At 39.2% G+C, this 72089-nt stretch overlaps 1 protein-coding gene across 4 annotated transcripts; it reads left to right on the top strand.

Annotated features, from left to right (window-relative positions):
* Positions 1-20432: 20432 nt before the first annotated feature.
* Positions 20433-51432, top strand: EED (embryonic ectoderm development). Of its 4 annotated transcripts, XM_061406036.1 has the most exons (13): positions 20569-21003; positions 25760-25912; positions 27564-27656; positions 31284-31349; positions 32668-32793; positions 33419-33500; positions 35923-36014; positions 37769-37902; positions 39870-39975; positions 41127-41201; positions 49852-50010; positions 50753-50826; positions 51098-51432. In XM_061406036.1, exons 1-13 carry the CDS (start codon positions 20890-20892, stop codon positions 51222-51224), a joined length of 1401 nt encoding a protein of 466 aa, XP_061262020.1. In that variant the 5' UTR covers positions 20569-20889; the 3' UTR covers positions 51225-51432. The 4 variants fall into 4 exon arrangements, with proteins under 4 accessions (XP_061262018.1, XP_061262020.1, XP_061262021.1 ...); XM_061406034.1 differs by lacking the exon at positions 41127-41201 and having other exon boundaries at positions 20433-21003; XM_061406037.1 differs by lacking the exons at positions 50753-50826; positions 51098-51432 and adding an exon at positions 40942-41026 and having other exon boundaries at positions 20803-21003; positions 49852-49945.
* Positions 51433-72089: the final 20657 nt, after the last annotated feature.

Here is a 72089-nt window from a genome sequence, read left to right as displayed (position 1 = left end):
CACACACACACATATATATATTCAGTTCAGTTCAGTTCACTAGCTCAGTTGTGTCTGACTCTTTGCGACCCCATGGACTGCAGCACGCCAGGCCTACCTGTCCATCACCAACTCCCAGAGTTTACTCAAATTCATGTCCATTGAGTTGGTGATGCCTTCCAACCATCCCATTTTCTGTCGTCCCCTTCTCCTCCTGCCTTCAATCTTTCCCAGCATCAGGGTCTTTTCAAATGAGTCACCTCTTTGCATCAGATGGCCAAAGTATTGGAGTTTCAGCTTTAACATCAGTCCTTCCAATGGACACTTGGGAATAATCTCCTTTAGGATGGACTGGTTGGATCTCCTTTCTGTCCAAGGCACTCTCAAGAATCTTCTCCAACACCACAGTTCAAAAGCATCAATTCTTCAATGCGTAGCTTTCTTTATAATCCAACTCTCACATCCATACATGACTACTGGAAGAACCATAGCCTTGACTAGATGGACCTTTGCTGGCAAAGTAATGTCTCTGCTTTTTAATATGCTGTCTAGGTTGGTCATAACATTCCTTCCAAGGAGTAAGCGTCTTTTCATTTCATGGCTGCAATTACCATCTGCAGTGATTTTGGAACCCAAAAAAATAAGTCAGCCACTGTTTCCACTGTTTCCCCATCCATTTGCCATGAAGTGATGGGACCAGATGCCATGAATTTGTTTTCTGAATGTTGAGCTTTAAGTCAACTTTTTCACTCTCCTCTTTCACTTTCATCAAGAGGCTCTTTAGTTCTTCTTCACTTTATGCCATAAGGGTGATGTCATCTGCATATCTGAGGTTATTGATTTTTCTCCCGGCAATCTTGATTCCAGCTTGTGCTTCTTCCAGCCCAGCGTTTCTCATGATGTACTCTGCATATAAGTTAAATAAACAGGGTGACAATACACAGCCTTGACATAGTCCTTTTCCTATTTGGAACTAGTCTCTTGTTCCATGTCCAGTTCTAACTGTCGCTTTTTGACCTGCACACAGATTTCTCAGGAGACAGATCAGGTGGTCTGGTATTCCCATCTCTTGAAGAATTTTCCACAGTTTATTGTGATCCACACAGTCAAAGGCTTTGACATAGTCAATAAAGCAGATGTTTTTCTGGAACTCTCTTGCTTTTTCCATGATCCAGCGGATGTTGGCAGTTTGATCTCTGTTTCCTCTGCCTTTTCTAAAACCAGCTTGAACATCTGGAAGTTCACGGTTCACATATTGTTGAAGTGTGGCTTGGAGAATTTTGAGCATTACTTTACTAGTGTGTGAGATGAGTGCAATTGTGCAGTAGTTTGAGCATTCTTTGGCATTGCCTTTCTTAGGGATTGGAATGAAACTGACCTTTTCCAGTCCTGTGGATACTGCTGAGTTTTCCAAATTTGCTGGCATGTTGAGTGCAGCACTTTCACAGCATCATCTTTCAGGATTTGAAATAGCTCAACTGGAATTCCATCACCTCCACTAGTTTTGTTTGTAGTGATGCTGTACTTGACTTCACATTGCAGGATGTCTGGCTCTAGGTGAGTGATCACACCATAGTGATTATCTGGGTCATGAAGCTCTTTTTTGTACAGTTCTTCTGTGTATTCTTGCCACCTCTTCTTAATAATTTCTGCTTCTGTTAGGTCCATACCATTTGTGTCCTTTATCAAGCCCATCTTTGCATGAAATATTCCCTTGCTATCTCAGATTTTCTTGAAGATATCTCTAGTTTTTCCCATTCTATTGTTGTCCTCTATTTCTTTGCACTGATAACTGAGGAAGGCTTTCTTATCTCTCCTTGCTATTCTTTGGAACTCTGCATTCAAATGGGAATATCTTTCCTTTCCTCTTTTGCTTTTCACTTCTCTTCTTTTCACAGCTATTTGTAAGACCTCCTCAGACAGACATATTGCTTTTTTGCATTTCTTTTTCTTGGGGATGGTCTTGATCCCTGTCTCCTGTACAATGTCACGAACCTCCATTCATAGTTCATCAGGCACTCTATCTATCAGATCTAGTCCCTTAAGTTATTTCTCACTTCCACTGTATAATCACAAGGGATTTGATTTAGGTCATACCTGAATGGTCTAGTGGTTTTCCCTACTTACTTCAATTTAAGTCTGAATTTGGCACTAAGGAGTTCATGATCTGAGCCACAGTCAGCTCCTGGTTTTGTTTTTGCTGACTGCATAGAGCTTCTCCATCATACGTATTCTTTTTCAGATTTCTTCCATTGTAGATTATTACAAAATATTGAATATAGTTCCCTGTGCTACACAGTAGGTCCCTGTTGTTTATCTCTTTTATTGTATAGTAGTGTACATTGCTAATCCCAAATTCCAAGTTTATCCCTCTCCTTCAGAGTTTACAGGTTAAACTTCATTTTGTGTAGTTTAATTATAGCTTTACACATTATTTACAGTGACATAATCTGATACAATTAATTACCCTGTAAAGTCAGAATTAAAAAGAGAGAAAGCAATAGTCTTCATATAAGACATGGCAAAAGGAACCTTATTGAATCTATTTCCTCCTCTAAGAGAGAGCAGGGGGTGTTTCTTAATGAAGAGGGTTAACCCTATGCTAGGGTGTCTGGAGGTTCGTGACATTGTACAGGAAGCAGGGATCAAGACCATCCCCATGGAAAAGAAATGCAATCAAGCAAATGTCTGTTTGAGGAGGCCTTACAAATAGATGTGAAAAGAAGAGAAGCCAAAAGCAAAGGAGAAAAGGAAAGATATAAGCATCTGAATGCAGAGTTCCAAAGAATAGCAAGGAGAGATAAGAAAGCCTTCCTCAGAGATCAATGCAAAGAAATAGAGGAAAACAATAGAATGGGAAAGACTAGAGATCTCTTCAGGAAAATTAGAGATACCAAGGGAACATTTCATGCAAAGATGAGCTCGATAAAGGACACAAATGGTATGGACCTAACAGAAGCAGAAATTATTAAGAAGAGGTGGCAAGAATACACAGAAGAACTGTACAAAAAAGAGCTTCATGACCCAGATAATCATGATGATGTGATCACTCACCTAGAGCCAGACATCCTGCAATGTGAAGTCAAGTGGGCCTTAGAAAGCAAAGCTACGAACAAAGCTAGTGGAGGTGATGGAATTCCAGTTGAGCTATTTCAAATCCTGAAAGATGATGCTGTGAAAGTGCTGCACTCAACATGCCAGCAAATTTGGAAAACTCAGCAGTGGCCAGAGGACTGGAAAAGGTCAGTTTCATTCCAATCCCAAAGAAAGGCAATGCCAAAGAATGTTCAAACTACCGCACAATTGCACTCATCTCACACACTAGCAAAGTAATGCTCAAAATTCTCCAAACCAGGCTTCAGCAATATGTGAACCGTGAACTTCCAGATGTTCAAGCTGGATTTAGAAAAAGCAGAGGAACCAGAGATCAAATTGCCAACATCCGCTGGATCATGGAAAAAGCAAGAGAGTTCCATAAAAACATCTATTTCTGCTTTATTGACTATGCCAAAGCCTTTGACTGTGTGGATCACAATAAACTGTGGAAAATTCTGAAAGAGATGGGAATACCAGACCACCTGACCTGCCTCTTGAGAAACCTATATGCAGGTCAGGAAGAAACAGTTGGAACTGGACATGAAACAGACTGGTTCCAAATAGGGAAAGGAATACGTCAAGGCTGTATATTTTCACTCTGCTTATTTAACTTATATGCAGACTACATCATGAGAAACGCTGGGCTGGAAGAAGCACAAGTTGGAATCAAGATTGCTGGGAGAAGTATCAATAACCTCAGATATGCAGATGACACCACCCTTATGGCAGAAAGTGAAGAAGAACTAAAGAGCCTTTTGATAAAAGTGAAAGAGGAGAGTGAAAAAGTTGACTTAAAGCTCAACATTCAGAAAACGAAGATCATGGCATCTGGTCCCATCACTTCATGGCAAATAGATGGGGAAACAGTGGAAACAGTGTCAGACTTTATTTTGGGGGGCTCCAAAATCACTGCAGATAGTGATTGCAGCCATGATTTAAAAGATGCTTACTCCGTGGAAGGAAAGTTATGACCAACCTAAACAGCATATTGAAAAGCAGAGACATTAGTTTGCCAACAAAGGTCCGTCTAGTCAAGGCTATGGTTTTTCCAGTAGTCATGTATGGATGTGAGAGTTGGACTGTGAAGAAAGCTGAGCACAGAAGAACTGATGCTTTTGAACTGTGGTGTTGGAGAAGACTCTTGAGAGTCCCTTGGACTGCAAGGAGATCCAACCAGTTCATTCTGAAGGAGATCAGCCCCTGGGATTTCTTTGGAAGGAATGATGGTAAAGATGAAACTCCAGTACTTTGGCCACCTCATGCAAAGAGTTGACTCATTGGAAAAGACTCTGATGCTGGGAGGGATTGGGGGCAGGAGGAGAAGCGGATGACAGAGGATGAGATGGCTGGATGGCATCACCGACTCGATGGACAAGAATTTGAGTGAACTCCAGGAGTTGGTGATGGACAGGGAGGCCTGGTGTGCTGCAATTCATGGGGTCGCAAAGAGTAGGACACAAGTGAGTGATGGAACTGAGGGTGTCTGAAAAACTGAGGGATAGTTTTGTGGTTGTCACAAAGATTGGGAGAGCTGTTTTCATTCAGAAGTTAAAGCCAGGGATGCCAAATGCCCTTCAGTACTCATAACAATCCCCCACATACAAAATTACTTGCCCTCAATGCTAAAAGCATCCACACTGAGAAAGGCCATTAGAAGATCTCCAATGGCCTTTCCAGATCTAAAAGTCTGTTAGTGAATTCTCATTTGAACTAGTATTGCTTTACTATTCTAAATGTCAAATATAATAAGCAGACAATATCAGCCAACTAGGCATCTGTGATGATTGATTTTATGTGTCTCTTTGGCCCAGCAATGGTACTAACATTAACAGTCAAACATTATTCTTAACTAAACCTGTGATAGTTTTTGGGTGAGAAAGTGAAAGTGAAGTCACTCAGCCATGTCCGACTCTTTGCAATCCCATGGACTGTAGCCCACCAGGCTCCTCCGTCCATGGAATTCTCCAGGCAAGAGTACTGGAGTGGGTTGCCATTTCCTTTGGATGAGATTAACATTTAAATCAGTGGACTGAAAAAAAAAAAAAACTTTTTAATTTACATTGGAGTATAGCTGATTAACAATTCTGTGATAGTTTAAGGTGAAGCGTGAAGGGAACAATTCTGTGATAGTTTAAGGTGGAGCGTGAAGGGGCTCAGCCATGCATATACATGTATGCGCTCTTCCCCAAACACCCTCCCACCCAAGCCCCAACATAACATTGAGCAGAGTTGCCTGTGCTGTACAGTAGGAACTTGTTGGTTATCCATTTTCAATATAGCGGTGTGTACATGTTGATCCCAGACTCCCTAACTATCCCTTCCCCCATCTTTTTTCCCTGGCAACCATAAGTTCATTCTCTAAGGCTGTGAGTCCGTTTCTGTTTTGCAAATAAGTTCATTTGTATCATTTCTTTTTAGATTCCATGTATAAGGAATGTCATGATGTAAATCAGTGGACTTTGAGTAAAGCAGATTGTCCTCCATAATGCAGGTGGGCTTCATCCAATCAGTTGAAGGCCTGAATAGAACAAAAAAATGACTGCCCATAAGCAAGAGAGAATTCTGCTAGCAGATGGGCTTTGAACCTGAACTGCAGATTTTGAACTTTCCAGACTTCATAACTGATCGAGCAAATTCCTTTAAACCTGCCCACCCCCCACCCCCACACACACTTCCTATTTCTCCCATTTCTCTGGAGAACTCTCACTAATATAGCCTTCTGGAACTTTGACAGAAGATTTAGAAAATGTGCAATGGATAAATGAAGTTAAAGGAAATTATCATGTTTACCCTAGCTATGGATAGCCATGGTTTCATTAACTGCACATCTCAAATCTTAAACATTTCAAGTATTTGAATTTTAGAATGTCCCTGAGCATTTTACTAAGCATGTTTTCCTGTGCACTTTTAAATTCAAGTACATTGTGAGGGCTTCCCTGATAGCTCAGTTGGTAAAGAATCTGCCTGCAGTGCAGAAGACGCTAGTTGGATTCCTGGGTCAGGAAGATCTGCTGGAGAAGGGATAGACTACCCACTTCAGTATTCTTGGGCTTCCCTTGTGGCTCAGCTGGTAAAGAATCAGCCTGCAGTGTGGGAGACCTGGGTTTGATTCTCGGGTTGGGAAGATCCCCTGGAGGAGGGAAAGACCACCCACTCCAGTATTCTGGCCTGGAGAATTCCATGGGCTGTATAGTCCATGGTGTCGCAAAGAGTTGGACACTACTGAGCGACTTTCACTTTCACAGTTTGAGGAGTGTGTGTGTGTGTGTGTGTTAGTTGCTCAGTTGTATCCGACTCTTGGTAACCCCATGGACTATAGCCCATCAGGCTCCTCTGTCCATGGATTTCTCCAGGCAAGAATACTGGAGTGGGTTGCCATTTCCTTCTCCAGGGGATCTTCCAGACCCAGGGATTGAACCTGGGTCTCCTGCATTGCAGGCAGATGCTTTACTATCTGAGGTACTGTAATCCATATGTTTCTAATTATTTATACTTAATTGATCAAAATCTCTTTCCTCAGTTGTCACTCTGAGCCTTCTGAATGCTTTAGCTCTACCAAGTCTTTGTTCTAAGAATCTGAAGTCACTTTTTGCTCACTCAAAGAAATGAAATACAGTAAAAACCCAAGTTGGACTAAATTTGAAATGTATAATTTTTTAATTTAGTTCTTACTCCCCTTCTAGAGGCACATTTATTTGTACTTACCACATTTTCATTAGGAAAAAACTGCCTTGGACCTAAAACCTATTGAAGGTTTTAAAAACCTATTGACATATTTTTAAATATAGATCTTCAAAGGCAGCAAATCATTTTTGTATCAAGCTTATTTACATTAAGTATATTTCTTTTCTTGCCTTGGTTATATATACTTATGATGGACTAGTATCAAGTTGAGTGAATCCAAGTGTATTAGAGGTTGGTTTTCTTTTCCCCTTTAAGTGCCTCAGGTAGTACTGCAAAGTCCATGTAATTTAATCTATGTAATTACCTTTTCAACACAAAAAACTTCCGTGGTGTTGCCTTGCTGCTGCTGCTGCTTCAGTCGTGTCCGACTCTGTGCAACCCCATAGACGGCAGCCCACCAGGCTTCCCGGTCCCTGGGATTCTCCAGGCAAGAACACCGGAGTGGGTTGCCATTTCCTTCTCCATTCCAACAAAACTAGCCCTATCTGATCCAACAGATGAATATTCCTGAGACACCATACAACAACAATCCAATATTGACACAAGAATTAGGAAAAGTAGATACTGACAAAGAAATTAGAAATGCAACTTTGCACCTCTAAGGTGCTAACTCACATTTTTAATTTAAATATGAGATCTCAGGACTTTTACTTTAGTTTTTACTCCCCTTCTAGAGGCACATTGAGAGAAGGACATGAAGGACACATTTAGTCAGGGCACTGACTTTAACTTATAGATAGTAGTGAATTTCTTAAGGCTGATTAATAGTCTTTTAAACAATTTAAAGATTATAAATATTTTTAAGAAAACCTCCTGTTTCTCTGTCTTTGACAGCTAAACTTTAATTTCAGAATTGTTCATTTATCTCTATTATTCCAGACTCTAAAATAGTAACAGTTAATTAACCTGGCAATGATTGTCATCTGTTTTTCGGAGAACTAAGCATACAATATGAACCATGCACCAGACAAAAGTTGGTCTTCAAACAGATAGGTACTTAATGCTTAAAATGTATCAAGTTAGATACAGAGATGTTTTTTAAGGGAATGAAAGAGAATTAAACAATTTTTAAAAATTCATGCATTTGATTGCTTTTCAAATTAAAATAAACTTTTTCCTCAATCCCAAAGTAATACATGCGTATTAACAAAAATACAGAGAAGCAGAAAGAAAGAAATAAGGATGTACTCAGGTCCACTACCCACCCAGAGATAAACATGTTGACAATTCAGTGCAAAGCCATGTGGTGCAGAGATGAACTCAGATCCCACAGTAAGACCGTATACTTTCAAATTTGGCTCCACCATTTACCACTATTTACATCTGTGAGCTAGTGATTTAATTTCTCTGTCTCTTCTTCTTCATCTGTAAAATAGAGGTGCAAGGATGTGGTGAAGATTATGAGACAAATCATGCAAGGTCCCAGGCATATAGCAAACCTTCAGTGAACATTAACTCCTTGTTCAAATGTCTAGATCCTTTTGTCTTAGCATTTTCATCTAAGGACAATGCTGAGTTTGATTTACATTTGAAAAGAGCACTGTCTCAGAAGATAGTCACTGAAAATAGTTATAATCAGATAATGTCTCAGAAGATCAGGTCAGTTCAGTTGCTCAGTTGTGTCCAACTCTTTGCGACCCCATGGACTGCAACATACCAGGCTTCCCTGTCCATCACCAACTCCCGGAGCTTGCTCAAACTCATGTCCATCGAGAAGGTGATGCCATCCAACCATCTCATCCTCTATCTTCCCCTTCTCCTTCCACCTTTGATCTTTTCCAGCGTCAGGGTCTTTTCCAATGAGTAGTTCTTTGCATCAGGTAGCCAAAAGTATTGGAGTTTCAGCTTCAGCATCAGACCTTCCAATAAATATTCAGGACTGATTTCCTTTAGGATGGACTGGATGGATCTCCTTGCAGTCCAAGGGACTCTCAAGAGTCTTCTCCAACACCTTCAAAAGCATCAATTCTTTGGCACTCAGCTTTCTTTATAGTCCAACTCTCACATCCATACATGACTACTGGAAAAACCATAGCTTTGAGTAGATGGACATTTGTCAGTAAAGTAATGTCTCTGCTTTTTAATATGCTGTCTAGGTTTGTCATAGCTTTTCTTCCAAAAAGCAAGTGTCTTTTAGTTTCATGGCTGCAGTCACCATCTGCAGTGATTTTGGAGCCCCAAAAAAACAAAGTCAGCCACTGTTTCCACTGTTTCCCCATCTATTTGCCATGAAATGATGGGATAGGATGCCATGATCTTAGTTTTCTGAATGTTGAGTTTTAAGCCAACTTCTTCACTCTCCTCTTTCACTTTCATCAAGAGGCTCTTTAGTTCTTTACTTTCTGCCATAAGGGTGGTGCCATCTGCGTATCTGAGGTATTGATATTTCTCCCAGCAATCTTGATTCCAGCTTGTGCTTCTTCCAGCCCGGCATTTCTCATGATGTACTCTGCATATAAGTTAAATAAGCAGGGTGACAATATACAGCCTCACATACACATTTCCAGCACTGTTGGAACCAGTCTGTTGTTCCATGTCCAGTTCTAACTGTTGCTTCTTGACCTGCAAACAGATTTCTCAGCAGCCAGGTCAGGTGGTCTAGTATTTCCATCTCTTGAAGAATTTTCCACAGTTTATTGTGATCCACACAGTCAAAGGCTTTGGTGTAGTCAAGCAAAAGTAGATGTTTTTCTGGAACTCTCTTGCTTTTTCCATGATCCAGCAGATGTTGGCAATTTGATTTCTTGTCCCTCTGCCTTTTCTAAATCCAGTTTGAACATCTGGAAGTTCACAGTTCACATACTGTTGAAGCCTGGCTTGGAGAATTTTGAGCATTACTTTGCTAGCATGTGAGATGAGTGCAATTGTGTGGTAGTTTGAACATTCTTTAGCATTGCCTTTCTTTGGGATTATAATCAAAATATATTTTCCTTCTTGCTGTTGTTTAGTCACTAAGTCGTGTCCTTCTCTTTGGCAGCCTTCCAGGCTTCTCTGTCCATGGGATTTTCCAGCAAGAATACTGGAGTGGGTTGCCATTTCCTTCTCCAGGGAATCTTCCTGAGCCAGGGATCAAACCTGCGTCTCCTACATCTCCTGCATGGACAGGTGGGTTCTTTACTGCTGCACCACTAACGAAGCCCAATTTCATCCTATCTTTTTTAAACTTTTATTTTAGAAGGAGGACATTGTGGGTAAAATCTTATTATTCCTAAAATCAAGGCTGGTGATTTTAAAGCCCAAGCAAGCTCTTCTTCCAAAAAAACAAAATATATTTATCATTCAACAACTTTTCATGCAGTAACAAATGTTTCAGTCTCTCCTACACAGATTGTCTCATTTAATGCTCACACAAAACTCTTTTGACAGCATAAAACATTAGAATTAACTCTATTTTTTTAGCTAGCTCTTCCCTTAGATAAAGGACAGATTATTATCTTTTCCACTGGCTCTTGAAGACCATATTTAGATTTGGGGAGAAGTAAAATCACACGTCTCTCTGCTCAACACTGAAAGTTAAAAATTCCATGTGCTTCTCCTCCTATTTTTTTTTTTTTAATCTTATTTAGAGATGCCTCCACCCAGGAATTCAGGCATACTATTAACCTGAGTCACTCTGTGCCCCTCTCTCTTCATCCCTCACATTCCATGAATTACCGAGTCCAGTTGATTATGTCTCTTAAATGCCTTTGGAAACAACTCTTTACCTTCCATCTTCTTTGGCACTGACTTCAGGTCTGCAGCAGTGGCCTTGGAGTTCATCTCCCTGCCTCCAGTCACACCCACTGACATCTGCCAAAGAGAAAACTCTTCTTTGACCACCCATTATTTACAGACTAATGACAGAAGGCTTTTCATAATCTGGCCCCTTCCCAACTAACAAGACACCCATTTATAAATGATATGCCCAAGTATTAAAGTTATGCTGTAAAATATACCTCTCCAGTGACAAAAACACGAATGTCTACTCTTTAGAGCACTGTCTTCTGGTTATCAAGGAAACCAGAAAGTCGAACTAATGATTATAAGGTAGTATTTGGTAAGCAAAGTCACTGCATAATCACGACAGAGATTTTATTCAGGCTATCACTGATCCCAATAAACTTTCCTTTATTCACAATGGAGTGTGCTTTTCCTGTGATTGGAATACAGTATTTGCATCCACTGAGTTATCTTTGCCTCTCAGACTCTGTTGGAAAAGACTGATAAAAATGTATTTTCCAAGATAATTGCCACCTCTTTATGAAGACTTCTCATATGTCCACTCAATTAGTGTTATATATCCCCCTACCCATCCTACTCTAGTTCTGTATTCAGTGTTGGGAATTTCTACTATAGGACTCATTCGTATTTTTATCACTATAATAATTCATGAAGTCTATTTTCTTCTAGAGAGCTGAATGTTAGTGATAAAAAGGACTAGCACATAGGTCAGCCAGATGTGGGTTTGAATTCTGATTCTCCCGCTTGCTTTTTGAGTGGCCTTTCTCTAGTGCCTTAACCTCTCCAGCTACTCTTCCCTCATCCATAAGAAGCAGATAATACGGTACTGGCTTCACAGAGTTATTGAGAGAATTAAAGGGCAAGCTGCATGGAAAACACTTTCCACAGTACTGGACGCACTCAATAAAGAAAACACTCGGTAAAGTCAATCTAAGGGATCGTCCTTTTATTCAGCCATGGCAGTGAGGAGCCCTGTGTGTAGGATGGGAATGATTAGACAGTCTTGCTTTACTCTTAGTGGTTTATCGATTTTGGAAAGCAAGAGCACTTTCTCTTTTAAAATATCTTGTCCATTATTGAGTGAAAAGACTTTCTCAGATAGCTGGAAATATGCATTTGGTTTACCTGTCTTCTTACCAGACTGTCAGTTACTCGAGGAGAAGCATAATATTTAGTTAATTTTGAATCCCCAGGACCTAGAAAGTGCCTGGCACATGAAGTGAAGTGAAGTGAAGTTGCTCTCAGTCATGTCCAAGTCTTTGCGACCCCATGGACTGTAGCCCGCCAGTCTCCTCTGTCCATGAGATTCTCCAGGCAAGAATACTGGAGTGGGTTGCCATTTCCTTCTCCAGGGGATCTTCCTGACCCAGGGATCAAAGCCAGGTCTCCTGCATTGTAGGCAGACACTTTACCATAAAAATATGTTTACTAAGTGAATAGCTAAATTTCTAGAAACTGTTCATAAGACATTTCTGAATTTATCATCTAGATCAGTGGTTCTGAAAGTGTGGTTTTTGAATCAGCAGCTCAGGCATATCCTTCAGTTTATTGGAAATGTACACGAAAGGGCCCTTTCCCAACGTAGTGCATCAGAGGTTCTGGGGTGGAGTCTGTTAAACTGTGACTTAACAAGATATTCAGCTGACTTAAAAGCCTCTTATAGTTTGGTAACCACTGATCCAGATAACTGGGCTTCCCTGGTGGCTCAGTGGTAAAGAATCCATCTGCCAATGCAGGAGATGTGGGTCTGATCCCTGGGTCAGGTAGATCCTCTGAAGAAGGAAATGGCAACCCACTCCAGTATTATTGCCCAGAGAATCCTGGACAGAGGAATCTGGAGGGCTACAGTCCGTGGGGTCACAAAGAATTGGACACGACTTAGCAACTAAACAACAACGATCCAGGTAATTAACACCATTTTATAAATCTCAAAAACATTAAGCCGAGCAAAAGAAGTCAGAGACAGGACTTCGCTGGTGGTTCAGTGGTTAAGAATCCACATGCCAGTGCAGGGGACAAGGGTTCAATCCCTGGTCTGGGAAGATTCCACAGTCTTGGAGCAACTAAGCCTGTGTGCCACAACTACCAACTCTGCGGTGCTCTAGAGCCCAGGAGCCGAGACTCCTGAAGCCCTTGTGCCCTGGAGCCCGTGCTCTGCAACAGGAGAAGCCGCTGCAGTGAGCAGTCCATATGCTGTAACTACAGAGTAGCCCCACTCGCTGCAACTAGAGAAAAGTCTGCACAGCAAAAAAGACCCAGTACAGTCAAATATAAATAAATTAAAAAAATAAAAAGCAGTCAGAGACAAAAGAATTGCTCCTTTTACATGAAGTTCTAGAACAGGCAAAGCTAATAGAAGGTGCACAAATCCATAATAGTGTTTTCCCTGGAGGGTGGGGTGGGGGTTCGAACAGAAAGAGGCAGGAGGAAAGCAGACTGCGTGGGTATATGCTTATGTTAAAACCCATCAATCTGTGTACTGAAGATCTGTGAATTTTGCTGCACTTAAATGCAATACCAACAAAAAATTAAGATGAAATAAATTAATGCCCTTTGAGTTCTTTCTGTGTGAGTCTTATCAGCAGGAGATCTATTTTCACATTGCAGTCTTCAGCTGGTCTACAAGGCTCCACATGATCTGACCCCTACCTGCTTTCTCTAACCTTATCTGTCAGCACTCTTCCTGTCACTGTTTCAGTCCTTCTCCGGCAGCGACCTTTCAGTTTCCCGATGGTATACATTCCTATCCTGCCCCAGGGCCCTTGCACATGTTGCTACCACTCCCTGGAATGTTTCTTGCTCTTTCTTTTCACCTGGTTAACTCCCATTCTCCTTTGGTTCTTATTCCCTGTTTTGCAGGGAAACCGTACCAAATCCTACTTAACTGTGTGTCCACAGAACCTTCTGTAGGGCTGCTGTGTGCACTCGTGCAGGTTATTCATCTAAAGAACGGTTCCCAGCTGAGGTAACGGTGGCTGAAATCTGCTTTAGTCCACTTACAATGCCTTGCACAAAGATCAAGGCTGTGTCACCCGGCTGAAGGGCTGCCTTTTTCTAATTCATCAAAGGCACAGTCTGCTTGTCAAGCTGGGTTGTTTCTGCCTATGGAGGTCCCTTTTGAAAAATAGCACAAAGACACTATACGGATTAACAGCAGTCCCGGTTTTGCACTTTCTCTTCATAGTACTTCACAGTTGTAGTTTTACCATTATCTGCATGAATCTTTGGTTACTGTTTATTTCCCCCATGACCCAGTAAGCTCTACGTCACTAGGAAACTGTATAGTTTTATTATCAAGTATTTCTAGCACCTAGAACAGTGCCTGGCACACAGCGGTGGTGGTGGTGGTTTAGTCGTTCAGTCGTGTCCGACTCTGGCGATCACATGGACTGTAGCCTGCCAGGCTCCTCTGACCATGGGATTCTCCAGGCAAGCATACTGGAGTGGGTTGCCATTTCCTTCTCCAGGGGATCTTCCCGACCCAGGAATCGAACCTGGGTCTCCTGCATAGCAGATTCTTTATGGACTGAGCTATGAGGGAGCGCTCAGCAAATATTTCTGAAACGCATGAGACATTTTTCACTGCAGGAAGACCAGGTTGCTGCTGCTGCTGCTAAGTTGCTTCAGTCGTGTCCGACTCTGTGCGACCCCAGAGACAGCAGCCCACCAGAATCCCCCGTCCCTGGGATTCTCCAGGCAAGAACACTGGAGTGGGTTGCCATTACTTCTCCAATGCATGAAAGTGAAAAGTGAAAGTGAAGTCACTCAGTTGTGTCTGACTCTTTATCGACCCCATAGACTGCAGCCTACCAGGCTCCTCCGTCCATGAGATTTTCCAGGTAAGAGTACTGGAGTGGGGTGCCATTGCCTTCTCCGGGAAGACTAGGTAGATCCTCTTATTTTCCCTCTTTCCCTCCCCCACTCTCCCCCACAATTACCACACTGCTTTGCACATAAATGACATTCAGTAAATTCCTTCTGATTGACTTTAAAATGTTCAAAGAAGCCATATGATGTTCTTTTCAGAGAAAAGTGGATCTGCAAGCATCTGATTTCACACTGCCTGAGCGATGATGAACAGCTGCTATTTATGAAGCAGAAGAGACAAAAAATGTTGAATGAATGAGAAATAGACTTCAATTGAAATGGTAAGGATTTAATTTAGCTTTTGAAATTCATTTCCTGATATGAAGCTTACAAAATACTAAAAGGCAACACAAAGGAGACTGTGAAAAAATTTCATTCTTTATAAATAGATTATCTTTGAACGTTTCCCAAAATAGATCAAGTACTTATTTGAAGGTTAACGGGTATTTCTGACCTGAGTTCTCAACAGTCTGATATGAGACAGATTTTTTTTTAAATAAAGTTTTTCATAGGGGATAATTTTACAGGAAAGTTTTTCTCATTAACATCTTACATTACCATGGTACACTTACCAAAATTAAGAAATTGGAACATGTAATTGTTAAAAAAAACTTCAAACTTTATTTGAATTTCCTGCTTCTCCAGTTATCTCCTCTTTCTGACCCAAGTGAGACAGCCTTCTGATATTCTTCAGTGGTGTGTAAAAGACTGTGTGTTCCAGACATCAAGCTCTGTAAGTAGAAATACACATGTCTAGAGTTGCTTCGGGTCCTTCATCTTGAGGCAGAAGTACTTTCCGATCAACCAGACTTGATTAGGATCCTTAGCTCTATCACTTGAAAGAGCTGTGTGCTTGTGGGCAACTTGTTTAATTACACTGAACCATGCTTTCCACAGGGTTTCTCTGGTGGTTCAGAGGGAAAGAATCTGCCTGCAATTTAGGAGACCCAGGTTTGATCCCTAAGTTGGGAAGATCCCCTGGAGAATAATCTCCATTATTCTTGCCTGGAGAATTTAATGGACAGAGTAAACTGGCGAGCTACAGTCCATGGGGTTGCAAAGAATCAGACATGAATGAGCAACTAACACACACGTGTTCTACACATCTGTTTTGTTTTTGGCCACCGCATGGCTTCCTGGATCTTTTTTCCCCGACCAGGGACTGAATCCAGGGCCCTCAGCAGATTGGAGTCCTAACCACCAGATCACCAGGGAATTACCTCCACATTTGTAAAATGTAGGTAGTAAGACCTCTTCAACTGTGATGGTTTTTGAAATCTTTCACAGTAAGAGAATTCAGTATTGAAAAACTTGATTTTTAATAGGTAGTCTTTCGTATTTATTAAACTAGTATCATAAGAATAGCACTCTAAATAGCATACCTGTGATATTTTACATGTTGAATTAAAAGAGGGTTCAGAGGAGCCTGACTAAAGACTCTTTTAACTAAACATTAGTCAGGCTCTTCTGAGCCCTGTCCTCAACTTGACCTTATCCTAGGACTTGCCTAATTCAGTTTTCACAAGAATTCTGCTAAGTTAGTTTGGAAAGAATTTTCCAGGTTTGATATCTTATAACCCTGGCATAAAGTTCAACATTCAGAAAACTAAGATCATGGCATCTGGTCCCATCACTTCATGGCAAATAGATGGGGAAACAGTGGAAACAGTGTCAGACTTTATTTTTGGGGGCTCCAAAATCACTGCAGATGGTGACTGCAGCCATGAAATTAAAAGACGCTTACTCCTTGGAAGGAAAGTTATGACCAACTTAGATAGCATATTCAAAAGCAGAGACATTACTTTGCCAGCAAAGGTCCGTCTAGTCAAGGCTATGGTTTTTCCAGTGGTCATGAATGGATGTGAGAGTTGTACTGTGAAGAAAGCTGAGCGCCGAAGAATAGATGCTTTTGAACTGTGGTGTTGGAGAAGATTCTTGAGAGTCCCTTGGACTGCAAGGAGATCCAACCAGTCCATCCTAAAGGAGATCAGTCCTCGGTGTTCTTTGGAAGGACTGATGTTGAAGCTGAAACTCCAATACTTTGGCCATCTCATGCGAAGAGTGACTCATTGGAAAAGACTCTGACGCTGGGAGGGATTGGGGGCAGGAGGAGAAGGGGACGACAGAGGATGAGATGGCTGGATGGCATCACTGACTCAATGGACGTGGGTTTGGGTGAACTCCGGGAGTTGGTGATGGACAGGGAGGCCTGATGTGCTGCAGTCCATGGGGTCGCAAAGAGTCAGACACGACTGAGCCACTGAACTGAACTGAACTGAACCCTGGCGAGTTGGATTAGGAAGAATCCCCCTACTCTTGATGTCTCCTTTAGCAAATTTCCACCCACCAACTTCCCTGAAGGAGAGACAAACTTTCCCTCTAACCTTCTAGGTTTGATAGCGATGCCTAAGAAACAAACTAAAAGCAAGCAAGTTACCAAAATAAAAGGTGTATAAATCTATTAATTTTTAATAACACATGCACAGGGGCATCATTGGGGGGAAATTGAATATCTAAAAAAGCAGTGATCTTTGACAGTTCATACCAATCTCAGTAGGGGAAGGGGAAGGAGATGTATGCCACTTGGGCAACAGTAATGTTTTAGAAAGATGAATGGGCTCAGAATAGAGGGGAGGTAATGACAGTGTGTTGAAAAATTTCTCTCGGTGTGGTGTTGAGTCCTGACTTCTAGTCTCTTCTTTGGTGATTAGAGTCAATCTTCCCCAATTGCCGAAACTACTGGGGAGGGAATTTATGACAGTTCAGTTCCTTTTGGAGGACTATCTTTAGGCAGAAAAGTGGAGCTCAAAGAAGTCTGTTTTTCAAAGTGTCTTCACCTCAGAATTATTACTTCTCTGGTGGTCCAGTGGCTAAGACTTCAAGCTCCCTATGCTGGAGACTGGGGTTCAAATCCCTGTTTGGAGAATTAGATACCATATGCCCCAACTAGTTCACAGGCACCACGAAAACTGAAGGTCCTGCATGTTGAGACCAAGACCCAGCTCAGCCAAATAAATATATATATATGTTAAAAAATTAATATACCAAAGCAACATATTGCAAGTGACATGCCTAACTCCTTCATGCCCCACTGTTCTCCTTGGTTATAAATCCCCACCCACTCTTGCTGTATTCAGAGCTGAGTCCTATCTCTCTCTCTCTACTGTGACAGTCTTGACATTTATCATGATAAGTACTGAATAAAGTTCCTGTTTTAACAAGCATAAGAATAGTTTTTTAACATTAGCAACAATGAGTATTAACTTATTTTTATTTATTATCTCTGATTCATTGTACAAAACTTTAAAACTATCCCTCCAAGTTTTAACAAACAAAACTCTTTAAAAATATTTTTGTTTTGTTATGGGTCTTACGAATGCTGAAAGACATCTTCCTTCCATACGTGTCCTTTATCCAAATGAAAGGGACAGAGTAAAGGGACAAAGTAGGTGATTAAATAGCTAGTCCCACTAGGGGATTGTAAGTAGGAAAAAATACGGGAGATTCCACAAATTAATGATTACTCAGGAGAGTTCATTTACTTAACCACGCAGGCTTGCTTAGCAACAAAACCATGTACTAGAAGCACAGGACACGACCCAAAACAATAAAACACTGGTGGCATGAGACCGAAATCCTGCCCAGTGAGCTCAATAGGTTAGTGATCCTTAGGACATACTCTGCACACATAAAAAACAATAACTCTGGACTTAGCTTGACCGTGTAAGTACATGAAAACTTCCCTGTCCGACCTGGAGGAGGAACTGATGATGGAAGCATGAGGTCTACTCAAGAAAGACAAAGAAGGTCTTCGCCTCTTCCCCTCTCTTCCTCTGACTATAAAAATGTAACCCACTAAGTACTCAGGGCACAGCACTCCCTCGCCCACCTGCTTGTAAACATCACAAGCACCCTATTCTAACAAATTGTTTACCTGTCACTTTCAGTTCAGTTCAGTTCAGTTCAGTCGCTCAGTCGTGTCCGACTCTTTGCAACCCCATGAATTGCAGCACTAAGGCCTCCCTGTCCATCACCAACTCCCGGAGTTCATCCAAACCCATGTCCATCGAGTCAGTAATGCCATCCAGCCATTTCATCCTCTGTCGTCCCCTTTTCCTCCTGCCCCCAATCCCTCCCAGGGCTGATCTCCTTTAGAATGGACTGGTTGGATCTCCTTGCAGTCCAAGGGACTCTCAAGAGTCTTCTCCAACACCACAGTTCAAAAGCATCAATTCTTCGGCACTCAGCTTTCTTCACAGTCCAATTCTCACATCCATACATGACTACTAGAAAAACCATAGCCTTGACTAGACGGACCTTTGTTGGCAAAGTAATGTCTCTGCTTTTGAATATGCTATCTAGGTTGGTCATAACTTTCCTTCCAAGGAGTAAGCGTCTTTTAATTTCATGGCTGCAAATTCTTCCTTTGCTTAGACATAACCGACTGTGGTACTGAGCTCTTTGGAGCCCCCTGAAAGGACACCATCGAGTTTCACAGTCATTTAGCGCTTTTAAAATTTTATCAGTAGAAGTTGATGCCCACTTCCCAGCTGCCACTGATCCCAGATACAAAGAGTAATTTGGATTAGAATTGCTTTAGTTGATTACCCTTTTAGTTGTAGGACTATATTTCACAAACATCCTTCTCAACAGGTAAGTGGGGATGTTTGTCTCCGCCCATGAACATGTCAAAGACACATCTTACTTTCTCACTGGAGACTCCATACTAGTCTCATCTCTCTCTAGCCAACTAACTGATTAGCAGTGCCTGGCACTTTAGGAGTTCAACAAATAAGGGCAATTACTATACTAAATCCAAACTTTTTTTTCAGCTTCCTTATTTTTTCTTGAATCTTCATTGCAAAAACATCTAAATTCTGCCCTGCCTCTGCCTTACTTTTCTTATTCTCAGGAGTTCTCTCCTTGTCTCCAAAAGAAGTGACTTGCAATCTGCAATATGTTAAGGCATCTAGTTCAAGGACACTAGAATTTTATGGATGGGGCATTCTTCTACTGTTGTATCCAAAGGGTGATGTAATGAGCTCTAGAACACACAAAAAAGTAGATACTACCCAGTAGTGCTCAAGAAATGTTAGGTCCCTTCTTTAATCGTCATTTTTACAGGTGAGGACAATGACGGCCAGAAAGTTAAGTAGTCACAGCTAAGTTCCCAAAGAGGCAGGTAAGAGAGGGCTGATCTTTTGTTTATCATAGTTCCCCTTTTCTGGGCTACTCCTTTGGTTATGTGGCTTAACGACCCATCTAACAAATCCACAAGGCTCACCAATGCGCTTAGCACCTGTCAAGAGCCCAGACGTAACAAAAACATTTTTGTAAAACATCACAGTTTTTGTTGACTTCCCCTAAAATTTTATTGTCAAAATCATGCCAAAAAAATATTGTCCGTCATTTAAGTCGCACAGTCTCATACATATTTGGAGGTGAACATTGCTCTTCAGGCCTAGGCATTGTTCAGGGCCATTAACATTCTTTAAGACATAAAGGAAGCACTTTGGGATGTAATTCAAGGGAATCTAGAATTATGCTTTTAGGGTATTCCTACTTAAGCCCTACCCAATATTGGGACTAATTGGACGAGCATAATCATCCCTTGCGATCAATATTCACTAGAATAAATATTCATCAAGAAATCAGGACGCACTCAGGGGACTACAATCGGGTGGCGCCTTGAGACCCATCCTTTGCCACGGAAACCCGGTGGAAGACTACCTGGTTGGAAAACAAGATTTCCAAGAGGAGGGGCCTGGAGGAGGCGGGCCCGGACAACCAAGCGCGAGCACACGCCCCGGCGCATGCGCACCTGTTAGCGGGCACCTTCCATTAGCTAGGCAGGGGAGGCAGGCGCGAGGCTCGCTAGTTTTTGAATTTCTGTTCTCAACTGCAAGTGAGGTGGCGACTAGTTCCGCGCATAACGTGACACCGTTACTCCTCGAGTTCAAGATGAAGAACACTCGGCACAGACGCCCGAACCGTGAGGCGACTTCTCGTCTGGTTCCCCCCGTCCCCCGGGACCCGAGTCGGCCCGTCCATTCCACAGACTTTCGAGTCCTCGCAGCGGGGTCGGGGGATCGAAGGATTGGGCCAATTGCGGCTGAACCGTCTCTCGAAGGAGGAAGGGGGTGAGGGTGCACCCCCTCTTCAGAGTTCCGCCTCTCCCTTTACAGGGCGGTCGCGGGGAAGGGGGACGTTGGAAATAACTGCCCTCGGAAGCCGACGGATCCCACACCCGCTCCGTGCAAACTGCCGGGAGGGCGGCGGGAAGAGGGCAAGACGGGAGCGGGGACAGGGAAGGACCCGGGAAGCCGCGCGGGAGGGCGCGCGCGCGCGCGCCCCTTTTTCAGCAGTGTGGCGGGGTCGCACGCACGCCCGCCTCGGCGGCTGGGCGCGGTTTGCGACAGTGGGGGGAGCGGCGGCGGTGGCGGCGGCGGCAGCTTTGCGGCAAGCTCCGGCCGGGCTTGCTTGACGGCGGTGTGGCGGAGGCCCCGCCCCCGGCGGCAGGAACCTGGAGGGAGGCGGAGGAATATGTCCGAGAGGGAAGTGTCGACAGTGCCGGCGGGAACAGACATGCCTGCGGCCAAGAAGCAGAAGCTGAGCAGCGACGAGAATAGCAACCCGGACCTCTCTGGAGATGAGAATGTGAGCGCAGCCCCCCAGGGCAGTCCGGACGGGACTTGGCCGTCAAAGTTTTCAGTTCTTTTTAAACTGGGCGCGGGGGCGGGCGGACGGCTGTGGTAAGGTGGGGTGGGGGGAGGGAGAGGTGTCACCGCTCTGCTGAGGAAAACGCGGGCGTGGAGGAGAAAATCGAACTCGTCTCTGAGGGGATTTTTTTGAGCTGGGGCGCCTATAGCGAAAGGAAACTTCGCGAAGGAGAGTGTGGCTGGGGACAGAGCGTGGTGGCGGAGGGTCGGAGGGGGTCTGCCCTGAGAGCGTTTTGCGTGGAGGGGGAGAGTTTGGGCCTTTGGGGGCAAAGTGCGGATCTGAGATTCCAGTAGTTTAAAAGGCAAGTTAGAGGTTTTTTTTTTGTTTTTTTTTTTTCCTAAGACAGTTGGAAGGAGGGGCCAGCGTGTGTTACGGACTTTTAAAAAAGGGATTTAGGGACCGTGTCCTTCTTAGACCCTTCCAGGCAGTCCACGATGGAAAGAGCAGATCTCGGACGTCTGGGACTTCGGTGACTCTTAAAGGGGCTTTTGTGTTTGCTCCTGTCTAGTTGGTGAAGGGTGCGCCTGACAGTCGGTCTCACTTCTGGAGGAGGAGAACTGCGAGAGTCGTCTCCAGAGTTGGAGGGGGAGCGACTCTTGAGGAAAGGATGAGAAGGGACAGTTAGTCTTTCGTCGGTTTTCACTAGGATAACGGGGACAACCTAGAAGACACTAGGCAACTGTGGTAAAGGTAGATGGCTTTAGGTGTAGGCTCGTGGTCTCGCATGTGTAAAGGTGCTCTGAAATCAGATTTTTAAACTTTTTAAAAATAGTCATAACTCTAGTCCGTCCCAACAGTTGACCCCACTTGTGTTTAGGTGAAACGCCAGTGATAACCGAATTGACGTTAATTTGCAGTTTCATGTTTTAAGTTTATATCCAATAAGTTCAGGAAAAAATGTCTCGAGGGTTCATTAAAAGGTGATACTCTAAAATGTGAACCCTCCGAGGGAATGTCTTCTGAAGTGTTATAGAAGGGTGGTGTAAGTTCTTTTTCTCAGTTTGCCTAGTTTTAAGAGTAAATGGTGTATCTTACACACCGACTGAAGCACATGTATGGCATGGTATCAAGACAAAATTTTCACTGAGCAGATGGGAAGGAATTCTTTTTGCAGATAGAGGAAAGATATTTGGGGGGTTGTCAGTTTGTGGGATTTGGACTTGAAATATCTGAAAGGCTTAGTAGGTGTTGATTGTTACTTTAAATCTTTTTATTTTCCTGTTTGTGCTTTCCAGTTGTATATATTGGGATCTAACATTTTTGACCCTCTTCACTCAGGCCGTTGGAATCTGTTTTATTTCCACCTTCTCTTAAATTTCTCTTGGCAGATTAGATTAGTGACTAGGAGCACAAACTGGATCCAGGTGTTAGGTTAAAATCCGCCACTCTACTGCTTTACCGGTTGCTTGATCTAGGTACTTTACCTAGTTTCCTTGGATTCTTATCTTAAAAATGGGGATAATAACAGTATTTACCTCATGGGATGTTTGTGAGGATTAAATGAGATAGTATAGGTAAAGTGCTGAACCGAATGCCCCGTTCATAAATACCATGCAAGTGTTATTTAAATATTATTCCTTATTTTGTAATCATATTATCTAGACTTGTGTTTCTGGCCCTTCCAGATATTTATCAGGCAGAAATGTAATGAAGATGTCAATACCCAATTTAGACTGAGGAAAATTTCAGGGAACTAAATAAATTGAAAAGTTATTTTCTTTTTACAGACCCTTAAGAGGAATGTATTCTTTGATGCATACTGAAGCTATTCAGAGCTACATGGTTGGACTAAGCCTTTGTTTTGGTTCCTTCCTTTAGATGGCGACTTTTAACCTTTTCTCTGCCTTGGACACTTTTCCTGTGAAACTTCAGAGTAATATTTTCAAATGTATAAAATACAATATATAAGATTACAAACAAAACCAGTGATAAAATTATAAGGAAGTTATAAAATTGTTTAAAACAAATTTCAGGTTTGTTTTAATAAAGTACGTCTTTATTACATTAAGTAACTAGACCTCACAATGACTGATAGTACTGATGGGTATAGACAGCTTTTGAGATCTGCAACAACTATAATGGAATATAAAAATTCATGATTTCCATTGCTGAGAAGGTTACAGCTACAGTAACATTAGCACATATACTGCCTGTATTATAATAGAAGGAAGTAATAGATTTCAGTTAAAAATGTAAAAATTAAGATGCAGTCTTAAATTTACTTGTGAATTTATTCAACTGCATAAGTTCACAGGCCCTCTGAATTCCATCCAGGGACCCAGATCTAGGACATAGGTTAAGAGAAGCAATAAAGGAAGGGAGTAGAGAACTTTGTATAAAAATGAATTCAGAAAAAGCTAATAAGGGCAGTGGTTTAACTCTTGAAGGAGCCAAATAATGACAGGAAGGCCAAAGGCAAGTGGAGGAAAGAATGTGGTATTTGTAAGTTGGAGTTATGGTAATCTGAGCAGTTGATACTGTTAAAGTGAATCAAAGAACTGATAGGATGTTAAACTTTTAAAAAATTTAGATATAATTGACCAATAACATTATGTTGTTAGTTTTAGGTGCACAACATAATGATTCAGTATTTGCATTGCAGAATGATCAGCACAGTAAGTGTAGTTAATGTCGGACCTATTTTAAGTTCATTGTATGTGTATCTGCCATTTTATTAACTTTTTCATATAAGTGCAGCATAATTGGCTTCTGAAAGAAAACTGATTGTTGCCTGGTAATAAGATCAGAAGGCTGAATCTGAAGACTTGACTTGCTTAAGGAACCTGTGGCAAGATCAAGGGACAAATTACTATCCCCGTTTGCTTGTGGAGCAGATGAAGGTGGTAGTGCCATGTCTGTTATACAGGACCATTCTATACTTTGAGGAGGAGGAGTCAAGGTGGATATCAGCTTGTGCACATACTAGATGCTCAGGAAAGGTTTGAATTTGCAAATAAAATGAAAGCATTGTGAGTGTATTGCATTTCCATTTGATTCTGTCTTGATTTGACTATTTGAGGAGACGGGTAAATTAAATGGGTAAAAGGTGTGTGTGTAAATTAAATGGTTAAAAGGTGTGTGTGTGTAATGTTCTCCAGTTATTTACTATGTTTTGTGTGGCTTCTTGATTAGCAGTTGACTCTTTAGCCAGAGTGGAAAGAAGCTGGTGAATAAGTGTCTAACCATTGTATTGTTTCATTTCTCTAGTGTTAAAAGATAATTTTCAGAAACATTTTACTCACGTAAGGGAACTGGTCAAGTTTAAGTCACACAGTACAAACTATACAGATGAAAGGAATGTAGAGATGAAATTGCAAATGGAGACAAAAACTTTTCATCAGAATGAAAGGGAAGACATTTTGAACCTCTGCCTTTGGCTGTCCACAGTGTAAGAGATGTAAGATTGTTCAAAGGCATTGAAGCAGACTAGAATCTGATAACATGGAAGAAAAGTGCAGTAGACATGAAGTTTTCCAATGAAACACAGAATTGTTTTCTACACTAAATTTTAACTTTGTAAATTCAACTGAAAGGTAGAAAGAAATAGAGATTAAAAAGCAGTGATTTCGACCTAGGAACTGAACTCTATAAATATAGTTTTGTATTTTCTGTATCTAAAAGCTGATTGTGTTTACATTGAGTTACAATCTAGATATTTTTTGATATTCTAGTGGATTTTTAACTTTCTGTAATATCATAAAACTAACTTTAGAAAGCAATACTTTAAAAAATAGCTCCTAGGGCAATGGTTTCTAGTCTGTATTCTCATTGATGTTAGTGGGCACTCCATGAAAAAAGCTTCCTCTGGAATGAATTTAGTAACTACTGCCCTAAGGTGATACAGGTTTAAATAAATCTCTTTATTCCAGAGAACACTTTGGAATGTGTAATTGGAAGAGGTAGTGAAATCCTCTTCTGAGAGTAGAGGGCCATTAATATATCTTGTGGACTGGAGACAGGTTATAAATTAGGTGAAATTTTAAGGTTTATAGTCACTTCTGCATTTGGAAAGATTTTACTTTATAGTGAGCTTCTAGAGTTCTGAATCATGAGTATTTTAGAGCCATGAGTCAGATTTCACTGGTAAATAGCACATAATATGTAGAACCTAAAAAGGTTTCTAAATGGTTTAAGTGTTAAAAATAAGCAGAGTTTGAATGATAATCAGGATTTTCATCTAAAATAGGAAGTACTAACACACTGGCCTCAAACAGCCACCCACTACCATGCTCCAAACTGAGCAGCAAGCAGTCAAATAAACTATGAGGACATGTAGGTCAGTCAGATTTAGGAGTCACAGCTCTGGTTTTCAATCCCAGCAACCCTAACCAGCAAGACACCACCTTAGACTCTCTAAGCAACACTTTCTTATCTGACAGTACCTTGTATGAAGAGCAGTAAAGATGAAGTGAGGCAATGTAATGTCGTGGCTGGCACAAACCAGTGCTTTATTATTTAAAGGCAGTATTATTCTTACCATTAGCAACATCAGGATTAGTTTTTTGTTTAAATTTTTGCTGAAATAGCAAATATCCACAAATCTAATGCATTTGCGGGAATACATGTTTTCATTTCTTGCAGGGTTTATTACTTGTTTTACTTTGGTCAGCAGCTGTCCAGTTTGAAGTCATTTCCTAAGTATAGTGTACAGTATTGCTGTTTCATATAGTTTTTTCTGATTTGCTGCTTATAGGATGATGCTGTCAGTATAGAAAGCGGTACCAACACAGAACGCCCTGATACACCTACAAATACGCCAAATGCACCTGGAAGGAAGAGTTGGGGGAAGGGAAAATGGAAATCAAAGAAATGCAAATATTCTTTCAAATGTGTAAATAGTCTCAAGGTATGTGGAGAAAGACACAATCTATGGGCTGAATGCAGGGTTTCAGGATTGCAGGTTTCTCAATGGCAAACATTTTATGCTCAAGGTTCTCTGTCAAGTTAAAAATATTTTAAAGTTATAATAGTTGGAAGTCAGTCTTTAAAAATTTAAGTCTTATTTGTAATTGTTTTCAAGAAAAAAGGTATAAATTAAAATTTGTTTTGCATAGTTAATATTTGGGAGAAATAAAAGGTTGGAGTTATTTAGATTGCTGTTTTCTCAATAGTCTTTTTATTTTTAAAAAATATTTACTGATATTTAAGTGTCTTATATATTCATTTTCTGTTTTTTTAATTTGGGGATATTTTTCCTATACTGAGCAAAAATATACATTATAGTGTCTTGTGCATATGTTAGATTCTTTTTAAAATATCTAAATATCCTTTTAAAGTCTTTGAAAAGCATAAGAAGCTATGGCCATATGGAAATTATTTTCCTATCTAGGTAGCAAAATTCATTGCTGTGTGTGTCAAATTATACTCTTAAAAGGAGAGAAATTAATTTCAGTGTTTTTGTATGTGTGTTTTTTCTTCTAAAGCAAAGTGTCCCTTTGTAGTTTCATGTTAATATTTAGGTATATTAACCTATTTTTACATAGTATATTTGGAAAATGGTTTGAACTGTATTATTTTTATTAAATATTTCCAAAGCCTAAAACTGTGGCTTTTTAAAGGATAAGAAATGAAAGTTGTCAGACTTTAAAGTGCCTTAAAGTGAATATGAAAGTTACTGTTAAACATCAGGAAATTGCCAGTAAAATCCTAAGGCTAAAAAATAACTTTATGAACAAAACTGAATACTTTTAGCAGAGGGAACTCTGCTCAGTACTCTGTGATAACCTAGATGGCAAAAGAGTTTGAAAAAGAATGGGTGTGGGGGTGTGTGTGTGTGTGTGGCTGAATCACGTTGCTGTGCACCTGAGACTGACACCACATTGTTAATCAGCTCTGCTCCAATTAAAAAACAAAAAACGGAATGCTTGTTTTTTATATACTTCCTTATAGTTACAGCCTACTGCCTCCCTGGCCCCCACTTTCAAGTGTTCTTGTTCATTATAAAACTTCTTAGGTGGTTTTTCTTTTAGGATCCAAATTCAAAGTAATTTAAAATTGTTTCTATAGAACTAAATGGAGAGCAGTGATTTGAATGGAATCAATTTTCTTCACTTCACAAGGGAAGAATTCAACCAGAAAACGTTTAATGAGTACTGGAGAAACTGTATTAACTCTCAGGTTATTTGTTATTTCAGAAAAATAAATTGGGTCCTAAGAGATTAAATGCATTTGTCACAATTATCCATTATATTTTGATTCAAAAGCATGCCATTTGGGTTTAAGAAGATAGAGAGCAACTATTAAAGTATTTTCATTGATGAGTACTTGTTACCTAACCTCTTAAGTCTTTAATTATTACATAGTTTTATCATGCACCAGTATTTTAAAATGTGAAAACTGGACTAACATATCTTTTAAGTGTCGAAAGTCAGTTTATGTATGATAAAATTGCAGCTTGCATTTTGTGGAGGGGAAGGTTTTTAATGGGAATGATCAGTTTACTACCTTTTTGGTTTTTAAAATATATTGATTTTTCTTATTTCTTGGTTATTTTATAGGAAGATCATAATCAACCATTGTTTGGGGTTCAGTTTAACTGGCACAGTAAAGAAGGAGATCCATTAGTGTTTGCAACTGTAGGAAGCAACAGAGTGAGTGTTAAGGGGCTGTTTGGCATTTGGCTCATCAGTCTCTGGTATTAGTGTAACACTGAAGTGTAATGATTTTGAAGTAAACTTTGTGTAGCCAATTTGACAATATCATTCCTTTATGTAAAAATGAAACATTCTAGAAATTGTCAAAAATTAAAACTAATATTCATGACTGAAAATACATCTTTTTTCATATATACTCACAAAATTGTTCATGAAACAAGTCTCTATTTATATTTTGTCTTCATAAATATTGTTCTAAGTGGCTGAAAAAATTGACTTTGCTTTTTCCAAGTGACTGTGATAGTTGTTTGTAAACTTGGAGTAACAGGTCTGTGATTTCTTAAAAATAATAAATATAATTAGTTGCTCTCTATAAATGCAAAGCATAAATCCAATGGATTTGTATAATAGTTACTGAAAATATTTTAATTATACACAGTAAACATTTGTTTTGAATTATTTTTATTTAAGGAAGCCAGAGTATCTTGAACTGAGAGAATGCATGGAAAAAAACCGTAGTAGACATGTTTTGATGTAAAATGTTATTTAACTTTTTAGTTGAACCTAGGGCTGAAAAAGTGGATTGCAAAGACTTATTTCCATTCACTTCTAAATGAATGGGAAAAAGGAAGATTCCCAGTGCTTACCGGGGAGTCTCAGGAGTCTGTTAAAATCATTTTGGAAAAGTTGTCTTCCTAATAATAAGTCTTTTAATTAACTTACATTCTGGTTATTCATTAATAATGTACTAGGAGTTAGGAATAACGGAGAAACAGATTGGTGTATTTGGAAATAGAAAGATGGGGGAAATTGACTTAACTGGTATGGGTTGACAGTAAAGTCATTTGTTTTACCTTTAGCCCAAGAGGGGAAGGGAAGGAGGTGAATCTGGGAGCTATTCTGTAACTTTATTTAAACTGAGTGAAATTCAGTCTTATGCTGCTTTAATAATTGTGCTAAGCTTGTTAGAGAAATAAAAGACCATGATTTTGAATGCACTGTTTCCTATATTTATGTTTTTAGTGTTAGTATTCTGTTTTCAGTCAAAACCAACCTGGGAGTTGTCAGCTGAGTATTTTCCAAATGTCAGCATATTTCCAAGCTTTTTTCTTTTTATTTTCTGGAAGTTTGAAAATCTTACAAACATGCATGCATCTATTCCGGGCTAAATCCTTCCTATTCCTATTTTCCGAAAAGTAAAATTTGGCTTTAAATAATTCCCTGGAAGTCTTCAAAGAAGTTTTTATATATATATAACTTTATTATTGGCTCTGCTGGGTGTTTGTTGCTGTGTGGGCTTTTCTCTACGGCAAGCATAGATTACTCCCTAGTTGAGGTACCCAGGATTTTCCTGAGGTGGCTTCTCTTGTTGCGGAGCACAGGCTCTGGAACGTTAGGGCTTCAGTAGCTGTGACACGTGGGCTCAGCATTGTGGCTCCTAGGCTGTAGAGCATAGGCTCAGTAGTTGTGGCACACAGGCTTAGTTAGTTGCCCTACATTCAGAGAAGATGCGTTTATTGGTTGTAAAGTTCTGAAAATTTGAAACTCACTACTTAAGTTGATAACCTGGATAACAGCCCTTTTTTTATATTTAGCCAAATGTATGTTATGATATGTAGCTCGAAAACAGTAATTCAGAGGGAACGTGATGCAGTTCAAAGAAAAAAAATTAAGGTTATTTGTTTCTGAGAATTGGGAATATAATCCATTAATTGATTTGAATTCACTTTTAAGACATCACTATAAGCATACTTCACTAACTTTACCATCATTATTATTAATTGTCATGTTGGTGTAATTAGAATTAATACAACTTGTACTTCAGAATGCCTCTTGTAATGTTGCAGGCTTTGTAACAAAAAGAATCCCTAGTTTAACTTAAAATGACATTGAATTATAGGTTATTGAATTATAAGAAAGTCTGCTATTTGGACCTCTTTTTTTTTTTTTTAATCAAAATACTTTCTAAAGACATAACCTAGTTAATGTCCATATAAAGAATATGCTTTTAGAATATTAATGTAGAGATTATCTTATTAATAGGTGATTTAAAGGATTTTTATAGAGTTCTTACAGACTTATTAAAATTAGTAACAGTATTGCTAGCATGACTAAACTGTAAGAAAAATGGAAAGAGATTTTTAAAAATGTAGTATTACAGGGACTTCCTTAGCGAACCAGTGGTTAAGACTTTGCCTTCTAATGCAGAGGGTGCAAGTTCTATCCCTGGTTGGGGAGCTAAGATCCCACATGCTTTGGGGCCAAAAAACCAAAGCATAAAACAAGCAATATTGTAAAAAAAATTCAATAAAGACAATGGTCCACATCAAAAAGTGTTTAAAAAAATTTTAGTGTTACAGAGTAAGCCCTCTGTATCCTCGGGGTTCCACATCCACAAATTCAGCCAACTATGGATTGAGAACATTCAGAAAAGAAAATTCCAGAAAGTTCCAAAAAAGCAAAACTTGAATTTGCTTTGTGCTGGCACCTTTATTTGCATAGCATTTGCATTGTATTAGGAGAAGGCAATGGCAACCCACTCCAGTACTCTTGCCTGGAAAATCCCATGGACGGAGGAGCCTGGTAGGCTGCAGTCCATGGGGTCACTACAAATCGGATACGACTGAGCGTCTTCACTTTCACTTTTCAGTTTCATGCATTGGAGAAGGAAATGGCACCCCACTCCAGTGTTCTTGCCTGGAGAATCCCAGGGATGGGGAAGCCTCATGGGCTGCCGTCTATGGGGTCGCACAGAGTTGGACACAGCTGAAGCGACTTAGCAGCAGCAGCAGCAGCAGTGGTCTAAAGATAAAGTATACTGGAGGATATGTGAGGTTATAGGCAAATACTATGCCATTTTATATGAGGAACTTGAGCCTTCTCAGATTTTGGTATCTGTGAGTGTCCTGGAACCTGTCCCCTTGGAGATACTGAGGGACAACTGTACATAATTGAGTAAAGTGAATATGTTATTAATTTTAGAAAATGATAAATGGAAAGGGCCACTGTACAACACAAAGTTAATATTTGATGAGCAATGTTCATGAGGCAAATTTTAGATTTTCTTTTATGTAATTAATAAATGCTCTGAAACTACCCAAAGACTTTAAAGAGGATAAGCCACAGGAATTCCCTGGAGGTCCAGTGGTTGGAACTCTGCAGTTTGACTGCCATGGGCCTAAGTTCAGTCTCTGGTCAGGGACTAAGTTCAGTCTCTGGTCAGGGAACTGGGATCTTGCAAGCCATATGGCACAACGGGAAAAAAAAAAAAAAAAGAATAAACCACAGTTTTAGGAAGTAGTTATACTTTACTGTGAGGTACTCAACTCTATTTACTTGGAAGAATTGGTCCAGTTATATGAATAAGTTGAAAACATTGGAAATAGAAACCATTATTATTACTACAGTGTTTAGTATACTCTGGAAAATATGTAATGTATTAGAGTTTATAATGGTTTCCTTAAATTTAAAGGAGTTCTCCTTTTTTAATAGTTTTCTGTATTATTTAAGTTATTTAAAAAAAGTTTTTTTTGACTGTACTGCACAGTAAAATAAAGTATGTTCAAAAGCTGAAGAGTGTTTCTGTATTTGAGATAAACTTTGCTGTATTTTTGTTTTCATTAGGTTACCTTATATGAATGTCATTCACAAGGAGAAATCCGGTTGTTGCAGTCTTATGTGGATGCTGATGTATCCTTTCCTGGGTTTTTGGTATCATTGGCTAAAGAAATTGACTTTGAATAAGTACCCCAAAGCTTTTGTACCTTTCTTTCTTAACTTTATCCAATGCTATTCCTTCATTGTTACCCAAGAGATTCTTGGTATCTAGTTTTCCTGATCCCGAGAAGCCACTGTCAGGGTGGATATGAGGGCGGACAGTACAGGTGCCTAGAGATGAGTGCTGGAAATCCAGTAATAGAAAGTGATAGCAGAACGTAGGTAAAACTTGCTGTTTCTTTGACCTTGCTTAGATTTTTATCATTTCAGGGCAGGGATATTGGTGAATTTGGGTTGATCAGAAACTGTGCTTGACAGTCATATCAAGTATTTGGTCAGCAGAGCCTACAGGGAAAAAAAAGAAGCATGTTTGTTTAGGAAATGAAATATTGCAAAACATGGGTTTATAAAGAAAAAGAAAGCATTAAAAAGCCAAAGGATACAACAGTCAAAGCTTGGTGATAAGATTTCTTCCAGATCCATTTGAAAAACCTAGCAAGTAAGAAAAAGAACATTTTAGTCTTCCCTTAGGTGATAAGGAAGGAGGTGACCTTTGGCAGTATTGGGAAAATCTCACACAGGAAAAGGTGGAAAACTGAATAGTTAACTGATTTTTATCTAGAGGCATGTAGAGTTATTGAGATAGAGCCAGGGTCAGCAAATTACAGCCTGTGGAACTGGACACCTGGTTTTGTTTTTGTTGGTTTGTTTGTTTTTTAATTTTAATTATTTATTCTTAATACCAAAAACATTTTGTATTGGGGAATAGCCAATTAACAATGTTGTGTTAGTTTCAGGTGAACAGTGAGGGGACTCAGCCATGCACATACATATATCCATTCTCTTCCAAACCTCACTCTTCATCCAGGCTGGCACATAATGTTGAGCAGAGTTCCATGTGCTACACAAGGGTTTTAGTTGGTTATGCATCTTAAATACAGCAGTGTATACATAATCTTCCCAAAGTCCTTGACTATCCCTTCCTCCGGAAATCTGTTTTTGTAGATAAATTTGGGGGAGGATACAACCTATGCCTATTCATTTACATATTGGCCATGGCTGCTTTCAAAAGACAGGTAAATAGTTGTGCAAACAGCAAAATAGTAATCAAAATTGAGTGGAAAGATTGGGTTTGTTTCATCACTTGGTATAGATTTTAGACCTAAAATCTCCATTGTTTCAACCCTGATGGTATAAAGAAAAATGGGAACTTCTTATTTGGACATTATTGTGATCATTGATGTGTTTCCTTTTCAAAAACAAATTATATTTCTTAACTGGAATTTCTTAGGCTGATGAAAACTTTTACACTTGTGCGTGGACATATGATAGCAATACAAGCCATCCCCTGCTGGCTGTTGCTGGATCTAGAGGCATAATTAGGATAATTAATCCCATAACAATGCAGTGCATAAAGGTGGGTTTTCTTGTTAAATTGTAGATCTGCTTTTTTTGTATGCACACCTGTGAAAACTTGCCATGTTGAATTTAAAACGGAGTCAATTTCTGTGCAGTTTTTAATTTGGTTTGTACTTTGCCTGTTGCTTCCTTTAGACAAGTCTTTTGAGACCTTTGTCACATTTGGGTAATGCAAATTAAGGAATAAATGGGAAATTTTTATCATTTACACTGTTTTCTGTTAAAATCATTTCTGTTCTTTTGCTTTATCCTGAGAAGCTCTAAATGAACAATAACGAAAGAGTGAGCTCATTTTTCAAGAACCCCTAAATAGGAGTATGGAGTCAAGGATACTTTGTAAAGAATTAAAAAGTGAAGCCTTGGAAGAAATTTTACAAATCACTTTAACCCTGGGGGCACATTAGAATCACCTGAGAATCTTTTAAATCCTTGCTGTGCCTCAGAATATCTGCAAATGGGACTTGAACATCTTTTACTTTTCCTTCAAGCTAGGTAATTTTAATATGCAGCCAAGGTTGAGAACCACTACTTCAAGTGAAATTATTTTTCCATTCATTTAAGATTAATGAAAATGAATTTATTGACTTTTATATGAAAGTTGAAGTATCTTGAATTTATTATAGCACTATGTTGGCCATGGAAATGCTATCAATGAGCTGAAATTCCACCCAAGAGATCCAAATCTTCTCCTGTCAGTAAGTAAAGGTAAGAGAAATAAATATTTCCTTGAATAGTTGTATTTATTTGGCAGTGAGTTGGGTTTTGTTTGTTTTGTTTTGTTTGACTTCGGGACAAACTAATCTAAGGGAAAATTCCAAATTTAAAAAGAAGTTTTAGAAAAATCTTGGGCTACATTAGCATCCCCAAACCAAGAACTGGAGAATGGGACCATGAAATACACTGTTCCTGTAAGATGTAGATAAAATAATTGACACTGAGGATTAGGTGTGTGTTACCCTTATTTACCATATTGCATTATGATAGTTCTAGAACTTTATCCTCAATTGAATTATCATAGTAAACTATTAATTTTAATGGCAGATCACTGAAGATGAAACATTTTTAATAGTTTGAAGGTAGTCTAGCAAATCATCTGATGCTTTCCAACCATGTAATAAGAAATAGTGTATCTGAAAATCCATAATGCTTTTTTTTGCCTCCCTCTCTCTCTCTAAAGCTTCTATTTTATAAAAGATTCCCTACAGGATTCCTTAAAATGCTGTTATCCAGCGTAAGCTCTTCTAAGTTATCCAGTGTAAGCTCTTCCTTGTTTTCCTTCCTTACAAAGAGAAAGCATTGTCTTGCTCTGTATGCCTCTGTTGGCTTATAAGTTTATTTTGGGTTCAGAAGGCCTCTGAATCATTCTTAATCATTTCTGAGCTCTCTAAAGTGATTTGAGTTGTTCTTATTTCTACATTTTGTTTTTTATTGCCCTTTCTCTTTTCATATTTCTACATTATTATTCTAGTCAAATGTATTCTTTTCTTAACAGCTATCACACCTATAACCTAATCCCCATATTAAAAGATATCCTCAAATTAAAACTCTTAAATGAAAAAAATTTGTGTGATATTTCAACTATCAAGGCTTGTTTGGAAATAGACACCTAAGAAGAGAGCTGATAACTTTTTCTCTTCTGTTAATAACAGTAACTGGGCTTAGATATTCTTTTACAAGTAACATAGACCATAATGCCTTACTTGTTCTTAATATCACAGTTTCTTAATCTTGCTCTTCCCCCATTGTGTTAGAGCATTTTTTCAAACAGCTTTTCAAAATGAACAGGAATTTTTCTACAAGTAAAACTCTCAAGAAAGGAAAAGACAACTTACAGGGAAAAAAAAATATGCAAAGTGTGTATCTAATAAGGGACTTAAATCAAGAGGTCATACAGTTCAGTAATAAAAAGACAACCAAATTAAAAGCAAACAAAGGCTTTTTAAGTAGACATCTTTCCAAAGAATAGGCAAGAATGTCCAATAAGCACATGGAAAAGCACTCATTGTTAATCATTCAGTTCAGTTCAGTTCAGTCGCTCAGTTGTGTCCTACTCTTTGCGACTCCATGAATCACAGCACGCCAGGCTTCCCTGTCCATCACCAACTCCCAGAGTTCACCCAAACTCACGTCCATTGAGTTGGTGATGCCATCCAGTCATCTCATCCTCTGTCATCCCCTTTTCCTCCTGCCCCCAATCCCTCCCAGAATCAGTCTTTTCCAGTGAGTCAGCTCTTCTCATGAGGTGGCCAAAGTACTGGAGTTTCAGCTTTAGCATCATTCCTTCCAAAGAACACCCAGGGTTGATCTCCTTTAGAATGGACTGGTTGGATCTCCTTGCAGTCCAAGGGACTCTCAAGAGTTAGTCATTAGGGAAATGCAAATCAAAAATACAGTGAGATACCACTTCACACCTTCTAGGATGACTGTAGTCAAAAAGACAGTAAAATATGGAACCCCTTCATCCATTGTTGGTGGGAATGTAAAATGTGTAAGCACATTGAAAAATAATCTGGCAGTTCCTTAAAAAACTAAACATAGAACTACACTCCTAGGTACATGTATCTTCAAGAGAAATGTAAATGTCTGCACAAAAACTTGGATGCAGATTGAAATCATTGCTACAAAAAGAAGTCATTTTTGTAGCAATGTTTATTTCCACTCCTAACAATATATTATATAATATGTTAATATTACACAATATAGACAGTGTTTCAAACTCTGCTTGGTATTTATGAATATTGCTTTCTATTTATTTTGCTGATGTTCAGTGGAAACTGAGATTGCTCAGATTACAGAATTTTTGAAAGGTCCATAATACTCTGTATGTGTATGTTTCAATCGTATTTTTAGATTTACTATAGAGATCTTATAAATCTACTTTGTTCTCTTCAATTTGTAAATGTGGGTATGGTGGAGGGAAAAACTAGTACCCTTGAAAGTTTGAACTCATACCTAGTTAAATCTACAAGTAATATAAATATTTTAAGTTCCTCTATGATATGGATTCCTTCTTAGTCATTACTGTGAATGAGTTAAGTCCAGACTTTGGTAGTTTTTTCTTTAAAGACATTAAATGTCCACAGTAAATGAATGATAAAAGTTTGTTATTTTTTTGTGTCTGTACTAGATCATGCTTTACGATTATGGAATATCCAGACGGACACTCTGGTGGCAATATTTGGAGGTGTAGAAGGGCACAGAGATGAAGTTCTAAGTGCTGTAAGTTGAAAGCTGCAGGGCAGTGGCCTTCAGGCTACAAAGCTGTGAGCACTCCCGATAAGAAAGCGTGTGGTTTGTTTCACGTAGCTTGGCAGGCAGGTATTTCATTTACTGTGACAGACAAGGTTTTAACTTAAAGATGAAGAAATAAAGCAAGTAGGCTCTTTGTGTTTTATCTGTACTCTTGCACATGTTTTACCAGCGCCTGGATTCTCATGAAAGAATTCTGTGAACTTGTTCTTTTCCTTTTGTAATCTAAAATCATGAAGTGACCTTTTGTTGTTTCTCAGTTATTAAAGGAAAAGGTTAACCTACTTGGCAATTAAGAAATTTTTTCACCTTTTATTTGAAGTTGAAATATAACTTACTCATTTCTAGGAGGCATTGTTCACACTGACTTTTAGATAACTTCCCTTTGATGGCATGGTGTTGTCTTTATGCTTTGTATTACAATCTGTTGATCTGTTGTAGTGATATTAAGTGTTTTTAGTTAAGTTTCAGATTCTGTGTTTAGGTTTATTTACGTTCTGTGTGTAGCTTACTTATTTAGTAGTCTTACAGCTCTTCAGTTTTTGTTTTTGTTTTTTTAACTATTTTAAAAGGGCATTATATTTTGAAGCATGTGATATTTTAATTGGAGGTACTAAATATTCCTATATGCTTTCGTGAGAATCATACCTATCTTAAAGGATTTTCTAGAACTTGCAGAACTCCATCTGGCTTTATGTGTGAAAAAACAAAGACTACTGTCCTTTCTTAAAAACTAAATGAGAGCTTCTGGCTCTAGAGGTGTCTTGTTGCTATTGACAGTGAGGTTATTAGGAAAAGTAGCAGCTGCCAGACTTCTGAATTCAATAAACACCAAACCTGAAGCTCTCAGGCTTTTGTAAAACTGTGTTCATGATTGATTCAAAGGTTGGATTAACATAGAATATCTAGATTAATGAGGAAAGTACTCTCCTTAAATAGAACTCTCTACTGTTATTTCTTAACATGAAAGTAGGGGATAGATTGTATCTCTTTTGTACCAATAGGAGTTCACTGCTAGAAGGATTGATGTGTGAGATTGTCATTGACCATGTACCATGTGCTAAAGTAAATATCTCTGAGCCTCAGTGTCTGATCTGTGAGATGAGGTGGAATAAGGTTGTTACAATAGATGATCTGTTAGGAGCTCATTAAAAATTAGTAAACAGCAAATGAGGAAATGTTGCTTCCTTTTTAAGACATATTTTTCTTTATTCATTTAAAAAGTGAACTCTAAAACCAAGGTACCTGACTTATCTAAGTGTTTTGGCTTAGATGTACAAATAAATTTCAGTTGTTTAAAAGACTCCTAATTTCACATGCAGATACCAGTTTCATTGCTTCATCTGGGTTGGACAAAGAAAAATATCAACCATTCAGGTTTTTTTGTCATAGAATAATTGTTTTACCTCAGCATTAGATTCACCTTCAAAATCAAACAAAGGAAATATTTGGCTAAAGATAATTGAATAGATAAAACTAAATTAAAAGAGTTTACTTCTTACCTGCCATATTGCATAAGCTCATATATTGTGGTGATAACAAGTCAGTTAAAACTAAATCTTGAAAGTGGTAAAAACTTTATGACTTATGGCCTGTATATATGAAACACAAAATGTTAGTGTTGTGGTTTGAAATACAATTTTCACAATACTGGACATAAGGTGAAAATCAGCATAATTTGGGGAAATAATTTACATATTTAAGCTTTTCTGTTTTATATACAGGATTATGATCTTTTGGGTGAAAAAATAATGTCTTGTGGTATGGATCACTCTCTTAAACTTTGGAGGATCAATTCAAAGAGAATGATGAATGCGATTAAGGAATCTTATGATTATAACCCAAATAAAACTAACAGGTAACAACTGTAGTATTTAAAACAATGTGCTATCTCATGCCTTTGAATAGTGTTTTACTTTTTCAAAAATTGTTACATAAGTCTCCAGTATGGAGTTGAGAATCCCTTCTTTTAATAACGTTAAGGTATAATTTATATGCCATAAAACTTATTAAATTTAAATGAAAGCCTTTATTTTTATCTAATTATGTTTGTGGCTCATTTTTCAAAATCCCTTTCAGTTATATTTTTCTCTTAACTTAGTAGCCCATTTCACATATTTTATTTAGGTATGCATGTGCTAATGTTATTAGCACTGCTTGTCAACACTGTAAATTCTAATTAAAGACAGTCATAATTTTTTCAGTGGGTTTCTTAGCTTTAATTCATGATAAATGCTTTCCTTTAAATGATACTCACTTCACTAAACAGAAAATTCAAAAGCAGGAGCTTTGTTCTAAGGGACTACATGTGGAAACTTTTCAGTTTTCTTATTTTTGAAAAACCTCAGTTCTTAATTAATTTACTGTCTTTTTCAGAATCTTATCAAGCTATTAACGCTTTCACTATGAGTATCCTATGTTTGTAAATGTTAACTTTGTTTGCTCTTTTCATTTTAGCAGTTAATTCCCTGGTTATCGACCCACATTATGAGTAGATTGTTAGTTGAATTTGTAACCATAAGTAAATATTTTAATACAGTGACATCAAATCTCAGGCCTCTTAAGAATTGGCACAGCTTTTAAATTCTGTTTTAAAACATCAGGGGTTAGTACAATATTAAATTTATGTTTTTATATTTTCTAGAGCTTTGGAATAAATAGAAGTTGTTGTATTTTACAGCTTACAGAAAGTAACAGTGAATTATGCTGGTCTTCTTGAAAGAGGTTAACCATAGATTATAATACATATTTGGCTAAAAAGCAATTAATAAAGCTAAAAAGCAATTAATAGTAGTTAAGAATTTATATCAAGTCATTAATAACATTTTAATGTTTTAATAAAGAAAAGATCTGGGAGTTTCCTGGTGGCCGAGGGGTTAGGATTCCAGGCTTTCACTGCTGTGGCCCTAGTTCAGTCCCTGGCTGGGGAACTGAGATCCTGTGAGCCACCCAAAAAAGGTAAAAAAAAAGATCCCACAATTTGAATTGGAAAATGTATTTGAAATGATTGAGCCCAACGTCCTTTTTATGTATGAGGGAAAAGCCAAAGAGAAGACTTGTGCCCAAGATATAACTAATTCATGGCATGTGATACTTCTTCAGTTACTTCACTTTAAAAACTGAATCACTTACTAGATTAGAAATGTTAGGTATACATTTAATTAACTGAAGAATTGATAGCAACTTCTCTAGCTTACAGTTTTGTCACAAACATCTTTAAGGAAAAATTGTGCCATATTTTACTTTTCTAAGTACAGGAAAAGTTCTAACTAATAAATGTCAAATTCCTGTCAGATGTCATCTTCAGAAATTGTTGTTCTAGGCAGGATTCGCACCTAACTTTATCTTTACCAGACTTTGAAATGTGTCATTGTTTCTGAAAGATGACTATCTTTTGAAATAAGGTAGGTGTGTTAACTTTCATAGACCATTGTTAATATGAAAGGATTGAGTTGGTAGCTTAGCATCTTCTATGAGAAATTTTCAACTCTAAGCAGATGTCTTTTGTTATTGGTTAAGATAACCAGAATTGAAATAACTGATTTTGGTCTATATATAGTAAGGCAGAAAGTTGCAGTTATTATAAATGAAATTTCATAGGATGAATGCAAAATTCAGTTGCGAGCTAATAATGGAGTAAAATGTAGAAACAAAAACGGAATGAGATTTTAGTTGCCAGTAAACAGATCAGAAGGTATTTAGTTTTATAGGAACATAGACAAACTAATACTCATCTGTTTTTCTTTTCAGAGTTTTATAAATCCTAAAAGGAAAATTAGCTTCTGCTGCACATTCTTCTCTTAACTTTTGATGTTTCTATTTCAGGCCATTTATTTCTCAGAAAATTCATTTTCCTGACTTTTCTACCAGAGACATACATAGAAATTATGTCGATTGTGTACGATGGTTAGGTGATTTGATACTTTCCAAGGTATGGTAACTGCTGTTAAGGTGTATTTCCATTGTTGTGTGAGTTGGAACTCTGCAGGGAGCACAGTTTTTTATGCAGTTGATAAATTGTGTAACAGATGGGAAATGGCTTTTTTCTTTTAAGTCTCATGATACTTTGAAAATTCAGAAACTTATTTTAGGCATAAAACATCCTGATGAACTATAATTTGTGCTCCAGTAAGAAAAAAAAAAATGTTAACTTGCAAGATGATATTCTCTGATATCCAGTGTTACTGTAAAATTACCAATATCTAAAGCCAGTAGTAGGGTTTTTTTTTTGGTTTTTGTTTTGAATGTTTGTGTCCATTTTAGTGAACTTACATGTACAAAAACAAACAGATGGAGTTGGCTCATGGGCTCTAGTTTGCCAGCCCCTGCTCTAGTATGTTGATATATATTTTTTCTACTGATAATTTAGGAAAGTTGGTGGTGATGTCATCTGAACATTTAGGATTGTCAGATTTGAACAAATTGCTATCCAGTTTCTTCTTGGTATAGGTTTCAGGGCATTTCACTTTTTCTTGGGTAGAGCCTGATTATTTATTTTTTCCTTACCAATGAGGGTAAAGAAAAAATTTTACTTTTTTATTTTTTAACCTTTGATTTTGAAATTAAATCCACAGGAAGTTTCAGAGACAGTTTAGAGAGGTTTCACACTGTCCTTCACCCAGTTTCTCCCATTGGTTACACCTTATATATACAGTATAGTATCAAATCCAGGAAATTGACATTATAAGTGTATGTGTATGTGTAGTTGTATGTTATTTTATCACATGTGATTTTTGTCATTTTAAGAATGTTTCTGTATGGGACCTTTTAAGATTATTTTTCACTCAGTATAATGCCATCCAAGTTGTGTATATCATAGGTCTCCCTTTTAGTTGCTAAATAGTACCCCATGGTATGGATGTACCACAGTTTATTTAACCTTATTCATCTATTGTAGGACATTTTGGTCCTTTCCAGTTTTTGGCCTGTTACAAATAAAGCTGCTATTGAACAGTCGTGTGTAGGTTTTTGTGTGGACTTACGTAAGTTTTCACTTCTCTGGGATAAATGCCTAGAAGGGCAATTGCTGGGTCATGGTTACGTTTGTTTAGTTTTTTAAGAACCTGCCAAACTATTTTCCAGAGTGGCCGTGCCATTTTACATTCCCACCAGCAATGTATGAAAGATGCAGTGTCTTCGAATCTTCGCCAGCATTTGGTATTGTCACTATTTTTTATTCTAGCTGTTCTGATAGGTGTGTAGTGATACATCATCATGGTCTTAATTTACGTTTCCCTGATGGTTAGTGGTGTTGAACATCTTTTTTATGTGCTTATTTGCCATCCATATATCCTTTCAATGATGTCTCTTCATATCTTCTGCTCATTTTCTAATTGGATTTGTTTTGTTTTTTTTACTGTTGAGTTTTGAAAGTTCTTCATATATTCTAAATCCTATGTCAGATAAGTAGTTTGCAAATTTTCTCTTCCAGTCTGTAGCTTGTCTTTTCATTCTCTTAACAGGGTCTTCTGCTGAGCAAATATTTGCAGTTTTGATTAAGTTTTTTTTTTTTTAATTATTTTTTTATGGATAATGCTTTTGCTATTATTTTGAAACGCTCTTCACTAAGCCCTGGATCCTAAAGATTTTCCCCTGTGTTTCCTTCAAAAGTTTTTATAATGTTTTATATTAAATTTATGGCCCATTTTAAGTTAGTTTTTGTATGACATTTAGGTAGAAAGTTCATTTTTGCCTATAGTTTATCCAGTTGTTCCAGTACCATTTGTTGAAAGCCTGTCTTTCCTCCTTTGGATTGCTTTTGCACTTTTTTCAAAATTGTTTGGCCATGCTTGTATCTGGCTGTTTCTGGTTATTCTATTCTGTTCCCTCTACCAGCACTACATACACCGGCTTGATTATTCTAGCTCTGTAATAAGTCTTGGAATTGGTAGAGTGATTTCATCCACTTTATTCTTTTTCAAAATTATTTTTGTCTAGTTCCTTTGCCTTTCTATATAAGGTCTAGAATTATCTTGTCTACATTTACTGAAAATCTTGCTGGAATTTCTTTGAGGGTAAGGAACATTTTAATTGGAGTTGTGTTAAACCTGTGTATCAATTTGGTGGTGAATTAATATCTACTCTGCTTAGTTTCTTGTCCTTGACTGATATGTCTGTTCATTTATTTAGACCTTCTTGGATTTTTTATTATCAGCATTTTGTAGGTGTTTTTAAGTATAATTTTTTTTATTTTGTTTTTTGGGTGTGGTGGGGTTTTTTGCTGCACAGGCTTTTCTCTGGTTGTGGCGAGTGAGGGCTGCTCTCTAGTTGTGGTGTGTGGACTTCTCGTTGCAGTGGCTTCTCTTGTTGCAGAGGACAGGCTCAATAATGCAGTGCATGGGCTAAGCTCTGTGGCATGTGGGATCTTCCTGGATCAGGGATCGAACCCATGTCTCCTGCATTGGCAGATGGATTCTTCACCACTGAGCCACCAGGGAATCCCCCAGCATTTTGTAGTTTTGAGCATGCAAGTCCTGTACCTACTTTGTTAGATGTATACCTTAAGTATTTCTCTTTTTTGAGTGACTATAATAAATGGTATTTTTGATTTCCATCTCTTTGTGTTCATCGCTAATATATAGAAATAAATTTATTTTTGTGTATTAATCTTGAGTCCTATCTATTTTAACTGCTTACAGTTCAAGAAGGGTGGTTTGAGGGGTTTTTTTTTTTTTGGCTAATTACTTGGGATTTTCTACATAAATCATTTCATCTCTAAATAAGGACAGTTTTTGTATATTCCTTTCTGAACTGAATTTTTAAAGAACTTTCCACTTCTTGTCTCATTTAACTGACATGATTCTGGCACTACATTGAATAGCAGTGTTAACTCATTAATGACTGGGGAATTTTTGCAGAAACTAACTCCTGTGGCCGGTGATATTTATTTTGACTGGTCAAAAATTAGTTCTGTTATTTCACTAACACTGTACAGGTACCTGTGGTCAGTTACACCTTACATACCTATAATTCCTCCAATTTTTGTGAAATGTTGTCTTCAATCCACTCTTCTGTAGAAGTACAGGAGCAGTCTCCAGCACTGTTGCATTTTCACTTTGTATCAGAATCTATCACTAAGATTTTTTGTTGGTCTGATATTCACATCATCTGAATTAGAACTATATTCTGGAAGAGCTATCATCTTCTGAGACACTAGTATATATGTCACTTAGACATAGAACGTATCCGCATAAAATTCACTGAAAAATTCTTCCTCAAAATTTCATGACATGTCACTTCTGAAAATTTTATGTTTATAATATACAGAGTTGGAACAAAATGTAAGTGATAATGACAGTCATAAGTTGTATGATGAACCCTTGGTGCAGTTTAAGCTCTAACAGCTTCACATGCTGATATTGATTGTATCACTCTAAAAACATTGATAACATCTCCAGTCAATAGCATTCAGGTAACAAAAGATATATTAATATGTCTCTGGTCAGTAATGTGTTAAGAGCAGACTTCCTAGGCTTGTTTCTGATGTTAAAGGGGTAAAGAATTCAGTCTTTTGCAATTACACATATCAGCTGTATGATTCTTTTTTAGTACTTATTTTTGGGCTGTGTCAGGTCTTAGTAGCGGCACTCGGGACCTTCGTCACCTCGTTCAGGATCTTTCCTTGTACCACATAGGTTCTTGGTTGTGGTGCGCGGGCATAGTTGCCCTGCGGCATGTGGGATTTTAGTTCCCCCCGCCAGTGATCAAACCACTGTCCCCTGTATTGCCAGACACTCTAGACCACCATGAAAGTCCTAGCTGTATGATTTTTGTAGATGTTCTATAATCCAGTTGAGAGTTGTTCTTTTTCCTAATTTTTTCAGAGTTTTATCATGAATAGGTGTTGAAGTTTGTCAAATGCTTTTTCAGCGTCAATTGATATGATCATTGTTTTTTCTATTTTAGCCTATTAATGCAATGAAATAAGTTTACTTGGTCATGCTGTATAATTCTTTTTATATGTTGCTGAATTCTGTTTGCTAATATTTTGTTAAGAATTTTATGTGTATTAATGATATATAATATTGGTCTGAAGTTTTGTTAGTTGTCTTTGTCTGGTTTTGATATCAATAATACTGGCATTAGGGCCTAAAAATTTTTGAGGAGGAATTTAAAAATTAAAAACTTGATTTCCTTAAAAGTGAAAAGGTTGTTCGAATGAAGTTTCATATTGGGTGAGTTGTGGTAGTTTGTGCTATTTCAGGAATTGATCCATCCCATCTAATAGAAAATTTATGTGTAGAGAGCTGTTTGAGTATTCCCTTATTATCCTTTTGATATCTGCAAGGTCTTTAGTGATAGCCCCTGTTTCATTCCTGAAATCAGTAATTTATGTCTTCTTCTCTTCCGTCAATCTTTTTAGGAGTTTGTCAAAATTATTTTGTTACCTCCTGTCTCCCTTTTTTTAGTTTCCTATGAGTGTATTTTGTTTTTCTGTTTGCTAGTTTTGGGAGCTTAGATTATTTAGTCAAGACTTTTCTAATGTAAGCTTTTGGTGCTATAAATTTCCCAGTCAGCATATGCAGTGTGGTATTTAGTTTTTGGTAGTGGTTTAGTCACTAAGTCATGTCCGACTCTTTGCGACCCCATGGACTGTATGTAGCCTGCCAGGGTCCTCTGTCCATAGGATTTTCCAGGCAAGAGTACTGGAGTGGGTTGCCATTCTCTTCTTCAGGGGATCTTCCCAACCCAGGGATCAAACCTGGGTCTCCTGCAGTGCAGGCAGATTCTTTACTGACTAAGCTACTAGGGAAGCCCATTTAGTTTTTAGGTGTTGGAAAATTTTCATTATCTTTCTCTTACTGATTCTAGTTTGATTCCATTTTGGTCAGTCGGTATATATTCTTTATGATTTTGATTCTTTAAAATTTTTCAGATTTGTTTTATGACCCTGTTTTGGGTATGTTCCATGGGAGCTTGAAAAGAACGTGTTCTATTGTTGGGTGGAGTGTTGTGTAAATGTCAGCTAGATCCTATTGGTTGCTGCTGCTGCTAAGTCGCTTCAGTCCGTCCGACTCTGTGCGGACCCCATAGACGGCAGCCCAACAGGCTTCCCCGTCCCTGGGATTCTCTAGGCAAGAACAATGGAGTGGGTTGCCATTTCCTTCTCCAAGATCCTATTGGTTGAGTATGGTTGAATTCTTCTGTTTCTTTGTTGATGTCTGTCTGCTCTTAAGTGCTGAAGTCTTTAACCTTAATCATGAATTTTTCCCTTTCTCCTTCAGTTCTGTGACATATTGCAGGTCTGTTGGTTAGCATATACACATTTAGTATTGCTTTTTCTTGGTAGCTTGACCCTTTTATCATTGTGGAAGGTCCATCTCTAGCTCTGGTAGATTTTTTTGCTTTGATGTCTCCTTTTATCTTGTAGTATAGCCGTTCTTTCTTTCCTTTAATTAATGCTTACATGGTATATCTATTTCAAACCCTTTACCTTTAATCTACGTGTATTCTTACATTTGAAGTGAGTTGCTTACAACATACAGTTGGGTCATACTGTTTTTTAATTCACTTTGAGAAACTGTTTTAGCTTGTAAATTTAGACTGTTTATATTTGAGCCTTAAACTTACCAATTGTTACATTGTCTGGCATTTAATTTTTTTTTTCATTTCTCTGGGTTTTCTCCCCTAAATTCCTGTAGGTTATATGCACATATTTTAAAATTCCAATTTGATTTATCTGTACTACCTCTGAGTGTATTTCTTTGTGTAGTTTGTTTTGTTTTTATGTTTGCTCTGAGAGTTGCAGTATATGTATGTGATCATCAGTATATCAGCATTTTACCACTTCAAATGCAGTATAGGAAGCTTATCTCCCACTTTGTCCTGCACTTATAATTGTTTTAAATATTTCCTTTACAATTGAGAACTTTGTTAAATAATATTACAATTTTTGCTTGAACCATCAAGCAGAATTTAAAAACTTGAAGAAAAGGAGAATTTTGTGTTTACTCATTTTGCTTTTTCTGTTCATTCCTCCTTTCTAATATTCCAAGATTCCTTCTTTTATCATTTCCTTTCTGTTCGTAGAACATTCTGTAGCTGTTGATTTAGAATGTTGACAGATTCTTTTAGTTTTTCTTAGTTTAGGGATGTCCTCATTTCCGGTTTATTCCTGAAGTGTATAGAGGATTCAGTAAATCCCACAGTTCTTTCTTTAAACATTTGAACACTGTTGTTCCCCCTCTTTCTGGTCTCTGTCATTTGTAATGAGACATCTGCCACCATTGGAATTGGTTTTTCCTTATAGCTTAGGTATTCTTTCTGACTTAACTGCTTTGGGGATTTTTTTTTCCCTTTATTTTTAGTTTTCAGAAGTTTGACTGTGCTCAGCTTGATATTTATGTCTTTGAGGGATTCATTTACTGTCTTGAATCTTGGATCTGTAGGTCTTTAGGGGACATAATTCATCCCAAATATGGGGATTTTTCAGCCATTACTCAAATTCTTTTTTTATCCCCCTTTTCTCCCTGCTCTCCTCTAATGATACTTTAGATTTTTTGTTTGGTCCCTGAGACTCTGTCATTTAATAAGTCTGTTTTTCTTTTTTCAGTTGGTAACTTCTTTGTTCAAGTCTTGTTCAAATTGGGTAATTTCTATGTTCTAACTTTAAATTTACTGACTCTCATCTCTCTTCTGCTGGTGAGCCCTTCAGTTGTTCTTTGATTATAGTATTTTTAGTTCTGAAATTTCCACATGGTTCTTACCTTTTCTCTTTTTTTGCTGAGACTGTATTCTAAGTGTGTTTGTAATTTCTTATTGAACCATTTTTTTTTTCCAGATTTTGAACTTTTAATTTTGTATTAGGGTGAAGCATTTTTAAGATCAGTTCAGTCACTCAGTCGTGTCCGACTCTTTGCTTTAAAATCCTTGTCAGATAGTTCTAACATCTGTGTCATCTCATTGTTTGTGTCTCTTGTTATCATTTCTCATTCAAGTTGAGATTTTACATTTCTTGGTATGAAAAATGAATTTTGATGGAGATATGGATAATTTGGGTACTGTTAGGAAACTTGGGCTCTTATTTAGCTCTCTTACAGCAGGCTTCCTTTGATAAATTTTCAGCTGTAAAGTGAATGCTGCTTCATGATTGGCAGGTGGCAGGGGACATTCCCCACTTGGTTGACTTAGTGGTGATGTCTCTTTTCTAAGGGGCAAGAGTTTAGGCTTTTCACGGGGACTCTGCTGACACCGCCCTAGCAGGGAGGGGTTTGGAGCCCGCATGACTGCTCCCTGGGTGGTCTCAGCTGACACTGTGGTAGGTGGTTGTGAACATCCTGGCGCTCTGTTCAGTTCAGTCAGTCAGTTCAGTTGCTCGGTCGTATCCGACTCTTTGCAACCCATGGACTGCAACACGCCAGGCCTCCCTGTCCATCACCAATTCTCTGAGCTCACTCAAACTCATGTCCATTGAGTCAGTGATGCCATCCAACCATCTCACCCTCTGTTGTCCACTTCTCTTGACACTCTGCTGCTGCTGCTGCTAAGTCGCTTCAGTCGTGTCCGACTCTGTGTGACCCCATAGATGGCAGCCCAACAGGCTTCCCCGTCCCTGGGATTCTCCAGGCAAGAACACTAGAGTGGGTTGCCATTTCCTTCTCCAGTGCATGAAAGTGAAAAGTGAAAGTGAAGTCGCTCAGTCGTGTCCAACTCTAGCGACCCCATGGACTGCAGCCTACCAGGCTCCTCCGTCCATGGGATTTTCTAGACTCTTTGCTACCTTGCCTCTAATACAACCCCAGCCAGAGAGGAGGAGGAGTCACGCCATTACCATGAGGAGTAGGGAGGAGTCAGCAGGGTATTATGTACTTGAAGTGTTTAGTTACCACCTGTGAGAAGGGATCCCCACTGGGACTGTGCTGGTTGGTATGTGGGCGGGTCCACAGTTTTTTCTGTGGTATTGTTTACCTGAAAATTTTCTCTTATGCTGGGTTGCCACTTTACTGATCCTTTGGAGAGAGTAGGCTTTGGGGGGCTTTGTTTTGTCTTTAGCTTTGTTGAGTCACTACCTTCTCTAGCATGTAGTCTGGGATACAGAAAGGAGGCAAAACCAAGGAACTCAGTGTCCCTCATGTCCCAGGGTCCTTAACCAGTCTGCCTCCTCCCTGCCCTTCAGACTTTTAAGTTGTATTTAGTGAGATGAATAGGGAAAAGTACCTCTACTTCATTGGTTGCTGGAAGCAGATGTAAAAAGGCAGTAGGTCTAAAATTTCTGCTCTTAGAACTTAATCAGATGATAGGAAAAGATATCTGCATTTTAGCTAAGAGGCTGAACTGAGTATTGGTGGTCTCAAATCTGGCTCCACATGAGAACTACTGGGAGGACATTGTAAAAACAGATTCCTAAGCTTCGTCCCCATGTATTCTACATCTGGCACAAGGACCTGCGGATTTGTAATTGTTAGAAACTCTCTGGATGACTTTCAAGTACAGCCATCCATTAGTGTGGGTAGACTCTTTTTACCTCCCTATGCTTTAGCTCTCTGTGAGGGGACTCTACTGACTAAGGGTCCTTTACCAGTACAGTCAGTAAGAAGCACTTGAAGAGCTATGTTACAGTTCTGCTGCTTTGGCCTCCTGTCTCAGAAATTGTGATTCAGTGGGGTTGGGACCAAGATGTGTTTTAAAGAAAGCTCTACAGGCTGTCAATCCAACTGTGCACTTAAAAGAGTCACCAGACTGGGTGCTCTCTAAGGTACTTTACAATAAAGAACTTGTATAATGGATCTGTAACCCTGGGATTTTATATAATCTAAAAAGGGCAGAGAAAAAAAAAACATGTTCTTCACTCCCTAATCTCCCTATGACCCCGCTGTTAAACCATTGAAATGCCAGTGAACCCCACAGGGCTACCATATGTGGTTGTGTGGAATGTGTCCTGTAAAATTCCAGTAAGCACCCTTCACCTCCACCAGTTTCTCAGTCCTGGGTCTGAGATAATGAGGTCAGACAGTTCTTTTTTGTGGGAGGAGCTGTTCTCTACATGCAGTTTTCAGCATTCTCTGGCCTCTGTTAACTGGAAGCCAGAAACATTGCCAAAGATTCCTTAACTGGCAAACCACTAGCCTACACAGTAATATAAATAGCGCCCTCTGTGTTGCATTTTCTTCTCCCATTGTATTCTCCACCACTCGCTACTAAAGTAGAATGTATGTAAAGATTTCACTGTTGCAGGACAGAGAAGGTGTAACTCAGCCCATTTCACTCCCATCCCCTTACCAGTGTTGGGATATTGAATCACTGCTTTTATTGCCTTTTGTATAATCCGATCTGTAAGGCCCCTTCTATGAATTCATTAGCTTTCCTACAACATCTATTGAGTACCTACCATGTAGTACAGATACTGCAGACGAAGGATTAATAGTTAACTGTATAAAGGGAACCACAGGAGATTGGAACTGCAGGAAATTAGAAGTGAAATAGAGAAAGATGGAATTAGCAGGGGTCATAGTGAAGAACCGTGTATTCTAATATGTTTGTAACTTTATCTTTGCTATAAAATACTTAAGTCTCTGTATGCTGAAGTAGTTAAGGCTGAAACTTGGTTTGGAAGAGAAGTTGTGACTTCAAAAATGAATATTCTAGATAGTGTAATGCTTTTGTATTGTTAAAATCTGTTGATAATCTGTAAGTGTAGATACTGATTCTTGCAAATACAAATGAATATGTTTATCATTGGACTCAGTTGAGGGATAACCAGGTTTAAAGAGCTGTGAATTCTGAAATGATAGTTGAGAAAAGCTTTGTAATGTTTAAAATTCAGTTCTACAATTAACATTTCTTTTTTATCTTGTGTCTTTTTTTTAAGTCTTGTGAAAATGCCATTGTATGCTGGAAACCTGGCAAAATGGAAGATGATATAGATAAAATTAAACCCAGTGAGTCTAATGTGACTATTCTTGGGCGATTTGATTACAGCCAGTGTGACATTTGGTACATGAGGTTTTCTATGGATTTCTGGCAAAAGGTAGCAACATATTTTACATTTTGAAAGTATTTGACTTAAAACCATGCAATTTTAGTTTTCTCTGAGTGCATCTGTGTTCTCTTTCCTCTTTAAGTGTAATCTACCTTGATTTTTTTGTATTGTTTGCTTTGGCCTTTGATGTTATTTATTCTCCCCTTGTGGCTCTGCACACCATCTGCAGTGCTTATTATAGATGAAATTGACAGGTGTCGGTGGTGGCAGTTAGGTGTTTACTTTCTATAACATCTGTTAGTAAGATTTAATGTTTTGGTGATTGGAATTTTCATCTTATATAGAAAACCAGCATGGAAGATAGAGACAAAATATTAGTTATCTAAAATTTTACAGAAGTTTGGTATTATAATTTTATGGTAACAAATTACTTGGTTATTTCTTGCTATATGAAAGCTTTGGAAATTTTCTGTGGCTTTTATTATAGTTCTTTAGAGCAGAATGAAGAATATATGCTAATTATGTACATTGTATAGTTCTTCAAAAATTTGCAAAATGGTTTAATTTATTCAGGACACCTTTGTGAAGTATTAGTTGCTCTTATCTTCGTTTACAAATCAGAAATATAAGATGCAAAGAAATAACCAAGAGCATTGCCACAGGGTGGAGCTGAGATGTTTCTGCAATAAGAAAGATATCTTAGGATTGCTTGAAATCTTTATAGCTTATATTAATAATTTGATAGGTTTTTGTTTTGTTTTTGATGGGTTTTTAAAATATGTTTATACAGATGCTTGCATTGGGCAATCAGGTTGGCAAACTTTATGTTTGGGATTTAGAAGTAGAAGATCCTCATAAAGCCAAGTAAGTATTTAGAAATTCCTCTTCGTAATTTCTGACTTTTCCTTCAGAGTGTTGTCACTATAGAGTAAGTAATTGATACTTAAAATGCCATCCTTAACATCATTTGTAACATTTACATTCTCAGCATATTGTAAAGTATTTCTCTTTTATTCTAATAATAATTGTTTTTCCTGAGTACTTTGGTAGTAAGTTACATTCACTGGTTTTAAGTTTGATACTGACAGCATTGTGTGTGTGTGATATTTAACCTGTTGTCATGTTTTCTCCCTAGATGCACAACGCTGACTCATCACAAATGCGGGGCTGCTATTCGACAAACCAGTTTCAGCAGGGACAGCAGCATTCTTATAGCTGTTTGTGATGATGCCAGCATTTGGCGCTGGGACCGACTGCGATAAAGTACTTTTCCCAATCAAAATTAGCGTGTGTTTTCTGTGTACAATAGAACTAATGTATCCTGCTAGTAAGGGCACATAGAGCATTTAGAGTTGTCTTTCAGCATTCAATCAGGCTGAGCTGAATGTAGTGATGTTTACATTGTTTACACTCTTTGTACTGTCTCCTGCTCAGACTCTACTGCTTTTAATAAAAATTTATTTTTGTAAAGCTGTGTGTTACTTTAGTTTGTTTTATTCATTGTGATGCAGTGTTGAAAGTAATAAAATTACACCTTATCTTTTTTCAGTGATGATGATTGTTTTATTTGCCTAATGGAAAAAGTTATAAAACATAGTGATTAAGTATAAGCTCTGGAACTAAACTGAATTTTAATCTTGGCTCTGCCATTAACTGACGTTGGATAATTAAAAGGATCACGTGATTTAATACATGAGAAGCAATTTGAACAGAATTTGACTCACCAAACCCTTAGCTTTATTGGAAATTGTATTCCTGTGGTTTTATATTTCTTAATGATTTGTTCTATACTAACTTTGTAATAAGCAGTCTATAAGAGTTATATAATATTTTATCTTTACAGTTAGGAAACATTGCCATTTGATTTACAACTTCGTCATTAGTAATCTTAGTGGAAATATCATCATAGCAAGGGAGGAGAGGACACAGCAGCTTAAATGCAGTGGGTTGAAAAATGAAGGAAATGGAGAATGTGTTTGTATAGTGAGTTCTTGTCCCCTTTTCTAGAAGAGTATTGGTTAAAACAAACAAGCAAATTGATATCATAGGGTTGAAATACTTAGTGATTTTGTCCCAAACATAGGGTACTTTGGTTATATTTACGGAAAAGAATAGAATTAAAATACAAAGAAGAATAGGATTAAAATACAAAGGCCATAAAAATTCTCCAAAGAGGACCAAGATGACATAAGGAGCATTTAACCAGAAGCAGAAGAAAACCTGAGCAATCATACAGGTAAGGTAGAAGGTGAAATGAAGGGAACAGCGTACAATACAAAAGAATGAATTTTGTCCAGCCCAGTACAGAAGTACTGTACAGTCCAGTACAGGAGTCTTTGTCTACATCTCTGATTATTTCCTTAGGCTCATTTGTCAGAATTAATAGGTGAAAGGGCATTTTTGTTAAGGAACCAAGTTCATTTGCTCCAACAGTGTAGGTTTCTGAACTCATGAACCTTTTCTATAAATACATTTCTATGAATATATCACTATTTAATGTCTTCTGGACATGGTAATTGCTTCTTACTATTTGCTGTTACATTTATTAACAGCCCAGTGCAGAAGTCTTTGTCTACTCTGATTATTTCCTTAGGCTCATTTGTCAGAATTAATAGGTGAAAGGGCATTTTTGTTAAGGAACCAAATTCATTTGCTCCAACAGCGTAGGTTAGTGCTTCCTGAGGTTTTTGTTTTTAGTTCCTTTGTATATCTCTGTAGATGAGAGGTCAGCTAACTTTTTTCTGACCTCTGTAACAGCCAGATGTAAATATTTTAGTGCAGTCTCCATGACGTGTACTCAGCTCTGCTGCTGTAGCATGAATGCAGCCTTAGACATTACATAAACGAGGCTCACTGGTGCCAGAAACACTAGTTAACAGAAATAGGCAGTGGGCCATATTCAGCTCACAAGCCATTCATTGTTATGGATGTTAGCTATTAAAACAAGAAACCTCAACGAGGCCCCTAAGGTTGCTAAAAATTGAGGTTAACTAGCTTACGATCAAAGATCACCAGACAGAAAATGAAACAAGCTGCTGTGACAGTTTAAACAATTTGCAATATACTGAGACCACTAAAGATTTCAGAATTATCAGAATACAAAGTCACATTTAAAATCAAATTCTTGTGTCCTCTTCCTTATTTTCCATCAGTTTACCTACTTGGTTTGTTGTATTTCTCCCACTAGGATGTGGACTTTCTGAGAGTAGATGGGTTTTTTTCCCTTCTGTTTCATTTCACTGGTATAACTGCAGTACTTATAACTTGCATTTGGTGGGTGCTCAATAAATACTTGTTAAATGAATGAACATTTAAATAAAAGATGCAGTCACAAAAATAAGCAGTAAGAGACTCCCAAGATGGAACAAGAGGAATTGAAAAGTAGAATTTTCTGAAAATGAAAAGTATGATTATTGAGATAAACTCAGTGGATGGGTTAGACAGTAGATTAGACACAACTGGAATAGAGATAAATTAACTGAAAGCCTAATTACTTAGAATGTGGTGTAGTAGAGAATCAAAATGGGGAATACAGAGTTAAAACTGTAGAGGATAAAATGAAAAGATCTAATGACACTTTTAACTGGAGATCCAGGGGGAAAAAAATGAAGGATAAGTAATAATTTGAGATTATTCTTTTACTTGCTTCCAAATCCTGCAAGCCAGGCTTCAGCAGTACATGAACCGTGAACTTCCAGATGTTCAAGCTGGTTTTAGAAAAGGCAGAGGAACCAGAGATCAAATTGCCAACATCTGCTGGATCATCGAAAAAGCAAGAGAGTTCCAGAAAAACATCTATTTCTGCTTTATTGACTGTGCCAAAGCCTTTGACTGTGTGGATCACAATAAGCTGTGGAAGATAAAATCTTCAAGAGATGGGAATACCAGACCACCTGACCTACCTCTTGAAAAACCTGTATGCAGGTCAGGAAGCAACAGTTAGAACTGGACATGGAACAACAGACTGGTTCCAAATAGGGAGAGGAGTACGTCAAGGCTGTATATCGTCACCCTGCTTATTTAGCTTATATGCAGAGTACATCATGAGAAACACTGGGCTGGAAGAAGCACAAGCTGGAATCAAGATTGCCGGGAGAAATATCAACAACCTGAGATATGCAGATGACACCACCCTTATGGCAGAAAGTGAAGAGGAACTAAAAAGCCTCTCGGTGAAAGAGGAGAGTGAAAAAGTTGGCTTAAAGCTCAACATTCAGAAAACGAAGATCATGGCATCTGGTTCCATCACTTCATGGCAAATAGATGGGGAAACAGTGTCAGACTTTATTTTTTGGGGCTCCAAAATCACTGCAGATGATGATTGCAGCCATGAAACTAAAAGAGGCTTACTCCTTGGAAGGAAAGTTATGACCAACCTAGACAGCATATTCAAAAGCAGAGACATTACTTTGCCAGCAAAGGTCCGTCTAGTCAAGGCTATGGTTTTTCCTGTGGTCATGTATGGATGTGAGAGTTGGACTGTGAAGAAAGCTGAGCGCCAAAGAATTGATGCTTTTGAACTGTGGTGCTGGAGCAGACTCTTGAGAGTCCCTTGGACTGCAAGGAGATCCAACCAGTCCATTCTAAAGGAGATCAGTCCTGGGTGTTCTTTGGAAGAAATGATGATAAAGCTGAAACTCCAATATTTTGGCCACCTCGTGCAAAGAGTTGACTCATTGGAAAAGACTGATTCTGGGAGGAATTGGGGGCCGGAGGAGAAGGGGACGACAGAGGATGAGATGGTTGGATGGCATCACCAACTCGATGGATGTGAGTTTGAGTGAACTCTGGGAGTTGGTGATGGACAGGGAGGCCTGGTGTGCTGCAATTCATGGGGTCGCAAAGAGTTGGGCACAACTGAGCAACTGAACTGAAATGATGATACCTAAGTGCCAAGTGGGCATGTATGATAGAAAAGGAGAGCGCTGTTGGTCCCAACAGCTTCCATACCATCATGTCTCCTGCTTCTACTGCAGTCGTAGCCACTAATGTGCCATCTGCTGAAGTTTCTACCAGACCTGGAACTTCACCCCTATCTGTATCCATGTCCTGAGAAAAGGCTTCCACAGTTAATTTCAAGCTGGATGAGCAGCCAACTGATGCCATATCCCTATTGTAGTTTTTTGGGGTGAGGCAAGGTGCTCACTAGGACAGGTGAGCCTTCTGCAGCATAATTTGAACGACAGGAAGACGAAGTCCCTGTGTGGTTTTGTTTCTTGAACAATGGGATCCAAGGACTGGCATTCCTACACTATGCATCTACCCAGGGCTAGATGCTTGATCTAAACTCCCTCTTTTGTCATTCGCCTCAGGTAGTCAGTCCAACAGTATGAAGAGCCACAAATTCTCCCTTTAATTCCACATTGTGGAGCCCATTTTCTTGCTCAATTACAACTACACTTCCAATAGCAAGGGAAGGTGCACATTTAGCTCACCTGGACCTCCAATCCAAAAAGGAACAAGAAACCGTGTTCAGCGGTGGTGTTAAGCACTGACACTCTCCATGCATGCCAACATTATGCTCACTGCCCCGAGGGAGCCAAGGTCATGACACACGCGTGGGTAAGGGACATGTGATTCTTGTCTGTGGAGATCAGAACGAAGTCTTCCCCGAGCCCATTGTGCTTTGGAATCTGTTGTGCTTTGTGGGCCTCACATACCCAGCTCTTTGAAAAGAAATGTGGAATAATCCAAGAGGGACAGCATGCTATTGATCTTGTTTCTAGTCCTGAAGGCAGGGTCAGCTACATAATTTGCAGGGCCTAGTGCAAAATGAAAATGCAAGCCTCTTGTTTAAGCAGCAGGAAAAATGTAAGATGCTGAAATTCTAAGCTTTTCCCCTTCTGTGATTTCTTAACTTGTATTTTTAAAATTTTCAATGCCACTCCAAGTTAAACTCCTATCAACACAAATTTTATTATTCATCTTTATATTATATAGCAACAGTTTTAAGTGCAAACAAAAGCATTTAACTCCTTTGTGGAATCATTGAAATTACACAATTGGTATTTTGTAGCTCATGCATTCATGTGTATTTACTAGTGCAGTGGGAATGTTGGGCAAAAGTAACTCAGCTTTTTATTTCACTTCTTGGTACAATATATTCTACCAACATGCCCTGTGTTTGATGTACTGATGTGTAAGGACAAACTGAAAGGAAGATAAACTGTTGATTGCCCTATCTCCATTTTCTTCAACGTCATAAACTGTGGTGCAAGTAGTTGGCTAATAAGGGCTTCCCAGGTGGTGCAGCGGTAAAGAATCTGCATGACAATGCAGGAGACTCTATCAAGAGAGTCTTGAGTCTCTCTTGAGTTGCAGCTGCAACCCCTCAGTCGGGAAGATCCCCTGAAGAAGGAAATGGCAACCCATTCCTGTATTCTAGCCTGGAAAATTCCATGGACAGAGGAACCTGGAGGGCTACACTTCATGGGGTCGTAAAGAATCAGATGCAACTGAGCACACAGTTGGCTAATGTGAGGAACTGATAAGCAAGAATAGGGTTTCTTGGTTGTTTGACTTTCCTAAAATGTCTTATCTTTGTTGAAAACAAATGTCAAGATGGGACAACAGAGCATCATGCTAAGCATCTTCCTGATCTCAGTGTTCTGCACGACTGCATTGGTCACACGCTCGTGAAGCTGACCCTGCCGGGGGCTGACCTGAAACCCCGTGCCTCCCTTTTCCCAGCAGCTCCACGTGGTACTGACATCTCTGTTGACAGGTTCTCATTTCTTTTACGAACTATTCAGTCTTGTTACCAGTCTCTTTCTGTTGGTGTCTTTGGTCCATTTAAATAAAGTGAATAGGACAGTTATCCATGTCCCTGTGGTCCCACATTTGCCCCAAAGAAAAGCAATTGTGTTTCTTTTAGCAGTAGGAAATCGGGGAGAAGCTGGGAACCATACTGTACTCTGTGGGGAGGAGACCAGAGTCCCAAGAAACGGGTTAAAAAAGGACTAGGTGTATCATTCTACTACCAAGTAATGATTATAAAGGTTGTTTTTTTTTTGTTTGTTTGTTTTTTAAGCAAATGCCTGAGAAGGGCAGAGGTCTAAAGAATTAATGGTCACCTTGTCCAACATTCTTAAAGAATTAAAGTGTTCACTTGAGGCAAAGGGGACAGTCATTCTGCTTAATCTCATCTTCAAACTAGGATGAGGTAATCTAGGATGTAATTTTTGAACCTAAAAAAGAATATGCTACCCACAGTGAGACACAGCCTATATATAGTATATCCCAATCACACACACATATAAGTTCCATGAGTCAATCACACAAAAGTTCCATTAAATGATACACTTTACATGTATTCTGAAATTTTCTTTTTTTCTTGTAATTTTGTTGAGACTCACTACATTGATTAACCAGCTCGATAATGGATCTCAGTCCACAGTTTGAAACACACTGATCTAGAGGAAATGAGTCTAGACGGCTTTTACAAAGGAGACTGGGAGCAGAACTCACATTTTACAAGCAAAAGTAAAAAAATACTACATGGTCTCTTTAACCACTGAACGTATCTCTAACCCTGTAAAGTTTCTAACTTCCCCTACTTTCATTAATCACCTGTGGGTTTCCCCTGTTGTCATTTTGGAATTGAGCTGGTGGATTTCTGAAGAGATTCTTGGTATTTTGTGGTTAGTTTCTGATGTAGACCAAGACTTCGGATGTAAAAGCAGACTCATTTCACCGTCCTCACTTCAGTCACCCCAGGCTGATGCGAAATGTGTTGGGTGGGCCAAAAAGTTCATGTGGGTTTTTAAGCCACATGGAGAAACCCGAATGAACGTTTTTGGCTAACCTGATAACAAGTTGGTTGATTTCTGTGACATTTTTGTGTGATGAGTTGAGGGAGTGTGCATTTGTGTTTAATTCTAAAACTAATCATGGGTTGTCAGAAAATCCTTGTGAGAAATGTCTAACACTGTATTGGCCATTATTTGATTTTTTTGGATGCAAAATCACTTTTAAAAAAATATTTATTTTTAGCTACGCTGGGTCTTTGTTGCTGCATACAAGTGTTCTCTAGTTGCGGCAAGCGGGAGCTACTCTTGGTTGCGTTGCGAGGGCTTATTGCAGTGGCTTCGCCTGGTGGAGCCCAGGCTCTAGGCTCTCAACCTTTGGCAGCTTCGGTACACGGGCTCAGTAGTTGCCCTCCAGGCTCTAGAGCACAGGCTCAGTAGTTAACCGTGCACAGGCTTAGCTGCTCTGCAGCACGTGGAATATTCCCAGACCACGGATGGAACCCATGTCCCCTGCATTGGCAGGCGAATTCTTAACCACTGGACCACCAGGGAAGTCCACAACGTCACTTTTTAAACTGCTAAAATTTTGCATAAAAAAATATTTATCTTTCTGAAAGACTAATTGCAAAGCAAGGTTTCATAATCCCAGCTCTGAGTAGCTTACCTATGTCACTGCATTGTTTGCCTCAAGTCCCGGAATAAAGCTGGTTGCCACAGTGGTTGTTAACTCTTGCAAGTCAAAACCCTTTGTGAAGCACCCTCTAAAATAATAATTTATTACCTTTGCCTTAAAGTGTGAACTCCTAGTAGACAGGAGAGAATCACTTATGAATAACTTAATTGGCCAGGTGTGCAAAGCATTTCATTAATCAGGTCACTGTATTAACTTGTGCCCTGCGATGGTTGCCACATGCTGGTCTGTGGAAAGAGTGTGTGCACCAGACTCATTACAGAGCATATGACTTATCTCTGAGTCTCAACTTGAGAGAGTCAAATTCAGTATTTAAAAAAAAGAACAACTCACCCAGGTGATCCTGATACACAGATTGTGCTTACCTTAAGCCAGCCCCCCACAACTTTCCATAGTCATCTGAAACTTTCTCATGTGGCTAACCAGTACCTCCCAGACGCGTGTTCAGGGTTACTGGTGGGAATGGAGGGGAATTGTTAACAGTTCTGCTGTCTGCCGAGTCACCTCTGTGTCTGGGATTTAGCACTGTTTCTGTCCCAGGTCTCAGACTGGGACCTGACTCGGCTTCCTGCTAGGACTCCCCTCTTTCTATAGCCTTTCTCTCTAGCCTTATGGGCCACAGCCAAGATCAGGACATCCAAGAAAGCAGCTGTAAATAGGCTGGAGGTTGGCAGGGACAGGTCAAGGCCCCACGTAGACGGGTCTCTCTCTTCTCCGGGGCCAGGGTCCCCACTTAGCCAATGCCCTTTCTCTTTTCTTCTGGTGGCCTTGAAAGGCTTGGGCAGAGGCTTTCCAGGAAGTCAAGTTGTTTTCTGCATTCGATTAAATGTTTATAAAGAATTTCTACCTCCCTGAGTCACTGCCTCTCTTCTACTTCCCTTCATATTATCTCTTGTTGAAGCTCTCATTTTAGCATCCCACAGAAATGCATGCACTGTTGTGTTTCCCTATGTTATGAAATCAGTGCTAGAGAAAGAGCTATTGAAACACACAAGTGTTTCCTTAGTTTTTGAATCTCAATCTCAACACACTGGCTCATAGTAGACATTCAACAAAATTCGAAATGAATGAAAAATGAGCTAAACTTCTCTGGTGATCCAGTGGTAGAGAATCCACCTACCAATGCAGGGCATAGGGGTTTGATCTCTGGTCCAGGAAGACTCCACATGTCATGGGACAACTAAGCCTGTGAGCCACAAATACTGAGCCTATGCACTGCAAGTAATGGAGCTAGTTCACTGAGAGCCCCTGTTTCATAACCAGAGAAGCCACTGCAATGAGAAGCCCACGTACCACAGCTGGAGGGTGGCCCCCCTCACGCCAAGAAAGACCCAGTGCAGCCAAAAAATAAGAAGTAAAAAAATGTTTAATGTTGAAAGAAAAACCAAAACCCAAGAAAAATGAGCTAAGAAATCTTTGCTTAAGTGAATTTCTAATGGCTTTCAGGCATATGGGCTACAAACACACACACTCACAAACACACACTCAGTTTATGAACAGAGACATGAACACCACTAAGCCTTTGTAAAGCTGTCCTGAGAAAAAAAAAAAAAAGAGAAGATTTGTGCATCACTGGCCTTAATATTCTTAACCCCTAGCACATACAATGCCTGGCTTCTATTTTCTTTAGCAATGTTTTCCAAATTTTAACATGCATCAGAATCATCGGGAAGGTTTGGTAAATCCCACATTGCTGAGCCCCATCCCAGAGTGTCTTATTCGGTAGGTTTGGGGTGGGGGCCAGAGAGTTTGCATTTTTAAAAGGATCATGAGTCTGTTGATGCTGTTGGCCCAGGGACCACACTTTGAAAACCACTGAATTTTCCATCATAGTAGCTGTACTATTAGTTGAGTACTGACCATCTTATTCCCTACCATGTACTATGCTAAGTTCCTTATATGAATTATTTTACTTACCATTCAACAACTTCATGAAGAATAAATTATTGTCCCAATTTTACAAATGAGGAATCGGAGGAGTAACGTTGTTAAATACTTTGCCGCAGTGTTGTAAGTGGCAGGCAGGGCTGAGATGTGAACTAATTTCTAACTCCAGGGCCCCTGGTTATAGGCATGATGACAGACAACATAGTTTATGTGTTTTAAGTAAATATCCGACAATGTGCAGACCAGTAATTCCTCAGACGGATGCCAAGTCATATCTACCCCTGGACAGCTACCAAACACCAGCTCTACTGGAGCAAGGGGCCTGATCACCCTTGTTCCTATTTTCCTTTTTTATATCTAGAGCCTAGAAACAAACTCTCCCATTCTAAGTGCGCAATAAATCGATACGTGTTTAAAATTAGTGCATATTTAAAGCATCTAGTTCTGGCAAAAAAATCCTTTTCTGAATAAAGGAGGAACATGTTCACCTGTACAGACTGAGTGTTCAGATTCTTGAGTAGTGGTGGTAGGCATTTACTTTACTCCAGCATTAAGACCTCTGAATGGGCTTCCCTGGTGGCTCAGTGGTGAAGAATCTGCCTGAGTGCAGGGAACACGGGTTTGATTCCTGGTCTGGAAAGATCCCACATACCATGAGACAGTTAAGCCCACACACCACAACTACTGAGCCGGGACTCTATAGCCTGACAGCCACAGCTACTGAAGCCCACGTGCCTAGAGCCTGTGCTCTGCAACAAGAGAAACCACTGGAATGAGTTGTGGTGAGCCGCACTAAAGAGGAGCCCCTGCTCACTGCAACTGGAGAAGGCCTGCATGTTGCCACAAAGACCCAGCACAGCCATAAAATAAATACATTTAAAAAGAAATTGTCATTTAAGAAAAAAAAAAAAAAAGACCTCTGAACTAGAAAGCTCTAGTATGTATAAGATTACACGGGTTGGTGTTTCTCAAAGGGCAGTTCCCAGACCAGCAGCATTAGCATCACTTGGGAACTTGCCTAGGGGCTGCCAGACTTAGCAATAAGACACAGGATGCCAAATTAAGTTTGAATTTCAGATAAAACAATAAATAATGCAATACTTAGCAACAAGCGTGTGTGTGTTCAGTTTCTTGGTCATGTCCGACTCTGTGACCCCCACGGACTGTACAGACCACCAGGCTCCCCTGTCCCTGGGATTCTCCAGGCAAGAATACTGGAGTGTGTTGCCATTTCCTCCTCCAGGGGATCTTCCCTACCCAGGGATGGAACCCGCGTCTCTTGAGTCTCCTACGTTGGCAGGTGGGTTCTCTACTACTGCGCCTCCTAGGAAGCCCCACTTACAACATACTTATAATTAAAAGTTATTCACGATTTATCTGAAATTCACATTAAAGATATTGGCAACTCTTAACTGGTTAGAAATTAAAATTGTCTAACTCCAGACCTGCTGAATCAAGTCTGGAAGCCCATCCATCAGTGTTTGAACAAACCCTACAGTTGATTCTGTCAAACTTGAGAGTGAAAACCACTGCTTGGTTGACCTAAAGCAGGCTCAGCCGAATCTGGCCAGCAGTCCTTGGGGTCAAGTTTTCAGGACACAGCCACACCCTTCATTTTACTTATTTTACTTACTGTCTTATGTATATACTTTTAAGTTCCCTGCCCTCTGGGAACTTATATTCTAGTTGTGGATGGTTGTGTTAATTCTATCCTCAGCTTTAATTAACAACGAAGTCAGCTAAAATTGGATTAAACAATAAAGGAATGTATTATCTTGCATAACCAGAAGCACAGAAGGAGGGTGTTCTCTGGGGCTGCTTGGTTCCACAAGTCTTGGTGTTACAAGGGCATGTCAGCACAAAGACCTTCCAGCTCAGGAAGCCCAAAACATTTGTTACCTGGCCTTTTACAGAAAAACATTTATTTGACCTTGAACTATTTATTGACCTTGTCAATTTTTCAGTTGACAGAAGCATGTCCTCAGCCTTCTCTAACAGGTGCTGGAAGCTGGGACAGCACAGATGCTGAGGTTCTGAATTTATGGAAAAGTCCCTTCTAAGCTCCCACGCAGGCATTGCTGTGGTCTTTAGCTCCTAGCGGGGAAGCTGGCAGAAGAGGGGTGAGTGAGCAGATAAAGGAGAGTGCCTAGTGCCAGAACACCTGGCTGTGTGCACCCTCTGCTGGAGAGTTGGCAGAATATTCTGGAACACAGACCATCTCAACAAACGTGCAGAGAATCTACTATCCGCACGGTACTGGGGGAGCAAACAGTCCTTTTCCTGAAGGGTTCACAGCAGGAATAGTCAGGCTTGGGGACTTCCCTGGTGGTCCAGTGGCTACGCTCCCAATGCAAAGTGCTCGGGTTCGATCCCTGGTCAGGGAACTAGATCCCACATGCTGTGACTAAAGAGATTGCTTGTGCCACAACTAAGACCCAGCACAGCCAAACAAATAAGTAAATATTCAAAAGTATAGTCTCCCTAATTAGATCTTTATGACATCTAATCAAGTGTCAAATGCAGACATACTCAGTGATTATCAATATACTTCCATTCGTTCAGCAAATGAGATGCTTCAGTTCAGTTCAGTTCAGTTGCTCAGTTGTGTCCGACTCTTTGTGACCCCATGAACTGCAGCACACCAGGCCTCCCTGTCCATCACCAACTCCCGGAGTCCACCCAAACCCATGTCCATTGAGTTGGTGATGCCACCCAGCCATCTCATCCTCTGTCATCCCCTTCTCCTCCTGCCCTCAATCTTTCCCAGCATCAGGGTCTTTTCAAATGAGTCAGTTCTTCACATCAGGTGGCCAAAGTATTGGAGTTTCAGCTTCAACATCAGTCTTTCCAAAGAACACCCAGGACTGATCTCCTTTAGGATGGACTGGTTGGATCTCCTTGCTGTCCAAGGGATTCTCAAGAGTCTTCTCCAACACCACGGTTCAAAAGCATCAATTCTTCGGCATGTACTAGAGGGTAGATGCTGAGCTTGTCACCAGAGATACAGCAGCAGGCAAACCAGACTCGTGCTCTGCCCTCTTGGAGCTTATATCCTAGTGAGAGTTGTGTTCATTAGAACATCAGCTGTAACAACAAAGTTATTTTTATCTCTTTACTCTGCCTTCTTGATTGTGTTTTTTTCTCAGATTGTTCTCAGGTTGTTTCAAGATGATTGCTCCAACTCCAGGTGTCATTTTCAGATATATCAAACAGAGAGAGAAAGTGACCAACTTTTCGTGTGACTTTCTTAAGACCAAGAAATCTTTCTCAAAAGCTCGCAGCAGACTTCCTCTCAGGTGTCGCTGACCAGAATTGGGTTATAGGATTGACCCTAAAACAGTCACTGCCAAAGGAATGGAAATTTGTCAATTAGATTAAGCAGGGTCTTCTTCTGGGGCTCCTGAGTCTTACAGAGGAGGGGTTCCTGAACCAAACTGTGGTTAACAAGGAAGAAGGGGGGAAATGGATGTTAAACAGATAACTACCAGTATTCATTATAGGGAAGGAAAATTAATCAATAAAAGGTGATTACAGATAGTGACAGAACTCCATAGAAGTTACCTTTTGCTGCATAACAAAACATCTCAAATTTATTTATCTTATGATTCTGTTTGGGCTGAGCTCAGCTGAGTGATTCTTCTGGTCTTGACAGGGTTCACTCCTGTGTCTGATGAGCTTCAAGTCAGGTAGCTCTGCTCCTGGGGTTTGACTGGTTGTTGGCTAAGGTAATGAGGCCAGATATCTCTTGTTATCCAGTGAGCTATCCTTGGGCTGTTCCTGCAGCAGAGTGACAGAGTTCCAAGAACTAGAGCATCCGCTTGCAAATATTTTTGAGGTGTGGGCGTGGAAAGGGCATAACATCACTTCTGTTGTATTCTTTTGCTCAGATCAAGTAAGAAGGCTAAGAGGGTAAACAGACAGACTCTGTCTCTGGAAAGTCATACTGCACGATCATGGACACAGGAAGAGGAACAATTTGTGCTATTTTTGCAATCTACTTGGTTTGGGAAGATCCGCTGGAGGAGGGCATGGCAACCCACTCCAGCGTACTCGCCTGGCGAGTCCCATGGTCAGAGGAGCCTGGCAGGCTACAGTCCACGGCGCTGCAAAGAGTCAGACACAACTGAAGTGACTTAGCATGTACAGATTCACAGGTGAGAAGATGAGTAACAGCAGAAAGCCATTCAGATCTCCCTTCAGGACAGAACTATCACGTGGAAAGTTTTAAACCACCAATATATCTTTTTCTGAGCTGAACTTCTTGTACCATATGATTGGTATTAATGATTTGTTTTAGGCATCAGAAGTTCAGAGGCTGTGAGGCTGTTACTGAAAACAATAATGTTAAAGAGGTAGAGGCTCACGGAATATTCACTGATGGTAATTTTAAAGATTATACAGTCCACTTCCTTTTCTCACTTTTATAAAATCAGATTTTGTTATTAATATAATATAGGCATATATACAATTTAAAAAAATCAAATATGGTAAAAAAGTTTTTAAGCAAAATACTGTGGTTTTCTGCGCATGATCTATTCCCCAGAAGCAAGCACTTTCAACATTCTTAGCTGTTTCTTCTTCTATTTACCCTGTGCCTATATGCAATTGTTGTTCTATCCTGATTCATTCATTAGTTTTGGCATATTTTGACTATGTTAGAAGAGGATTTTAGCTATCCACACGTCCTTTCTTTTTCTCTCATCTTTCTAAAAAATAAATTTACTTTATAAAGCATAATTGATTTACAATGTTGTGCTAATTTCTGTTGATACAGTAAAGTGATTCATATTCATATTATTTTTCCATTGTTCTCCTATCTTCTTAACGTTGTCTAGTTAACCCACATTTGGAGTTTTTTTTAAGATAGTGGTAACAGGCTAAATAAGGCTCTCCCCAAATAGCCAGGTCCTAATCCCTAACCCTAAATAGTCAGGACCTGTGGATGTTACTTTATTTGGCAAAAGAGATTTTGCCAATGTGATTAAGCTAAGGATCTTGAGATGGGAGATTATGTTGAATTATTTCATTGGATATTAAATGCCATCACAAGTATCTTCTTAAAAGGGAAGCAGAGTGACATCTGACAGAAGAGGCAATGTGAGGGCTGAAGCAAGAAGCCCCTCTGCTGACTCTAAAAATGGAGAAAGCCAAGAACTCAGCTCAAGGATCTGGATGAGGCAAGAGAAGAGATTCTCCCCTAGAGCCTCTGGATGACAACTACAGCCTCGGTGACAACTTGTTTTCAGCCAGGGGAAATTGATTTCAGCCTTCTGACCTCTGGAACAGTAAGAGAATGCTTGCTGCGTTAAGCCAGCAAATTTGTGGCATTTTGTTACAGCAGCCATACAGAACAAATACATTCACGTAAATATTGTTGGGTGCTAAGTCATTTTATTTGCACTGGCCTACATAACTGCCTCTTTTTCGGCTTTAGTATGACTATCTGACTTAGGCTAAGGCTTCCTCCATCCACCAACTCCAGGAAACACCTCTCTCTATAACTTTTCATGTTGTCAGACATGTCAAATAATTGATTCATTTTTTTTCTAACTGAAAAATAAATCCCTTTCAAGAAATTCCTGAATTGGGTGCTCTGGGCTTTATCTATTGGAACTTATCTTGCCATCACTTTTGAAATTCTCTTTATCCTTCTCCTTAGTGGACTCTCTAGTGTTCTGAATCTGGATCTCGTCTCAGGTCTTCCTCTTTATTGTTTCTTCCCTTGTTTGGGAGGAGAACATCCAGTAACTTACTGAGAAAAGGATATATGGGAGGCAATTTTTTTTTTTTTTTTTTTTTTTAGATTTTACAGGTCTGAAAATATCTTTCCTTGCATCCATGCTCAGTCGGCTCAGTCATGTCTGGCTCTTTGTGATTCCATGGACCATTGCCTGCCAGGCTCCTCTGTCCATCTAATATTTCAGGCAAGAATACTGGGTGGGTTGCTATTTCCTTCTCCAGGACATCTTTCCTGGCCAGGGATGGAATCCGAAGCTCCTGTGTCTCCTGCATTGTCAGGTAGATTCTTTACCACCGTGCCATCTGGGAAGCCCAGTCTGTCCTATACTTGGATTGTGGTGTTGGAGAAGACTCTTGAGAGTCCCTTGGACTGCAAGGAGATCAACCAGTCCATTCTGAAGGAGATCAGCCCTGAGATTTCTTTGGAAGGAATGATGCTAAAGCTGAAACTCCAGTACTTTGGCCACCTCATGTGAAGAGTTGACTCATTGGAAAAGACTCTGATGCTGGGAGGGATTGGGGGCAGGAGGAGAAGGGGACGACAAAGGATGAGATGGCTGGATGGCATCACTGACTCGATGGATGTGAGTCTGGGTGAACTCCGGGAGTTGGTGATGGACAGGGAGGCCTGGTGTGCTGCGATTCATGGGGTTGCAAAGAGTCGGACAGGACTGAGCGACTGATCTGATCTGATTGAGTTCAATATAGGAAATAATTTGCACTCAGAATAATGAAGGCACTTTTAGCTTTTAGCTTTCAAGGTTGCTACACAGAGGTCAATTCACTTTGGCCTGCAATCATTGTATATAATTTTTTATTTTAGCTTCATGGAATCTCTATTTAGTTCCATGTTCTGAAATTTCATGAGGATGAGCCTTGGTGTGGGTTCTGTTTATATTGGTGGGTAGTCAGTGAGCCTTTTTCCTTCTGGAGAGTCATATCCTACAGCTCTGGGATCTTAATAAATAGTATTTATTTGATAATTTACTGTCCAGTGTTTTTTTATTCTTTAAAGAATTCCCACTAAGTCAAATACTGAGCCTCCTATACTGATCTTCTAATTAGATCATTTCTCTCTTTATTTCCGTTTCTTTCATTTTCCTCTCTTCCCTGGAAAAGTTCCTTGACCTTATCTTACAACCTTCTAAAATTGAAACACTGTCTTCTTAGCCCTCCTGTTTGTAAGTTCTATGGGGTTCTTCCTTGTTCTCTGACTTTCCTCTTTGATACATTCAGTTCGTGTTTCAGTGACACAGTCTGTTTCTCTCTCTGGATAATACCTACAGGGTTTTATTACGGTCTTTTTGCTCCTTGTGCTATTTTGTTTCTACTGAACCTGCCCCCCTGCTCCCACTGCCCCAAATATTTATTTACCTTGGTCTTTCTCTTTCATGATAGGGAATTTCCTTATACGTGTGTTGATCCTTAGCGGCATGTTCTATTTATAAATAAAAAATGTGGAGAGGCTGTTTACTGGAATGTTTCACTATTTTTAGGCAGTCTGTCAATTTTGTCATTGTAGATTTCAAGATAGCTGTGTCTCTGGGGTGTTCAGTTTTTCCTGAGAAAGATGCTTCAGTCTCCTACCTGGAGTATGTGAGCCTTGATGTCAGTATTTTAGAGTCAGGCAGGGGGAGACCTTCATGGAATCTCCCTGTCCCCACTCCAGGACTAACTTCTTGCTTATAGATACCTTTACATGAGGTTGTTGTTATTTTAATACTATTGTAAATGGTACTGATTTAAAAAATAGTTTTATTGAAATATAATTCACATACCATACAATTCATCTATTTAAGATGTATAATTCAGGGAATTCCCTGGTGGGCCAGAGATTAGACTCAACATTTTCACTGCCACGGGCTCAAGTTTAATCCCTGGTCGGGGAACTAAGATTCCACAAGCGGAGTAATGGGGTCAGAAACAAAAACAAATCCATTTTATCCAACTAACAGTGGTTTAATAAAGAGGAGTTTCTTTAAAATAAAAAAAGTATAATTCAACGGTCTTTAGTATATTCACAGATATATGCAAACATCACTAATGTCGATTTTATTAACAGATCATTTTCATCACCTCAAAAAATCTAGGGGAGGGTGAATAGGGCAACTGTTCAACAGGCACAGTGTTCTAGTTTTGCGAGATGAGAAAATTCTACAGATCTGATGCAGGACAAGGTTATCAGTTAATACTACTGTAATGTACACTTAAAAATAGTTACGATTGTTTCCTGGTGACGCAGAGGGTAAAGCGTCTGCCTGCAATGCCGGAGACCTGAGTCAGAAAAATGCCCTGGAGAAGGGCATGGCAACCCACTCCAGTCCTCTTGCCAGGAATATTCCATGGACAGAGGAACCTACTAAGCTTTCCTGTTCATGGGAATCACAAAGAGTCGCATATGACTGAGCAACAAACCCATACGCCTTAGCTATTCACCACCATCTCCACATCCACACCTACCCCAGCCAAAAGGAATTGCTAATATACTGTCTTTGTAGATTTCTCTACATACTTCATATGGGTGGAATCATATTTACTATACGAATAATTTTCCATTGTACAACATACCATATTCTGTTTATCCCTTTAGTCATTGGTGGACATTTGTTTCTACCTTTTGGGTATCATTAATAATGTTGCTATAAGCATTCACATACAAGTTATTTTGTGAACATCTGTTTTCATTTCTCTTGAGTATACACCTAGGAGCAGAATTAATGCTGGCTCTATGTCTAATCACTTGAGGAACTGTCGATCTGTTTCCCAAAGCAGCTGCACCATCTCATATTCCCACTAGCACTGTATAAGGGTTCCAGATCTGTGCTTCTGACTTTCTGATTCTAGACTTTCAGAGTGTGTGAAGTGTATCTCCTGTGGTTTTTATTTGCATTACTCTAATTACGAGTGGTGTCCAGCATCTTTTCATATGCTCATTGGCTATTTGTATATCTTCCTTGGAGAAATGTCTGTTCAGATGTCTATAGTGAATTGAATAGAGTCCCCCCCACCCCGCCCCTGAATTTATGTCAGTCTGTTAACGGTGAATGTGATCTTTTTGGAACTAGGGTCTTTGCAGATGTAATCAATTTAAGTTAAGGCCATACTGGATTAGGGAGGATTCTAAATATAATGAATGAGGTCTGTATAAGAAGAGACACAAAGACACAGAAGAAACACAATATGAAATGGAGGCAGAGTTTGGAATGAAGGCTTTTAAATCAAGGAATGCCAAAGACTAGTGGCAACTACTTGGGCTTCACTCAAAGCTCAGTAGGTAAAGAATCTACCTGCAATGCAGGAGACCTGGGTTCGATTCCTGGGTCGGGGAGATCCCCTGGAGAAGGAAATGGCAATCCACTCCAGTATTCTTGCCTCGAGAATCCTATGGACAGAGGAGCCTGGCAGGCTACAGTCCCTGGGGTTGCAAGAGTCAGACAAGACTTAGCGACTAAATCAAAACCACCACTACTAGCAACCACTAGAAGTTAGAAGAGAGGCATGGAACTGATTCTTCCTCAAGCCTCCACAGGGCACATTGCTCTCCTGACACCCATCATGACTTTCAGACTCCAGAATTGTAAGAGAATACATTTCTGTTGCTTTAAGTTACCTATCTCGTGGTAATTTTTATGGCGGCCCTAGAAAATTAATACAAGATCCTTTGTCCATTTAAAAATTGGGTTGTCTTTTTAAACTGTAAAAGTCCTTTATCTGACCTAGATACAAGTCCCTTATCAGATATACAGTTTGCAAATACTTTATCCAGTTCTGTGGTGGTCTTTTCACATTTTTGATGATTTCTTTGGAAGCACCAGAGTTTTAATTTTTTTTTTTAATTAACTCAATTTTTATGAAATTCAGATGATCTATTTTTTGGCTTTTTGCTCATACTTTTGGTGTTATATCTAAGAATTCTTTGCCAAACCCAAATTAATGAAGATTTACCCCTGTTTTCTTCAAAGAGTTTGATAGTTTTAGTTTTTACATTTAGATCTTTGATCTATTTTGAGTTAATTTTTATATATGGTATTAGGAAAGGGTTCAATTTCATTATTTTGCATGTGACTATCCAGTTGTCCCAGAATCTTTGTTGAAAAGACCTTCCTTCCTCAACTGAATGATCTTGGCACTTCTGTTGAAAATCAGTGGACCACAGACATAACCATTTATTTCTGGATGCTCTATTCTATTCCATTGTTTAACACACTGATTTTTGTCCCAATACTGCACTGTCTCCATTATCATTGCTTTGCTATAACTTACGAAATTGGAAAGTGTTAATTCTCCTTGCTCAGATGCTCAGTCGTGTCTGACTCTTTGCGACCCCATGGTCTATAGCCCACCAGGCTCCTCTGTCCATGAGATTCTCCAGGCAAGAATACTGGAGCGAGTTGCCATTTTCTTCTCCAGGGGATCTTCCTGACACAGAGATCAAGCCCGCATATCTTACGTCTCCTGCATTGGCAGGTGGATTCTTTACCATTATTACCATCTGGAAAGCCATTAATCTTCCTAGTTTGTTCTTTTTTGCAAGATAGTTCAGGCTATTCTGGGTCTCTTGCAATTCTTTATAAATTTTAGAATCAAATTGCTAATTTCTACAAAAATAGCTGAGATTCTGATAGAGACTGCATTGAATCTATAGACCAATTTAGGGAATATTGCCATCTTAATAATATTAACTCTGCAGATCCATGAAAATGGGATGTTTCCATTTACTTAGATATTTAATTTCTTATTTTGTTTTTTAGATAGCTTCTGGAATGTTTTACTCTTTTTGATGCTACTGTAAGTGGAACTGTCTTATTTTTATGTTTGGATTGTTCATTGCAAGTGTTTATAAATATAATTGAACTTTGTATATTGATCTTATATCTTACAACTTTGTTGAACTTGCTTATTACGTCTAATAAGCACGTCTACTACGTTTTTTAGTAGATTCCTTAGGATTTTCTATGTACAAAATCATGTCATAAATAGAGATAATTTTATTTCTTAATTCCCAGTCTGGATGCCTTTTATTTCTTTTTCTTGCTTCATTGCTTTAGGTAGAACCTCCAATACAATGTTGAACAGACATGGCTGGAGAAGCCATTTTTGTTTTGTTCCTGATCTTTGGAGGAAAGCATTCAACATTAACCATTAAGTATGATGTTAGCTGTGGGATTTCAAGCTCTTTATCGGCTTGAGGAAGCTGTCTTTTATTCCTAAAAGTTTGTTGAATTTTTATTTTAAGCATGAAAGGGTTTTGGATTGTTACATAAAATTTTAAAGTGACCTTCCTCCATGGGGCTGTTAAGAGTCGGGCACGACTGAGTGACTTCACTTTCACTTTTCACTTTCATGTATTGGAGAAGGAAATGGCAACCCACTCCAGTGTTCTTGCCTGGAGAATCCCAGGGACAGAGGAGCCTGGTGGGCTGCCGTCTATTTGGGTCGCACAGAGTCAGACATGACTGAAGCGACTTAGCAGCAGCAGTAGCAGCCTCCCCTGTATGGATGACTTAGTAAGAGATACCCCTCTCTGCATGGATGATACAGAAAAAAGCACTCCCCAACCCTCCAACTGGATGTTTTGGAAAGCCACCCCCACTGTGGGTGGCAATCCTACATTAGTGTGAGCTAAGTGCTCTTCTCCCATGGGGTACTCTATTTCAGGACCTAATCTGTACAAGGCAGCCTTGCCCTGCAATCTTTTTTTTTTTTTTCAGTATCTGGTTTCCTAGTGCCTGGGGCCTCTCTGATTCAATTTCTTCCGGAGATTTCATACCAATGGCTGAGGTGTTGAAGAGGGTCAGATATAAAACCTGATGTCGATTTTAAGCAATCTACGTGTTTCAGTCTACTGCCTCACTGTTACCCTCTGTGGCCCCTGGTATCTACAATTCCTGAACTTCTTTTGTATTTATTATTATTATTTATCTTTCTCTATAGGTACTTGAGTTTGACCTTCTGCTTTGCTAAGTTACTTTCCACTGATATCTTTGTGACTTGGAGTTACACATATCTCTTAGTTCAAAGGAGAAGAAGTTTGTGCTTTTATTTCTTGTTCTCCCTGCTTT

Source organism: Bos javanicus, chromosome 29 (genome assembly GCF_032452875.1).
Source record: "Bos javanicus breed banteng chromosome 29, ARS-OSU_banteng_1.0, whole genome shotgun sequence".
In the NCBI taxonomy this organism is placed as follows: domain Eukaryota; kingdom Metazoa; phylum Chordata; class Mammalia; order Artiodactyla; family Bovidae; genus Bos; species Bos javanicus.
The sequence above is the reverse complement of the archived record's forward strand: the minus strand, read 5'-3'. Positions and strand labels throughout refer to the sequence as shown.

Bases quoted from the DNA above. Each gene is read 5' to 3' on its own strand.
- EED (XM_061406036.1), top strand. From the start codon at position 20,890: ATGTCCGAGAGGGAAGTGTCGACAGTGCCGGCGGGAACAGACATGCCT. The intron at 37,903-39,869 runs GTAACAACTGTA...TTTCTATTTCAG, and splicing joins AACCCAAATAAAACTAACAG to GCCATTTATTTCTCAGAAAA. The intron at 50,011-50,752 runs GTAGCAACATAT...ATGTTTATACAG, and splicing joins CTATGGATTTCTGGCAAAAG to ATGCTTGCATTGGGCAATCA.